The following is a 72089-nucleotide window of genomic DNA, read 5'->3' as shown; positions in this document are numbered from 1 at the left end:
TGATTTTCGAGAAATGAATATGAACTATAAGGTATATCACAGATAGTGGGACTTATTGGCATTCTCGTTTCAATGAGAAAATCCAAAGAGTTTGAACTTTGAGAAAAGAACATAAGGAATATATATATATATATATATATATATATATATATATATATATATATATATATATATATATATTAATGATAGTGGGAGAAATTAGGATCTTTGTTTCAATAAGAAAGTTCAAAGAGTTTAAATTTCGAGAAACGATGATGTAATGCCCGCATCACCAGGTATTTCCCTTCGATTTAATTAAGTATTTTATGTTGTGAGGAAAGCCGTACGTTGGGCGTACACAGTGTATGTGCGGCATACATGTTTGAGGCGCGAAGCGAGGGAAGTCTCGCGTATGCTGGGCGTACCCAAGCGTACGGTGGGCGTAACCTGTCCAGTTGCAAACCCTAAAATTTAGGGTTTGCACCATATATAAAGACATTAACCCCGTTCCAAACCTTATTCCCTCAACCTCCATTGTCCCTAAAGAGTAGAAATTAAACCCTAAACCTCTTGCATGCTTTGTGAGCTTATTTGGTGCACTTTTGGGTGATTTTTGGTGGTTTTGAAGAAGAAGAAGTTAGAAGAAGGAGCAAGAATGTGAAAGGGGTTTATAGATCCAAAAGTCTAGCATATTTTCTGACTCATTTGAGGTATCAAGTTTCAAACTTGACCATTGCATGCTTAGTTATAGTTTTGGGGTGCTTTATGTGGCTTTTTGACTCCATAGTTGAGATTTCTTGTGTTTTGGTAGCTCCAGTCCATAAGAGATGTCCTTTTGAGCTCTTAGAAGCATTTAGAACCATAAAAATCAGGCCTTGATGGTTAAGCCACAACCATCCAAGTGTTACATGGCGACAAAGTGTATTGAATGACTTAAATCATGTCTTAACCCCCATCCATGCATGCAAAGACATAAGTTCGTAACTTTATGTATTAGGACGTCTTAAAGGGCCTGTATATATGTTTTGGACATTAGGACTTAATGGATTCAGTCACAAGGAAGTTTCTAAGGTGGCTGACCAGTACGTCGGGCGTACCCCTGGTACGCTGCGCGTACTGGGTCAACCTTCCCGTAATGGTCAAGGCCAGCATACGTGCCAAGTACGCCGCGCGTACGCACACAGAATGGTTAAACATGGATTTTGGGCCTGAAATTGTTGGGCCTCATGACCCACTATGGAGTTTGGCCTCTGGGTCTAGACCTGGAATTTATCGTATTGGGCCTTAAAGCTTAAATGAATGGACTTGGGCCTTAATATAATTAGGAGTTGGGCCTTGGGAGAAAGAGGCCCAATAGGGAAAGGATTAGGGAACCTTGCCTTAGGTCATGAACTAGAAGTTTGGGCCATAAGAGAGTCATATTTGGACCCAATAACTGATTTGGAAATTTGTTATACTTTAGGGAGAGCAATCCCGAGCCATCCGAGGAGTACGATTTTGGCATACACAGTGAGGTGAGTCTCTCTTCGCAGAACCCGTGGGTCGAAAGCACCAAGGCCGGCCCACTAGTATTGATATAACTTAGTAATTGTTCTTTAGATAGTTATTAAGGTGGTATGTATTGTTTGATGCTTATGTGTGATATACATGATTTATGTGGTAGTGGTAGGGGTGAAATAGATCTCGTAATCGGTTGAAATAAAACCGAAGGGTAGGCCGGGCACCCATATATGCCTGACATGGGTAGATCGGGCACCCAGGTATGCCTGACATGGGTAGGTTGGACACCCAGGTATGTGTAACATGCGTATGTTGAGCACCCATGTATGCTTAGTAGGGTAGGTCGGGCACCCATATATGCTTGACAATATGTTATGTTGTATGTGCTATGGTGGGGGAAACTCACTAAGCTTTGTGCTTACCGTTTCGATTTGTGTTTCAGGTACTTCCAGCTAGAAGGGGAAAGGACTTGCTTGATCGCATCGCATCACACCATGATTTTCCGCATTAGTGATTTTGGGATAATGACTCTGATGATGATTTTATATGTACCGTCTGGATTGTACAACTAAACTATTTTATGTTCACATGATTTTAGGAAAAACAATATGGTTCATCTGTGATTTGATAAACTTAAAAAAAATGAAATTTGCGGTTTGTATTTTTAAGGACGTTACAAGTTGGTATCAGAGCCTTGGTTTGAGGGATTCGGACACACTCTCGGGGGTGTCTGGACTCAAATCGAGGGTTTGGGAGGTTTTTACAAGAAAAATATTTTTTTTAAAAATTAAAAATTAAGAGTTTTAATAAAGAACAAGGAGTGTGATGCGGGCAATCGGCCGAGCTCAAGTAAGTTTTCCCCAAGATACCCATACATGTTATATTATGATATGAAATGTGAATATGTGAACTGCATGTTAGATTAGGGCTAAGGATTTAGGAAGGATGCCTTGTATGCCTACTGTATGTGCTTATTGAACTGCATGCTAGTATTGATTAGTCAGTGATATGGTGTCCTGATTAGGACATGCTTGGTTTTGGTTACTCAATGCTTGAATACTGCTTGCTTTGTGCTATTAGGTATTCTAGTTATCTCTAGTTAACTAGTAAACGAATGCACTAAGTTACATATTACGAGGACTAAATAATTTCATAAGGTTAGTTTAGCCTTATTGCGCAGCTCTTGTTTGAGTCCAACCGTTGTAGGGAGAGAACTCTCATTCGAAGAACTATCTGGTCTTAGTAATATGTAATGGTATTCGCGAGCTAGTTAGGGAGAGGTGGCAGGGGCTTCTTACGCAGATAATGGCAGAGAGTGGGTCGAAGATTTCCCTAGGGTAAGCCTAGGATGAGATTAGTGACATGATTTATCTGATTGCGAATTGTATGAGTGAATAGGAAGCGACTTTGGTGACCCAAGGAAAACCAGGAGGAAAGTACAGATAGATGTGGAAGGTAGTATGGACCCCTACTACTGAAAGCATAGGATCCATACTTGACTCTTGGAGAGCTGCGGGGAACCAGGAGTGGAAGAGTGTGAGATCTCTCGATGATTATGTATGACCCTAACAATTGTATGGTTTGTTTCAAAATGGTGGTGACGCGTCATGGAGCAGGGGGCTCAGGATATGGGTCATATTCGGGTACGGTTTCTGAGCTGATTGATGATGGATTGCACGAGTTCATTGCATCTGAGATTACGAGAGGCATCCTTGAGGCAACCTCGGTGATTTTCGGGTCAATCAAGGAGGGATTGAGCTGATGGAGGATTGCCTGAGGACATTCAGGAGTGACATGGCACCTAGCCAGTCTGGTACTCGTACGCTCTCCTTCAAGGATTTTAGGGGATGCGGAGCACCAGACTTCTGCAGGGTGAATGACCCTATTGCAGCCAGATGATGTATAGCGGATATCGAGTGTGCTTAGATGACCAGCTTCTGCCCTGAGGGTTCGAAGGTCAGGTTTGTTGCGGGGTGTTTGAGGGATCGAGTTAGGGGCTGGTGGGAGGAGTTCGGTTGTGCACTGGGAGGCCCAACCATTAAGGCCATTACCTGGTCGGATTTTGTGACCCGATTCCGAGCCGAGTTTTCACCCGCTGTGGAGATTCAACAGTTAGCCAGAGAGTTCTTCGATTTGAGACAGACGATTGAGACTGTGGTGGAGATCACCGCCAAATTCAGGGAGAGAGCTTTGTTAGTGCCCCAGTATGCGGCTTATGAGGAGATGGAGAACAATCGATTCCACGATATGCTGAGACCAGAGATCAGGGAGTTTGTTAGTTTCTCTGCGTGTCCGACACTGGATGACATGACAGCCAGGGCACGCGAGAGGGAGATTGATATGGAGCATATAAGGAAGATGAAGGCGGAGTCTGGGCCGACAGGTGTGGTTTCTGCGAAGAAACCTAAGGGATTTGACTCGAGATCGAAGGGCCATCAGCTCCGAGGCCGCTGTGGGACATGCGCCAAGCCACATAAGGGAGTTGTTAGGTCGGGGAGCTAAGGCTGCTACAAGTACGTCAAGACCGAGCACTTTAGCAAGGTTTGTACCGCCCCCACTCCTACCATTCCAACATCAGATCTGATTTGCTTTCATTGCAATCAGAAGGGCCATAGGAGGGCCCACTGTCCGAGCTTAACATCAGGAGCGCCAACTCCAGCGACCCTGCCGATCACAGACGGCCGTCAGGGCTAGACGGATGCTCCAGTGGTGAGGAGCCGAGCCTTTCAGTTGACCGACGAGGAGGTGCGGGCCGCACCAGATGTGGTGACGGGTATGTTTCTTTCCCTTAAATAACATTTTATGTTTATTTCGGTACTTACATTTTATATGTCTCGTTTTAGGATCGATCCTCGTGAATGATATCCCTGTTTTGGTGTTATTTGACTCGGGGGCCACCCGATCTTTTGTATCTCTTGCACTCAGGAAGAAGTTTTCTGAGTCTTCGAGCATGTTGGACTACCCGTTAGAGGTGGAGATTGCAGGTGAGCGGTCCGTTCAGGCAACGAGGGTTCATCGAGGTTGTGTTCTGAGGATGTATGATGAGGGCTACTCTATCAACTTGGTTCCCATCCCTTTGCACGGGAACAAAGTCATAGTAGGGATGGATTGGTTTAGCCCCAATGGGGCAGTGATTGATTGTGAGAACTAGCTGCTACCAGTACGGACGCCCAGTGGGGGAGAGTTGGTGGTCCAGGGGGAGAGAGCTTAGCGTGATCCCGCTTTATGTTCGGCTGCTAGGGCAGACGTTATCTCCATCAGGGTTGCTCGGGGTTTGTCGCTTACGTTATGGATACACGGGAGTAGGATAGAGCGACGATTGATGAGGTGTCGGTTATTCGTGAGTACCCGAATGTGTTTCTGGAGGATCTACCTGGGGTACCTCTGGAGAGGCAGGTGGAGTTTCAGATCGATCTGGTTCCTGGTGCAGCTCCCATAGGCAAGGCACCATATCGATTGGCCCCACCGGAGATGCAGGAGTTGTCTACACAATTGCAGGAGCTGTTAGACAAAGGATTTATTCGATCGAGTAGCTCACCGTAGGGTACACCGATCCTGTTCGAGAAAAAGAAGGATGAGTCATACCGTATGTGTTTAGATTACCGGGAGTTGAACAAGCTAACGGTAAATAACCGTTACCCACTCCCGAGGATCGATGATCTATTTGACCAGCTTCAGGGGGCGTCTTGGTTTTGCAAGATTGATCTGCGCTCAGGATACCACCAGATGAGGATCAGGGAGGAGGATGTGCAGAAGACGGCCTTCCGGACTCGACATGGGAACACGAGTTTGTGGTGATGCCTTTTGGGCTCACCAATGCCCTAGTCGCGTTCATGGACCTCATGAACAGTATGTGCAAGCCGATGTTAGACCGGTCAGTAATAGTGTTTATTGATGATATCCTGGTCTACTCCAAGACCCATGAGCAGCATGAGGGGCACTTGCGAGAGGTGTTGGATACCCTGAGGAGGGAGAGCTTGTACGTGAAGTTATCCAAGTACGAGTTCTAGTTGCGTGAGGTGTAGTTTCTAGGGCACCTTGTCACCCATAACGGTATTTTGGTCGATCCGGCCAAGGTGGAATCCGTGATGAGATGTGAGGTTCCGAGGTCTCCATCCGAGATTCGGAGCTTCCTCGATTTAGCGGGCTATTATCGGAGATTCATTCAGGATTTCTCCAAGATAGCAGTACCCCTGAGCCAACTGACGAAAAAGGCTGCTGTCTTTCGTTGGGGGCCTGAGCAGCAGGCAGCGTTCGAGACTTTGAGAAAGAAGTTGTGTGAGGCGCCGATCTTGGCCCTGCCAGAGGGCGTTGAGGATTTCTTAGTGTATTATGACACGTCTATCTCAGGTTTGGGCGCAGTGTTGATGCGGAGAGGGCACGTCATCGCTTACGCTTCGAGGAAGTTGAAGCCTCACGAGATGAATTACCCGACGCACGACCTGGAGTTGGGGGCAGTTGTTTTTGCCCTCAAGATTTGGCGACACTACCTCTATGGGGTTCGTTGTACCATTTATACCGATCACAAGAGTCTGAGGTAATTGATGGACCATCCAAATCTAAATATGAGACAGCGACGGTGGTTGGACGTGGTGAAGTATTATGATTGCGAGATCCTCTACCATCCGAGGAAGGCAAATGTGGTGGCCGATGCCCTTAGCTGCAAGGAATTCACGTCCCCGGTCAGATACATCTGTCTGAGGATGACAGTAGTGACTCCGCTCCTGGAGCGGATTCGAGAGGCAAAGTTGGAGGCGATACGAGAGGAGCACCGGAAGAGTGAGTGCATCGTGGGTCAGATTGCTTCATTCCACTATGATAGCCGAGGTCTACTGACACTCCATCGGAGAGTGTGGGTTCCATATTTTGGGGGGTGTGCGCCAGGTTCTGATGGAGGAGGTGCACAAATCCAGATTTTCTATCCATCCTGAGGGGACGAAGATGTACAGGGATCTTCGTCCTGATTATTGGTGGCCCTGCATGGAGCGGGATGGTGCCTGGTACGTGGAGAGATGCTTGACTTACAGGAAAGTCAAAGTACAGCACCAGAGATCGCATAGAAAAATGCATCCGTTGGATATTCCTGTGTGGAAGTGGGAGGAGATCACTATGGACTTCATTACGAAGTTACCTCGGACGGTGCACGGAGTTGATGCGATATGGGTCAACGTGGATCGATTGACCAATAGTGCCCATTTTATTCCGATCCAGGAGAGTATTTCAGCCGAGAAGCTGGCAGACATCTACATCAGAGAGGTGGTAGCTTGGCACAGGATGCCGGTTTCTGTGATTTACATCAGGGATGTGCGGTTCACTTCAGATTCTGGAATAAATTTCATGACGAGTTGGGTACTCGTCTACACTTCAGCACGACTTTCCACCCACAGACGGATGGTCAGAGCGAGCAGACCATCCAGACCTTGGAGGATATGTTGTGGGTGTGCGTTTTAGACTTCGGTGGTAGCTGGGATACCTACCTTCCCTTAGCAGAGTTTTCTTATAACAATAGCTACCACGCCAGTATCGACCGGCCTCCCTTCGAGATGCTTTATGGGAGGAAGTGCAGGACCCCGATATGTTGGGGTGAGGTTGGTCAGAGGGTCATGGGGAGTACCGAAGTGGTACTAAGGATGACAGAGATAATCCAACAGGTCTGGAGTAGACTCCAGACGGCTCAGAGTCGGCAGAAGAGCTATGCCGATCGGACTTGGAATTCCAGGTCGGGGATATGATCCTTCTGAAGGTGTCACCTTGGAAAGGTGATGTAACATCCCAAAATTTAAGACCAAAAATTTCATTTTGATTAATTAAAGACCGCTTAATAAATCTTGCTCAATCATTTAATAACATTCTTAATAAAACAATTATCAGAGTTTTAAATCCCAAAGATCATCTAGTGCGGAAAACATGGTGTGATACGCTGCGATCGCCCTGAGCTCCTTCCTTGGAAAAACGTTAATACCTGAAACAAATAACTGAAAACCGTAAGCATCAAGCTTAGTAAGTTCCCCCAGATACCACATACCATACATATAAACTGATCCATACATACCACACGTAACCATGAGCCATACATAACAAACATATCCATAGTCAAGTAAGGTGCTATGTGCCAAACATAGTCTTGCTGTATTGCCACGGGCCGCACGTGGTCTTTCTTGTCAAGCCTGGGGGCCACTCCCTGGGTCTTACAGACAAGTGCCAAGGGCCACCCCCTGGTCTTCCATGCAAGCATCACAAAGACAACTATACATACTACTCTACTAGGCTACTCATCATACAGTGTGCGAGGAGCCACATCCTGGTCTTTCATTCCTAATAGTATACAGTGTGCGAGGAGCCTCCTCCTGGTCTTTCATACATGTTGCCTAGGGCTAACCCCCGGGTCTTCCTACCATACATAGTAACATACTGTGTGCCAGGAGCCTCCTCCTGGTCTTCCATGCATAATGCCTAGGGCTAACCCCCGGGTCTTCCTACCATACATAAACTAAATGGGCCGGCATTGTGGCCGTAGACCCATACAAACAGTGAGGAGACTCACCTCGTACTGCTGAAGCTGCTGATAACCCTCTGGCTGCTATCCAACAACTCTCCTAACTGCTGCTCCTCTAGCTCCCCAAGCTACCGATACCAATAATAGAAACACTTAGCCTAACTGTCCTCAAGAAGTCAACTAAGTCAACTCTGGTCAAAGTCCCTCTCAAGGTCAAGGTCCTGGTCAAAGTCAACCTTCCAGTTGACTCGACCTGTCGAGTTGTTCTGCCAACTCGCCGAGTCCATGCTCTTCAAATCCCAAAACAACCCCGACTCCACTCGTCGAGTCTAGCGAGAACTCGACGAGTTCTCCTTCATCTAACACTTCGGGACTATCTTCAACCGACTCGCCGAGTTCATCCTCAAACTCATCGAGTTCATCATCATTGTATGAATATCTAGGCCATGACTCGCCGAGTTGTATGAACAACTCATCGAGTTCATCTTCATAACTAAGAAGATTGTCTTGGACTCGCCGAGTTCCTCTTCGAACTCGTCGAGTACTATGATCTTCATGTCCATTACGGACCCAGTCTGGCTGAATCCTTCACTACTCTACCCACTGATCCGAATCATAACAGAAAGATTTGGGTTTACGACCCGACTCGCTGAGTCCATGAATGGACTCGTCGATTCCACCTTGTGACATCTCTATTCTGTCGATTACAGTCCATTCCAACACTTCCAACTCATATATCTGGACTCCTAATGCTAGAATTGCACGTAAAGTTGCTAACTTTACGTGCATGCAAGGTGCTATGAGGCTAGAACACTCAATCCAAGCTACAATGAAGGCCTAGGTCATGAAATGGGACCTTAGCTGGATAAAGTCGACAACTTTGAGCTTCTAAAGCTCAAGAGTATCCAGATCTGTTGTCCAATCCATCCTCAAAGGCTTAATACTCGGATTCTACTTGGAAATGATCCAATTGTGACAAAAAGGCAAGCTAGAAAGGGGATCCATCAATTGAAAGCTCAAGGTTCAAACTTTTTACCTCCTAACAGTTTCCAAGTCAATATGGAGGCTGGATCTACTCTTCCTTCCTTTCTCCTTTCCCTCCAAGCTTCCAAGATGCACTCTAAAGGCCCTTAATCTTCTCAAAAGCTCAAACAATGGAGTTGGGTGGCTAGGGTTTTGGGTTCTGGACGAGAGAGGCATAAATGAACCCTAGGGAAGAGAATAAGATGCTTAAATAGGGTACCAAGTCCCGGAATTAGGGTTTCCAAACCCAGACCAGACTCGTCGAGTCCACTCGCCGAGTCGGTCACTTAATCGTTGACACAGAACCCGCTCCGACTCGTCGAGTTCTTCCTTGGACTCGACGAGTTGACCCCCTTTTTACTTAGGGTTTTCCTTCCTTTCTCGGCCTCTCTGATACTGGGTGTTACAACTCTCCCCCACTTAAACTAGACTTCGTCCTCGAAGTCCTCCACGGTCAACTACGTTACCATCTGGTTACCACTTTACCACTAGCTACGCACTCCGCCCATCCGATCCAAACCTTGAAGATGTCATCTTCAGAATAACCCGATCCTTACTACCTTCGGGTACACCACTTTTACCCAACCGGTAACCTTACCGATACTCCTGTTACACTTACCCTTGATACACAAGGGGTTCACCCTCTTACCCTGCATTTCCTCTGGCCTTTCCAAGGCACTTTCCACAAGCAACATGCCTTCCCAATCTCCTTCGAGGACCAATCCTCTGCTGAAACCGCGATCCCGGCCACTCCCAGTACCGGAATAATCCCACAACGATGCTCCAATACTGAAAACTCCACTCAGCGTGAGAATTCAGAAAATTCTTCGGGTAGCAGATCCCTCTCTGCTACGATTAAGGCTCAGACGAGAAAAGCATCACCGAGCCAAATCATTTACTCTGAGATCATTTGATTTCGCGGTGAGCAACTCAACACCACCCGATCAGCTCACGGCTTCTTACAACAAATCCCTCACTATCATTCTTGCCTGAAGTCCTGCTGACTCCGATCCGCCTACCGGATGAACCGAGACCGCCCTGGTCCCAACTGATCTACCGCATTCCGAATCCAATCATGATGTGACCCACTCACATCCGAGCGGCTGCCCCGCCCTATCTTAAACTATCCGAAGAAAAAGAAAACCTTGCCAGCAAATCCCGCATCTGATATATTCGTACTGCCGAATAGGGACCGACGAATGCTACGGCCACCCCGTAGTCATAATATACTCATTCTTCCAACTAGTGAATGCTACGGGCCACCCCCATAGTCTCACAACACTTCCGCGCTACCAGCCAACTAATGCTACGGGCCACCCCGCAGTCCCAACACATTTCTACGCTATCTGCCGACTGATGCTACGGGCCACCCCGCAGTCTTACTATACTAATGCTACGGGCCACACCGCAGTCTAACTATACTAATGCTGCGGGCCACAACGCAGTCTAACTATACTAATGTACGATTGCTACGGGCCACACCGCAGTCTTACAACTCCCTTACTCTATCTGCTAACTAGTGAACGCTACGGGCCACCCCATAGTCTTACAACACTCCCACACTATCTGCTAACCATTGCTACGGACCACCCCGCAGTCTTACCACACTTCTCATACTATCTGACCATTGGTGAATGCTATGGCTTTCCGGTAGTCTGACAACACCTTCCACACTGACTCGACCGCTGATCATGGTCTTTCGCTCACTACTAATCCGTACATACCCATAATTGAGCATACAAGCGCAATCTAGTACCCCAAGCCGTACTCATGCCCTAACTGAAACTCCCAACTGATGCTTCTGAAACCTGCTATTGGACATCCTGCGAATGCGATCTCACAATTGGCAAGTTTTTCGAACTTCCAATTCACACTATCCTCAATTCATACAGTCGCCTGGGTCGTCTTTCTCCCTGACAGGAGAGCGAAACTCATCCCAGTTTCAAAACCGCTTCTGCTCCCATAACATGATTGCTTCTCCCCCACTTAGCTTCGGCTAAGTCTTCATGGCACGCGAAAATCAGAGGATTTCTATTCATTCCTCCATTACCCAAAAAGGCATGATAACTACCATCGCCTTAATATTGCTAGCAATCCGTCACTAGCCCACTCCAAATACCGAATACTGGATGAACACTTCCTGCATCCCCAATACTGATAATCCCCTGAGCTCAACTGTCGTCCTTAAGGTCCGAATAACTAATGCTCAGAGAAACCTCTTCAGTGACAGACCACTTCCCTTGATGCTTCCAAAAGCTATCCCAAACACCAAGACTAGAACCACCGAACCCTGATGATGGTGGATGCCTACTCCATGGACCCTGCCCACCGACCTCCACGTAACGCTCCTGAACCGTTTTCGGTCGTAACCGAGATAATACTGGATACTTCGAACCCGAAGTGAATGATGACCTTACACTAGCTACTAATAGTTTCTAGTATGCAATTGGCATATGACAATTCTGAAAATACAATCCGAATACAAGCAGAGAGACGAATCATACGTACTATCACCCGAGACCGAGGTAAGAACAATCATAATAGATATATAATTGAAAATAGCCATTGATACATACCTGCAACATTCCCTGCTGTAATCCAGATCTCCCTTATTCGTCACTTCAAGGCCCTACCCTCTCACCCATCCGTAATCCTCAAAGTTGTTGGGGTAGACGCACTCCCTGCTCCTCCCCTCATCATCAGGCAGTCGGCCTTCTTGTGGCCCACCTGATTGTAGTGAAAACATAATGGGCTTGCCCCCTGTGGGCAGTCCCTGCTGACGTGATCATCACTGCCACACTTGTAGCAGCCTGAACTCCTGGAATGACAAACTCCCTCGTGCAGTTTCCCGAACGTGCTGCACTGACTTCGGCCCTGCCATCCCACTAATCGATGATCTGAAGTCTTGGGTCTCTTCCCGGGACCCTCCAAAGTATGCGTCTAATCCGACCTCCTCTTCGCAATGTGCTCCAAATCAATCTCCCTTTCCCGCGCCCTGGCAATCATAGAGTCCAGGGTCGGGCATGCCGAGAAGCTGACATGCTCCCGAATATCAGCTCTCAACATGTCATGATAGCGGGTCCTCCGCATCTCCTCATCCCCTACATACTGAGGCACCAATAATGCCTTCTCTCGGAACTTGGTTGTAATCTCTACCACCGACTCTGTCATCTGTCACATGTCTAGGAACTCCCTGGCCAGCAGCTGAAGCTCCACAGCCGGCGCAAACTCCGCCCTAAACCTGGTCACAAAGTCGGACTAGGTCATAGCCTCAATGGCTGAGGCTCCCAAGGAATCACCAACTGACTCCCACCAATCTCTAGCTCTGTCCCTCAAGCATCCTGCAGCAAATCGAACCTTCGACCCCTCAGGACAGAAGCTCGTCAGTTGTGCAGACTCAATGTCTGCAATCCATCTCCTGGCAACAATGGGGTCCTTCACCCCGTGGAAGTCTGGCGCGCCACTCCCCCTGAAATCCTTGAAGGACAGTGTGCGCGATCCTGTCTGGCTGGATGCCATATCACTTCGGAACACTCTGAGGCGATCCTCCATCAGCTCAATAATCCCTTCCTTGATCGACCCGAAAATGACCGGGGTCGACTCAAGGATACCTCTCCTGATCTCAGACGCAATGAACTCGCGTAGCCCGTCATCAACCTGCTCGGATCCTGCCCCCGAGCCTGATCCTGATCCTGACCCAGATCCTGATCCTCCTGCTCCATGTCGCGTAATCATCACCATTCTGAAACGAAACACATAATTGTCAGGGTCACACGTAACCTCAGAAGGTCTCACATACTACAAGTTTCCTGGTTCTATCTCGGCCCTCCTTGACTCGAGTACGGATCCTCTGCTTTCAGTAGTACGGGCCCATACTACCTTCCACATCTATCCGTACTTTCCTCAAGGATTGCTTCGACTTCACCAAGTCCCTTCTACTTCTGTTGCACTCTGCCACTCTCATCCTGGGCTTGCCCTAGGGAAATCTCTTACTCTAACCAAACCAGTCCTCAGCTGCTGAAAGCCTCCTCGTAATGCCAATTAGTCATCACCTGAATACCATCACATGTGGCGAGGCTCAGATAATCCTTCGAGTAAAAGACTCGTCCCTACAATGGTTAGACTCAGACGAGAGTTGCGTAATAGGGCCAAATCCAACACTCTGAGATTATTCAACCCTGATCACATGTGACGTGACGTATCCACCTAATGGCTAACTCCCATTACTCAGAGTCCCACATAGCACAAAGCGTGCATCATTCAGACAAAGGGAACGATATCAAGCAATCTTATCCTCATAACAGGAAACTGTACTAGCATACAATGCTAAGCTCATACTATCAGGCATAACCTAAACAGGCTATCCTACTGCTGTCTACTCAATACTAGCATGCAATTCTCATAAGCTGAAACACATAAAGCAGGCACATAAGGCATCATTCCTAGATCCTTAGCCCTATTCTAGCATGCTGTTCTACTGAAGCTGATAAACATAACATAAACTTGTATGGGTACTTTGGGGAATACTTACTTGAGCTCGGCCGGTCGCGCACATCACACACTTCGTTCTTTCTCAAAACTCCTTTAACTTATCTTTTAGAAAACCATTTTCTTGTAAAAAGCTTTTAATCCCTCGATTTGAGTCCAGACACCCCCGAGGGTGTGTCCGAATCCCTCAAACCAGGGCTCTGATACCAACTTGTAACATCCCAAAATTTAAGACCAAAAATTTCGTTTTGATTAATTAAAGACCGCTTAATAGATCTTGCTCAATCATTTAATAAAATTCTTAATAATACAATTAGCAGAGTTTTAAATCCCAAAGATCATCTAGTGCGGAAAAAATGGTGTGATGCGCTGCGATCGCCCCGAGCTCCTTCCTTGGAAAAACGTTAATACCTGAAACAAATAACCGAAAACCGTAAGCACGAAGCTTAGTGAGTTCCCCCAGATACCACATACCATACATATAAACTGATCCATACATGCCACACATAACCATGAGCCATACATAACAAACATATCCATAGTCAAGTAAGGTGCTATGTGCCAAACATAGTCTTGCTGTATGGCCACGGGCCGCACGTGGTCTTTCTTGTCAAGCCTGGGGGCCACTCCCTGGGTCTTACAGACAAGTGCCAAGGGCCACCCCTGGTCTTCCATACAAGCATCACAAAGACAACTATACATACTACTCTACTAGGTTACTCAGCATACAGTGTGCCAGGAGCCACATCCTGGTCTTTCATTCCTAATAGTATACAGTGTGCCAGGAGCCTCCTCCTGGTCTTTCATACATGTTGCCTAGGGCTAACCCCCGGGTCTTCCTACCATACATAATAACATACTGTATGCCAGGAGCCTCCTCCTGGTATTTCATGCATAATGCCTAGGGCTAACCCCCAGGTCTTCCTGCCATACATAAACTAAATGGGCCGGCATTGTGGCAATAGACCCATACAAACAGTGAGGAGACTCACCTCGTACTGCCGACGCTGCTGATAACCCTCTGGCTGCTATCCAACAACTCTCCGAACTGCTGCTCCTCTAGCTCCCCGAGCTACCGATACCAATAATAGAAACACTTAGCCTAAGTGTCCTCAAGAAGTCAACTAAGTCAACTCTGGTCAAAGTCCCTCTCAAGGTCAAGGTCCTGGTCAAAGTCAACCTTCCAGTTGACTCGACTTGTCGAGTTGTTCTGCCAACTCGTCGAGTCCATGCTCTTCAAATCCCAAAACAACCCTGACTCCACTCGTCGAGTTTAGCGAGAACTCGACGAGTTCTCCTTCATCTAACACTTCGGGACTATCTTCAACCGACTCGCCGAGTTCATCCTCGAACTCGTCGAGTTCATCATCATTGTATGAATATCTAGGCCATGACTCGCCGAGTTGTATGAACAACTCGTCGAGTTCATCTTCATAACTAAGAAGATTGTCTTGGACTCGCCGAGTTCCTCTTCGAACTCGTCGAGTACTATGATCTTCATGTCCATTACGGACCCAGTATGGCTGAATCCTTCACTACTCCACTCACTGATCCGAATCATAACAGAAGGGTTTGGGTTTACGACTCGACTCGCCGAGTCCATGAACGGACTCGTCGAGTCCACCTTGTGACATCTCTATTCTGTCGATTACAGTCCATTCCAACACTTCCAACTCATAGATCTGGACTCCTAATGCTAGCATTGCACGTAAAGTTGCTAACTTTACGTGCATGCAAGGTGCTATGAGGCTAGAATACTCGATCCAAGCTACAATGAAGGCCAAGGTCATGAAATGGGACCTTAGCTGGATAAAGCTAACAACTTTGAGCTTCTAAAGCTCAAGAGTGTCCAGATCTGTTGTCCAATCCATCCTCAAAGGCTTAATACTCGGATTCTACTTGGAAATGATCCAATTGTGACAAAAAGGCAAGCTAGAAAGGGGATCCATCAATTGAAAGCTCAAGGTTCAAACTTTTTACCTCCTAACAGTTTCCAAGTCAATATGGAGGCTGGATCTACTCTTCCTTCCTTTCTCCTTTCCCTCCAAGCTTCCAAGATGCACTCTAAAGGCCCTTAATCTTCTCAAAAGCTCAAACAATGGAGTTGGGTGGCTAGGGTTTTGGGTTCGGGACGAGAGAGGCTGTAAATGAACCCTAGGGAAGAGAATAAGATGCTTAAATAGGGTACCAAGTCCCGGAATTAGGGTTTACAAACCCAGACCAGACTCGCCGAGTCGGTCACTTAATCGTTGACACGGAACCCGCTCAGACTCGTCGAGTTCTTCCTTGGACTCGACGAGTTGACACCCTTTAGACTTAGGGTTTTCCTTCCTTTCTCGGCCTCTCTGATACTGGGTGTTACAGGTGACATATCGGACCTTTCAGGGTTATAGCCCGGGTGGGCAAGGTGACATATCGGTTGGATCTTCCGGAGGAGCTTAGGCAGATCCACATCACTTTCCACATTTCGCAGCTGTGAAAGTGCATATCCGATGATTCCGCGGTGGTTCCTTTGGAGGACATTCAGGTGGATGACCGCCTGAACTACATCGAGAGGCATGTAGCCATTCTCGACAAGAAGACGAAGGATCTAAGAAACAAGAAAGTGGAGCTAGTGAAGGTGCAATGGAAGCAACGTAAGGGCTCGAAATGGACGTGGGAGCCAGAGGACGAGATGAGGGAGCATTATCCCGAACTATTTCTAGCAGCAGCAGCTGACTTCAAGGACGAAGTCTAATTCAAGTGGGGGAGATTTGTAATGCCTGAGTCACTAGTTATTTCCCTTTGATTTAATTAAGTGTTTTATATTTTGAGGAAACCTGTACATTAGGCATACACAGTGTACGCGCGGCGTACATGTTTGAGACGTGAAGCGGGGGAAACCTCGCATACCTAGTCATATAAATTGAGGTTATATGAGTTACTGGAAGACAATAATCAGAGTATGCCAGCCATCGGAAGCTATGACAGGCCCTATAAGGATGTACAATAGAAGAAGGACATGGAGAGCGATATTCAATCCATGAAAGTTTGAAAAACTTCATTTATCTGACACTTCGCATTGAAATCGTAATTGTTAGTGAATCTTTAAGAAAATGACAACCATGGATGGGAAGTAACACACAGTCGAACCAAGATAGGATGTGAAGAATGTATAAGCGTATGAAGTTCATTTATGAACTAAACAAGCACCTCGCAAGATGGAATCCTTTCTTTAATGAAAGAATTCAAGGAGTTTGATTTTTGAGAAATGAATATGGACTATAAGATATATCACAGATAGTGGGAGTTAATGGCATTCTCGTTTCAATGAGAAAGTTCAAAGAGTTTGAACTTTGAGAAAAGAAAATAAGGAATATATATATATATATATATATATATATATATATATATATATATATATATATATATATATATATATATATATATATATATATATATATATATATATATATATATTAATGATAGTGGGAGAAATTAGGATCTTTGTTTCAATAAGAAAGTTCAAAGAGTTTAAATTTCGAGAAACGATGATGTAATGCCCGATTCACCAGGTATTTCCCTTCGATTTAATTAAGTGTTTTATATTGTGAGGAAAGCCGTACGTTAGGCATACACAGTGTACGCGCGTCGTACATGTTTGAGGCGCGAAGCGGGGGAAGCCTCGCGTACGCTGGGCGTAACCTGTCCAGTTGCAAACCCTAAATTTTAGGGTTTGCACCATATATAACGACATTAACTCCGTCCCAAACCTCATTCCCTCATCCTCCACTATCCCTAAATAGTAGAAAACGAACCCTAAACCTTTTGCATGCTTTGTGAGCTAATTTGGTGCACTTTTGGGTGATTTTTGGTGGTTTTGAAGAGGAAGAAGTTAGAAGAAGGAGCAAGAACGTGAAAAGGGCTTATAGATCCAGAAGTCTAGCATCTTTTCTGACTCATTTGAGGTGTCAAGCTTCAAACTTGAACATTGCATGCTTAGTTATAGTTTTGGGGTGCTTTATGTGGCATTTTGACTCCATAGTTGAGATTTCTTGTGTTCTAGTAGTTCCAGTCCATAAGAGTTGTCCTTTTGAGCTCTTAGAAGCATTTAGAGCCATAAAAATCAGGCCTTGATGGTTAAGCCACAACCATGCAAGTGTTAGATGGCTATAAAGTGTATTTAAGGACTTAAATTATGTGTTAACCCATCCATGCATGCAAAGACATAATGTTCGTAAGTTTATGGATTAGGACGTCTTAAAGGGTCTGGATCTATGTTTTGGACGTTAGAACTTAATGGTTTAAGTCACAAGGACATTTCTAAGGTGGTTGGCCAGTACGCCGGGCGTACCCCTGGTATGTTGCGCATACTGGGTCAACCTTCCCGTAATAGTCAAGGCCATCATACGTTGGGCGTACATGCCAAGTACGTCGCGCCTACGCATACAGAATGGTTAAACGTGGATTTTGGGCCTGAAATTGTTGAGCCTCATGACCCACTATGGAGTATGGCCTCTGGGCCTAGACCTAAAATTTGTGGTATTGGGCCTTGATGGGCCTTATTGGGCCTTAAAACTTAAATGAATGGACTTGGGCCTTAATATAATTAGGAGTTGGGCCTTGGGAGAAAGAGGCCCAATAGGGCAAGGATTAGGGAACCTTGCCTTAGGTCATTAACTAGAAGTTTGGGCCATAAGAGTCATATTTGGACCCAATAACTGATTTGGAAATTTGTTGTACTTTAGGGAGAGCAGTCCTGAGCCATCCGAGGAGTACGATTTCGGCATACACAGTGAGGTGAGTCTCCTTTCGTAGAACTCGTGGGTCGAAGGCACCACAACCGGCCCACTAGTATTGATATGACTTAGTAATTGTCTTTGTGATAGTTATTAAGGTGGCATGTATTGTTTGATGCTTATGTGTGATATACATGATTTATGTGGTAGTGGTAGGGATGAAATAGACCCCGTAATCGGTTGAAATAAATCGAAGGGTAGGTCGGGCACCCAGATATGCCTGACATGGGTAGGTTGGGCACCCAGGTATGCCTGACATGGGTAGGTCGGGCACCCATGTATGCCTGACATGGGTAGGTTGAGCAGCCAGGTATGCTTAGCAGGGTAGGTCGGGCACCCAAATATTCCTGACAATATGTTATGTTGTATGTGGTATGGTGGGTCAAACTCACTAAGCTTTGTGCTTACCATTTCAGTTTGTGTTTCAGGTACTTCCAGCTCTAAGGGGAAAGGGTCGGCTTGATCGCATCGCATCACACAATGATTTTCCGCATTAGTGATTTTGGGATTATGACTCTGATGATGATTTTATATGTACCGTTTTGATTGTACAACTAAAATATTTTATGTTCACATGATTTTGGGAAAAACAATATGTTTCATCTATGATTTGATAAACTTAAAAAAATGAAATTTTCGGGTTGTATTTTTAAGGGCGTTACAGATGATAAGTTATGCTAATGGAAGTAACTGGGATATTTTTTTTCAATGAGAAACTTCAAGGAGTTTGAATATCGAGAAACAAAGATGAGCCATGGGCGTGCCAATGCAAGTGGGAGAAATAATATGCATATTGAATGTGTTGATCTATGGAGATAGATCTAGGTAATTCATTATGATAAGCTAAAGTACATGAGGTTTCGAGGTAACTCAGAATAGTTCATAATGTGTGGAATTACATTAATCTAATGTCATAGTTGTAGTATTGAGCTAGAAATGAATCGTGTTCCACATGCTTGTTCTTATGGGATCGATCATGTATTCCATAACATATACCAGATCTGATGACTTATATGCCTCAAGCATCGTAGGTCAAATAAGATGAACTTGGCGAGAATCGATGAGTCAAAATCAAGAACGTTCCTTAGTGTCCTAGAAGGAGAAAGGAAGGATAAGATCGTAGTATGAAAGAGTTCAATGTAGATGTTACACAGATGCAGAGTTTCACACTACTAAAGACAAATCTGTTTATAGTTAAAATTTGTGCCTTTTACTGAATGGTAAAGTACTTGCTTAACAGAGTACCATGTAATACACCATAGTGGATTTAATAATAAACTTGGAGTATATTGTAACCAATTAGATTGAAAATGAAGCTATATTACTTAAAGAGATCATTACTGGCATCTTTGTTGAAAAAGTTCCGTAATTGATCATCCTTATGAAAATTTATTGTGATTGAAAGGGTGAATTTACCTCAAGTATGGATCCTATAGTCACTCAAACATACATGGTGTTTACTCAGTAAGAACCATCACATTTGATAGTTGTTCGAATGAGAAAGACATCATAGTGAAACTTGATCATAAGGAAATTAATTTGAAAATTATTTGACTAGATACCACTTTAAATAGTTTTTTTAGATTTAATAACTTAAGAAGTATAAAGTCTTAATCTGATTTGGCGATTATTAAGTAGAGATTTATCGTCGTGTTCTCCTTTTTCATGTTTAAAACTTTCTTCCTGAATATTAATTTATTCAAAACCCCACAGCCTTTCATACTATTCAGACTAAGTATGAGAATTAGGAATATCATGAGGTTAGTGGAATGTCCATTGAGATTGGACATACAATGTAGATTGCGTTAACACTCGTGAGTACTTGAAATGGTGACTTTTAGTATTGGAACAACCCACACTCGGAGATATTACTTCATGGATTCAATCATGAGTAATTATGAGACGATAATATCCTTCATTCTTAAAATGAAGATACATTAAGTTCTTTGCATACAAGTTGGTTGTGTATTGGTCTTGCTCAAATGCTATCCATAACTGATGGTTATAACGAGTAAGTCATGATTTGACAAGTAGAAAAAAACTATGTAGTCAAAGTTTATGTGTTCCTTCTGCCTTAACAGGAAATGCAATATCCATGGGCCCATTGATGACTTTGTACTGATATATCATGTGTCTGGTCATGTTCGGACTAATTTTATGTGTTTAATTAGTAGTCTGATTTGATCATCATAAATCGAAAATCAAGAAACACAATGTTGAACTGTTAGGTTGATTTATAATCTATGACTCGTTTCACAAAGATATATTGTAGAAACAGAGGAATAATTGATCACTTATCTAAGGGATGATACTTGATAAGCTCAGATTTCAACAGTTGTTGTGGAAGACACACTTTGTTGGTTATTCAAAGATTATTTTACCAATAGTAATTAACGAATTGTTTAAGTGGGAGACTATTGAAAATAGGTGTCCAATGTCATAACTAAATTGGTATAACTTTGGGAATAACAACAAAGTCCTTGCCCTCAAGAGCTAAAATATCTAGAATAGATTTTAAGAGAGTGAGGAAAATAGTTTATTAAATTATTACATGTAAAAAAATTAATTAGAAACTTGTTAAAATTAATTTAGAATTAATTAGAATTAATCAAAAATTGATTAAAGATGGAGGGAATGAATGTTAACAGTTTAAAAGTTGAGAAAGAGGAACATTTTGGAACCCCTTAAATGGGTGGATGGTTTCGGGGAGTTCTAGAAGGGTTCTAGAATCGATCAAAATATCTGATAAAGAAAGGATTTGAATATGGATTAAATTTGATTATTTAATTGATTCAAATCAACTTTGTCTGCAAGTTACCTGAACAAAAAATAGACCCTTTGGCCTTCATTATTTTCATTTCTAACCTCCCTAATACTTTGAGAATCCGATTTTCTCATGCACTCTCTCATCTCTCCTAAATATTCTAGGGTTTTAGTCTTTTGGATGTGATCCATTAGAGGCATTCCTACTTTGGGTGCTAGTCCTTCCAAGTGATTTCAAGAGTTCGTGATCTTCAATTGGATTACAAGTATATATGATTTTACGTTAAAGGTTGGTAATCTTATCCCTCTTGTTAGTTTACTTTCATAGTTTTGAAATTAGGTTTCTATAATAGTAAAACCTAGATATAGGGTGCATGTACACTTAGGATTATTATTGAATGCATTCGTTGCCTAATCTAGAGTAAATATGCATAGAAAATCAAACATGGTCTTGTCTACAAAATGGGGATTTCAACACCTATAAGTATAGCAAGAAAAAGGAACAAAGAATTAACATTTCTTACATATGAGTAAACATGATAACAAAAAAAATCTTGGTGAAGGAAAAAAGCATACTGTCATAATAATCATTGTAAGAATCAACTATACGAGATCTAAGTCCTTTTCTGTAGTACTCTCAATCAGTAGGTTCTGGTTCATGAAATACCAAATGAAATATTTTAAGCATGTATGTAATATGTATATGTATACTTATATATAACAAACACAACTTTAAACAAGAGAGATGGTTCCTACGACGTGATGTTCCTTAATTTCTATTAGGCTTGTCAAGCCCAACAAATAAAGGGGTACAAAATGACTCCAAAAACACTGCTACTTTGCACTAAAAATTTAATACAAGGTAAGCAGGGTCGATTGAAAGAGACACAAGACAAATTCTTATACCTTTTTGCACAAGGTACGATAATGGTCACATAAATGGGGGGTTTGTATGCAATGATTTAAACAAGATAATAAAGCAATAAGCAAATGATCGATTAAATGAAACAAATTCAAGATTTGTGAGGACTCCAACTCTATGCAAAACAATTTAACAATGTGATTCCATGGATGAGATGATATTTGTTCAATTTTATCAAAGTTGGTACTTGGAAATGCTAACAAGCTCTAGCACTTCCCATTCACCACATTAATTAACCAAAATAAGCTATTTGATTAATCCTAACCTTACCAATCTAATCTAAACAAGCTCTTAGAGTTAGGTTGAAAAATTGCATTAAACTTTATGTGAATGTTCCCAACAACATTCAATACTCCTCACAAGCCCGAGAGCATAAAAATGTGTGAATATGACTTACACTAGATTTATTCTAAAGAGTTCAATTTAGTGCTTGTTACTTGCTCTATTTTGCAAAACAATTACAGACTTTACACAATAGATAACTTGAATTATTTAACTCTAATTCAAATGGCCAATAAGAGCTAAATTAAAATCAAACATTCAATTTAAGCGAAATCAAATTCACTAGATAGAAATTGGAACAAACATCAAATCACATGATTGAAATCACAACTAAAAGTCAAGACATAAAGTTGGAGAATCTAGGGTTCTAGCCACACATGACTAGAACAAGAACACAAATCTAGAAAATGGTGTTAAAGTTCTTACAAAATGAAATCCAAATGAAATCCAAGTGTTAATTGACTCCAAAATCCTCCAGAAAATCGCCCCAAACTCCCAAAATCGACAGACAAAAAGATGAAATCGGTTCCCCCTTTTAAGAAAGATGAAAAACTGCTTTAAAACCCACGTCCACGTTTACACGACCCACGTAAATTAACACTGTCGTTTATGCGGCCCGCGTTAACGCAAAAAGTAGAACGCTCAAACCGCCATTGTAGATCCAAATCCACTCCCGTGAAAACTCATGCCTTACGTTTACACGGCCGTGTGAATCCCTGAATTGCCAAAATCTTCAATTCTTCAATATCTTCTTCCCCGGTGCTCCGCAAGTCCTAAAATCTTGTCCACATCTTTTATTCACCTCGTTAAGCAAGATCCCACCTCCAAAAGTCCCTGAAATATCACAAAAGTGTGCGAGTGAAATAGTATCATGGAAAATCCCGAAAAACATGTAAAATGCATGAGTTTAAGCCTAGATGCAATGCAATTTTATGAAATGGAACTACAAGATGGGTGCATGAAATGCACCTAATAAATCTCCCCATGCTTGAACCTTTCTTGTCCCCAAGAAAGAACAAGAAAAATTTAGAACGGAGAAAACAAAAGAAAAGGAACAAAAATCAAAATCCAAACTTTTGAAACTTAATGCAATAACCAAAACAAACATGAAAGAGATCCAACCCAATTAACCTCATTTTTGTAGCATAGTTGAGAATGTACCTGTTGTACCTTAAGTCAACTTGGCATTCATCCTACAATAGTATATATAATAGTAAAAACAACACTTTTGGCCACTCCCTAATGCAACTCAACAGAATCAAAAGTCACAACACTTGTTCAATCTTACTAGTATTGAATCAACACGTGGAACAAATTATGGTCTTACTCTCTTGAAAACACATGTGATGAAAAATATGTGCAACCATATTTATTTTACAAAATATGGAAATGACCGACTCCAACTATTTGTTGATATATTTCAGACCACTTACACCAGTCAAAGTAGTTAACAGTCAGTCCCAATATCATAAGTTCAAGTCCAAGTCCAAGGGAATCTTTTGGCAGCCAAGCATTTTTCCTAACTTGAGTACATACAATAATACATATTATTCAATTAAACTATAAAAATAAATATATACATACCATCTAATTATATTTTTCCTACAAATAAAGCTCATGACTTTCTTTGAAATCCATGTAACGGGCTTCCAACCAACACATCCAGAGTAGATGACCTTAGTGTGCTAGATTTAAAGAAATCCATCAGGTTTACTTTCCCAAACCTCAAAGGCCACATAGTAGCTTTATTTGAATACCTATACATATATACGTATATATTTTTTGTTATTATTAAGTTCATGACTTTCTATGGAACCCGTGTAGCGAACTTTCAACCCAATCAGCCCCAAACAATTCAACTTTAGGCAATTAGGCGTAGAATACCCCTCAGAGTTTACTCATTCGAGTCCCAAAGGTCACAGATTAACTTAATAATTTTTTTAAGACAAATAAAAGCTAAGACAACACATAATACTCTTTTTAATTTATTTTCTAGGCTTATTTCTTTATATTTTCGTCCTTCACTCTTCAATTATTGGGACATCTCACGGTCTATTACCGTGAGCGGCTTCTAAGAAATTTTTTGGGGGACTGATGTCAACACGCAAAGACCCGTAAGTATAGTTGGAAACTTTGTCCCCAGGCAGGGTATTTAAAAGGGAATAGGCAGAAAGGACTTTTTAGAGTGCTGGGAGTCTCGGGTCACTAAAATTTTACATTCTTTTTATGATTTATTGAATTTGGCATTTTGGGTCCAATTGAACACTTACTATTCATAAGACCAGTCACGTGTCCCAAAGGTTGACTCATACCTGTTGTTATGCTTCGGTGTTAAAAACCTTTTCATTTTCTATTTTGCACGAGTAGCTTCGGGAGTTGTGTTCGTGTGTGATTAGCTTGCTTTGAGATTTTCAATAAAAATGGCAAGTCTAATCTCGAGGAATACTACTCACTTACCAATTGAACTGTTTTCAGAAGATTCAGTTGCCTTGGATTAGATCAAAACAAACACAGGATATTTTCTTTTGAATTTTTTTTTTCAAATCTATGCAATACAAAAAACAAATGAGATGCAAAAATATTAAAATTAGGATAGAAAAAAAATCTTTTTGGTTTTGAAAATTTTAAAATGCAGAAAAAAAAATGCAATATGTACAAATTGTAACCTACATGCAACATGATTCATTTGCATGGATGGATGTCCCTCCCCAAGCTTAAAATAGAGCATCGTCCTCGATGCTTGAAGAGGGCTAAACCATATAATTATCGGGGATGGTAGAGGATGGTAGCCGGGTTGGGAATGGGTCCAAAAAGTCACAAATGCACATTAATTGAACTTTTAAGCAAAATATGAACGGTTAAAGATATGGAAAGAATTTACCAAATTTTTCTTGGAGCCTTGCAATTGTGGTGAGAACCTCCTCTCATCCTCCCCAAGCTATCCGTGAAATATTTTTGGAGCCGGAGATTCATTTTCCTCGGGTTACCTCCCGGTTAGCCGCCCTTTTTTTTAAAGTCGTTGGCTCGACATGGCCCCTGGATATGCATCAATCTAAGTATGTGGGGCTCTCCAATACATCAACCTTCTCGCCACTTCCTTCAACGGAACACTTATCTTGTACTTGACTTTCTTTTTACGTGGGAACCATACTGGACTTAGACCATTAAGGACAACAATCGTCCAACCGACCCCTTTCTTGTACTTGTCCAGTAAGGTGATCAAATCTTCCTTCTTTGATAGGGTGGTCGAGTTGATGACCATTTGGGTTTCTTCCTTCTCGGGATACATATCCTTTGAAGGGTCCAGCAGAATTATCGTTTTCGGCTCTTGTGGTTGGTCTACCAGTGAAAGGAGTTTCTCATTGGTAGTGGGTGGCTCAACCTCTTTTTTGTCAACCTCCAACACCTCCTCTATAGCTTCCTTGACATCCTCCTCCATTTCTACTTCTTCCTCGGCTTCAAATTGTAATATTGGGTCATCAAAAATTTTCTTATCGTTCAAGGTAACGGCAGAAACGATATGCCTTGGGTCCTCTTCACTTTTCAATGGTAATTCGCCTTGAGATTCCATTCTACTCACAGATTGCGTAAGTTATGCAATTTGTTGCTCTAAACTTTTGAGGCTAGCTTTGGTTGTTTCTTGGAATATTTGTGTAGTAGTGGCAATGCTTTTGACAATGTCTTCCAAGTACATGCTTGACGTTTCAGGTTGATGAGGAGGTGGAGGATATGGTTGTTGGAACTGTGGAGTTTGTTGGTATTGGTCATTTCCCCAAGCTTGGAATGGGTTTTGGTATTGGTTGTTTCCCCAAGCTTGGTTATAGTCTCACCATTGATCATGTTGAGGTTGATAATAACTCCATTGGTTTGGCCAGTAGTAGCTTCCCCTTTCCTGCACTTCCTCCCATTCCCCTTGTAAATTTGGACATATGTTGGTATTGTGTCCATTTTGAGTGCAAAAATCACAAGGAATAGGTGTAGGTTGCACACTTTGGTCATTTCCAATCATTATAACTATCTGGGATAGCTCAGAAAGTTGGTCATTTTCGAGCCACACTTTTTGTTTTTTTATAGTGATGTACCTGCTCACATAAATCCTGACATAAACAATTAGTAACACCGTGTCCCTGGCAACGGTGCCAATTTGTTAGGCCCCAAGCCCAACAAATAAAGGGGTACAAAATGACTCCAAAAACACTGCTACTTTGCACTAAAAATGTAATACAAGGTAAGCAGTGTCGATCCACAGAGAGACGAGACAAATGCTTATACCTTTTTGCTCAAGGTACAATAATGGTCAAATAAATGGGGGGTTGGTATGCAATGATTTAAACAAGAGAATAAAGTAATAAGCAAATGATCGATTAAATGAATCAAATTCAAGATTTCTGAGGACTCCAACTCTATGCAAGACAATTTAACAATGTGATTCCAAGGATGAGATGATATTTGTTCAATTTTATCTAAGTTGGTACATGGAAATGCTAACAAGCTCTAGCACTTCCCATTCACCACATCGATTAATCAAAATAAGCTCTTTGATTAATCCTGACCTTACCAATATAATCTAAACAAGCTCTTAGAGTTAGGTTGAAAAATTGCATTAAACTTTATGTGAATGTTCCCAAAAACATTCAATACTCCTCACAAGCTTGGGAGAATAAGAATGTGTGAATATGACTTACACTAGATTTATTATAAAGAGTTCAAATTAGTGCTTGTTACTTGCTCTATTTTGCAAAACAATTACGGATTTTACACAATATATAACTTGAATGATTTAACCCTGATTCAAATGGCCAATAAGAACTAAAATTAAAATCAAACATTCAATTGAAACGAAATCAAATTCACTAGATAGAAATTGGAACAAACGTCAAATCACATGATTGAAATCACAACTAAAAGTCAAGACATAAAGTTGGAGAATCTACGGTTTTAGCCACACATGACTAGAACAATAACACAAATCTAGAAAATGAAGTTAAAGTTCTTACAAAATGAAATTCAAATGAAATCAAAGTGTTTCCAAGTGTTAATTGACTCTAAAATCCTCCAGAAAATCGCCCCCAAAGCTCCCAAAATCGACAGACAAAAAGATGAAATCGGTTCCCCCTTTTAAGAAAGATGAAAAACTGCTTTAAAACTCACGTCCATGTTTACACAACCCGCATAAATTAACACTGTCGTTTATACGGCTCGCGTAAACGCAAAAATTAGAACGCTCAAACTGCCTTTGTAGATTCAAATCTGCGGCCCCGCGTAAACTCATGCCTTACGTTTACACGGCTGTGTAAATCCCTGAGTTGCCAAAAATCTTCAATTCTTCAATATCTTCTTCCCCGATGCTCCGCAAGTCCTGAAATCTTGTCCACATCTTTTATTCACCTCCTTAAGCGAGATCCCACCTCCAAAAGTCCCTGAAATATTAAAAAAGTGTGTGAGTGAAATAGTATCATGGAAAATCCCGAAAAACATGTAAAATGCATGAGTTTAAGCCTAGATGCAATGCAATTTTATGAAATGGAACTATAAAATGCGTGCATAAAATGCACCTAACAATTTCCCTCTTAACTACTTCAAACTGTGACTCTTGTGCTGTAAAACAAAGTGGACCATAAATAATTTGTATTCATTTCTTTATGGTACAAGCCTCTAAAGTAATCATAGTCAACAAAAAGTTTGACCAATTTTTTTTTTTAAAAGTATGACCTTTTATTCATGAATCATCCGTAAGCTCAAAACATTCAAGTAATGCATCATCCAGAAGCGATCTACAAATTGGATGGCATGTTTCACTATATAAACACTTTCTTAATTATGATATAATGAATTCCACATACATAATTTTTTTTCAAATTGAAAACAGAAAGGGTATATATATTCACCTCCTATACCGAAAAATGACTGAATATCCAGATTTCAAAAAGTACCTACATATGATATGCAAATCCACATTATCTTGTAAAGTTTGAAATAAATAGTTAGAAAAGTTGTGTATAGTTAGAGTAGGGGTATACTCAGAAGATGTTGTTCCTATATTTCTAGAGCTGAAGTTATTGATGTAACGTACATAATGTTGCTCTAAAGGAATAATAGTCCCACCAGATGTCACACATACAACCCTTCAAGGCTCCACACTTCCTATTACCACATGAATGTTAAAAAAATATTAAAAGAGACAAAATATATACAAACTAATGAAGTGAAATGAACATGCCTGATAAAGAAGAATTGTGATGTTGAAGAATATCAACATATTTCAGAAGTAGGGCCAAGTCATAGAAGGATGTTGTTTCAGCTACAACATCGATGGAAATGGCTACCACTTAACTGCAATTAAACCAATTATTAATATTAATTAAGAGTGATTAAGTACTCAAACCAATCAAGTAGTTATAAACAACTTTAAGAAAAACCAAGAAGAGCATCATAAAACAATTCGTAAAATGCATACTAGATATGATGAAAGCATTCTTAGGCTCATCTTTAAATGATGCAAATGCTTAATTATTACAACCCCAAAAGTAAAAATCCACTTCTTACATATTAAAAATGTATAGACAATGATTGAACCAAAACATATCTTAATCGGACCTAGGGCTTGTAAACTTGAGCATTCATTATAGTCTCTGGCGAGGTGAGGTGAGCCCAAGGTCGCCAGTGAGAAGAGGTGAGCCGAGGTCGCCGAAAGGTGAGGTGAGCAGAAGTCGTCGACCGTTAAAGAGAGCACTCATACATTTTGAATGGTTCTTTAGAAAAGCCCTAAAATGGTCCTTGCAATTTTGTGATACAAATAATGTTCGACGCGCGTTAATTGGAAGAATTAGAAAATGACACGCTTACATGACACAAGTTTTATGATAGACACCCTCCGTGTTTTTCTTTTGTGACACTAATTTTAGGACATGCAAAAATACATGTCCTAAATCCTTCATATTTTGAGAGAGCTGGTATTATTTTTAGGACACACAGTTTTGTGTATCATAAAACCAGTGCTTGTCATGGTTCTAATGTCATTACAAGTCTATATTCTAGTAGTGGATCGATCTATCCAGGTAAGGTAAAAGGGTTTTAAGATTAAAGGGCAATTTGGTCAATTACTCTTGTATTTTTAAATAAAATGATTATAAAATATGAATAATAATTAAAAGATTATAAAAAAATAATTTTTTTTTGAGCAAATATGATATTTTATTGGTTAAAAATGATATATATATATATATATATATATATATATATATATATATATATATATATATATATATATATATATATATCATTTTCGAAAAAAACATTTTTAAAATCCTAGCCACTCATTTTGTAGATAAAAAAACATTTTTAAAATGCCAAATAATTGAAAATTTTCGAAATTTTTTTAAATATTATTTTCGTCATTTATATTTTCCAAAAAAAAAAATTACCGTTCTTTTTAAATATTCTAGTAGAATATTAACATATTCTAATAGAATAGTAGAATATTTTACATATCTGACAAATCTAGTAGAATTAACATGGTCTAAAATGAACCTGAACATATATATATATATATATATATATATATATATATATATATATATATATATATATATATATATATATATATATATAAAGTCGGACAAATACAATATTTTGAAGCTTAAAAAAAGATACACGAAATTCTCATATTTTGGTTTTTGACCTAATTTCGCCGAGTAAATTATCTCACAAATTTGAAATGAATATTTTAAAATGTGTTATTTAAAATAGTCATTGTGAGTAGGACTGTTCACTATTTGATAAAACCGAATTGTCCAATTGGACAATTTGGATCAGACTATTTGGTTCGGATATTCAGATTTTTGGATTGGTTTTCAGCAAAACCGAATTATTATTTTGGATTTCGCATTGGTTTTGGTTTATAAACTAAGGACTGAATAGTCCAAAAAAACCGAATAACAACTTATTATCTATTTTTCATATGTATATTTAACTATTTATAAATTTACTAAATTATTATTTTTAGTTATTAGAAATTTTCATCGAATATACTACTTTAAAATTACTTTTTATCACAAGTTTTTTTGTCAATAAAATATTAACTATAATATATTTTCTTAGTATTCGTTCATAAATTATAATTTATAAAAAAAATGGTTTCTTTATAGATTTTGCTAATATTCAAGTTATATATTTTTCAAAATGCATTGCCTCTTGAAAACTGAATTGTAAAAACCTATCCAACCGAATTATAATTTGGTTGGATCGGATCGAATTTAAATTTAGTTTGGAATATTCGGATCAATGTTTTGAAAACCGAAATCTATTCGGATTCACTTGATTGGATCGGATCAAACCAATTCATCCAAACGAACACCACTAATTGTGAGAGTTGTTATACTTTATATGGATATTAACCTGGACTGAATTATCACATTTGCATAGTATAAATAAATAATTATTAGAACCAGTAAAAGTTGAATGAATATTACAAACTTCACGAAATAAAAACAATTATGCAAGTAATACACCCACACAAACATTAAAAAGGGCCTTTAAACTAATTACTTATATTGATTTCATCCTTGCAAAATCGAAAGACTTGGATCAAACCCTAATCCATACCATATTTCATACATTAATCATTATTTTATTTTTAAAACTACTAATTAATTAATCTTGTAATTACTACAGTAATAAATTAGTTTAATTGTTTTCTTGTCGGCCACACATTCTTGAAGGAGAAACACCCACTCGTTCGCTTGCACATGCAACCATATCTCTTCACTTCATCCTCATCATCCTCTTTTGTTTCTTCTTTTCCCCCCACATCTTCCTCCTGTGCATGATAGGTACAACTCACGTTACTGTCACATGCATGCTTTTCATTTCACCAAAATTTGAATATCTAATATCTAAAGAACAAGTTATTACAGCAATATTACGTCTTATTTAATTGACTTAACGTCACAACAATACAAATAACAGTTTTACTAATATGTTTATTTTTTAAATTTCTAAAATTATGACTCTTTTTATCAGTAGCAGAGGCTTTCTTCAACAAAAAGTCTCTACGACTTGTCTAAGTCATGCCATGTGATCAGTAAAAATGGATAATATTTGTTTCTACCAAGATGTTGAATTAACTTTTTATGATCATTTTAAGTGTTCTTTTTGTCTTTTACATACAAATAGTTAAAATTATATTTTTTGCCATTTAAAGAATATTGAATCATATAACTTTTAACATTTTCTTGACTTTTCTTGTAATAATGTGTATCTTTTCAATGTAAAAAGTTGTGGATAGTGGAACAGCAAGGCACCTTTTTCGTGATAAACTCATGTGATTGTAATATATGGAAAAACATGTACATAAATTTAAATTATAGTTTGTATAGACTACGTACATATGTATGTATGTATGTGTTTTTGTACAATTCATATGCGTGCGTGTGTATGTTTGTGTGTGCATATGTATAAGAATTACGAAGAAAATGGTAAAAGTGATATACAAGGAGGAAAAGGGCAATGATTAAGAGAAGACATAAAACTGGAAATCGATAAATGATGGTGAAAAGAGGGAAGAAAAGATGCCATTATTTTCAAATATCTTCTGGTTGTTGATTGAACCCTTTTGTTTCATATGTTGGTTCTTCTTCCCAAAATATGTCATGTCTAGGTGTCGTTTTGGAAAAGCTGCTTTCATCTTTATAATAAAGCAATCTTCTTTTATTCTGTTTCTAAGATAAACGTTTATGAAACAAATTTATATTGTCTTGATTAGTATATGTAACCAACCATAAATTTAATTTTATTAATTTATGTAGTTACATGACTAGTTTTTGTTATATATTCAATTATTCATCCATAAATTGGTAAAATTGTTCAAATTATTATGTAATATGATAAAATGTTCGTATGTTGTTATATAAGTTCATAACTTATAACTTATGTGCATAAGTTAACAAAAACATTCAACTTGGTTGATAATTTCTAAATAAGACTTTCTTAATACGATTTATTGTTTTAGAGTCTGGATCGTGGAATTAGTAGGAGTATGCCAACTAGCATGGACGAAGCCAACTATTTTTTATCCCACCAATATTTATTTAATAAAATTCTTAAAAGATTTTATAACAATAGTAAAAAAAAACTATTATAACTAATTTGTGAAACTCCATCTCGTCTTTTTGGTATTTTTTTTCCTAATGGGAAGTGACCCATACACAAATATAAAACATTGCAAAACACATGTTTAGAGATAAACTCTTGTGTATGGATCTCCTTTTTTTTTTTTTTATAATTATGCTATTATTAGCAAAGAAAACAAACTCTGATAATTCATTAAAATGATGTAGTTTTATGGTATTAAAACATTAGAAAACAACCATTTGGATAAACATCTTTAAAAGTTTCATCATATAGATCAAGAAACACAAATAAACTAACAATTTCTTTTAATATAACATACCAAAGTATGTTTGTTTTAATTGTTGGATATGTAAGTAATGATTGTACTTGAATACACATTTGAGTTTAGCAAGTGTTGATTGAATATACCCCAGGTGAAAGCTGGCTCTGCAGAATGTGAATGGGTAAAGTACCCTACTATGCACGATTTCCTTCTGTTTACCCTCTTCCTTTCAAATAAAATGGTCCCACGAAATTTTTATTTTGTTTCCTCTAGTTATTTCATATTTTTTTTTACAATTTTGTTTTCAAAATATTGTAAATAATTTGTAATTTCAATCCTAATGGGTTATATTCTTCCAATCCTGATTTCATTTTCACGATTATAATAATAATACTTCTTCATTTTATCTATTTTGAAAGGATAATATCCAAATAATTAAATGAAGATTCCACCATCCAAAAAAAGAAACAAAATAACAAATCTTTGATCAGCATATAGACCCAACACTTACAGCTATCTCAATCGGTTAAAACTTTTATATTGTCCATATCTTGAAAAGATTCTAAAAAATATCCAAAAAAGAACCCGATACAAAATTTGAAATACTATACGTTCCTATCAAACCCATATATGTTAAAAAAGACAGCCATAATTTTCATAAAAATATCGCCAACTTTCAAATTTTTGAAAATCAAAGCACAATTTTGTAACTAGCATTTATATACACAAATAAACAAAGTATATATATAAGGAATTTACCTTGAATTTGAAATTTGAATTGGAATTGGAATTGGATTTCGATTCTGATTCTGACTTTGAGCTTGAATTTGACGAATCTAAGTTCATATTGAATTTCATCGACCTTTCTTGAATCGAAGGGGTAGAAGTCGGGCTCACAGTACTACTCTCAATTAGATTACTTTGAATTCCAACATCTCGTTTCATCATCATCATCAACCTCTCTTCGATCTTATTGTCTTTAGCCTCATTTTCATCTGTTTAATAATTAAAATGTTATCACCAAAAAGAAAAAGAAACAAATAAAGTTAGCAAAAACGGATGTTGGAGAACCTTGAATCGGGTGAATATTTGCAAGTTTATGAGGCAAGATTCTTGAAGAATGGTGGATTAAAGGTGCAGACATGGTCATTCTATTGGCTATGTTTCTGAAAGATCGTCCATTCATGAGTGTTTTTGAAGATAAACACTCAACTGGGACTTCACCAGAAAGCGGATTACATATATATCTTTCTGCTTCATTCCATTTCGAGTTTAGAGCAAACCCTTCTGGTGATAAGTATTCCCATGTGTTTATTGACCGCAATTGTAATGCTACAAGTTTTCAAAACAAATTAGTCCACTTTTATTTCAAGAAACCGAGTAATTTTAAAAGAAAGATGATAAAACATTCACCTTTGAGCGCGTTAGTGAACGAGTAAGTCGACGGGTCTATCTCCTCTGTGGATGGATAATTCACTCGTTAGATAAAAAAGAATATGATAAATATCCTACCTGACTGTAACAATGACAGTTACAGCCACGTAGATTGAATCAACAAGCGTTTGTAATTAAAATTACAACCGGGTGTTGATTCAAGTTAAAAGATTGATCAGTATGGTTATACCTTTGAGGGTGTAGCCAGGGGAGGATGCAGTGCTGGAGATGGTGAAATTTGAACGGAACGACTTGCATGCATCCTCCCTGAAGCTTGTGATCCGTGAAGACGAGAAACGTCTGGAGATTGTGTTGTCACGGCTTATCATTCGGGCTTTGACACCTACTTCTTTGAAGTTTTGATCTTGTTTTGTTTGAGAATTTAAAGAAGATTGAGTTTCCATGGCCATGGGAGAAAAGAAATGAAGGTGTTAATGTGCTTGAAATGGCAAGAGGGCTTGTTTTTATAAGGGTGGACCCGATGACAACTATTTGAATGTTGGTCGGAGTGTGGTGAATTTTCCCTCCATGAATATCATTTAATGCATCTATTTTAAATGGTTTGATTCAACTCAATCAAACTGTAATAATCGAAAGCGTATGTAACTTTACTGTTGCGTCCATTTATTTTTATAATATAATATTCTATAGAAAAAAATTAATAAAGATCTTGAAAGCTGATCAAAGGGAAATAAAAGAAAGATAGAAGTCGTTCGACTTATAACTTATCAAATTATGTCTCCTTTCTACTTAAAACCTGGCGGAGATTCATCACTCGTATGCTTGGTAATATTGAAGTTTATTTCTAAGTAAACGAATATGTTTTTAAAAACAAAAAAATCATAAATTAATTGTCTTAAAAATTGAACTTTTGAAATTAATAGAGTTAAGAGACATGTCGTGTAGTGTCAGTATTTGAATGGATATGATGTCATGTCATACGGGTTATTGGGATTTCAGAAATAAACGATAACAATTCACGTTTCCGTACAAACTTCATAAATGGAGCAACATACCAATTAATGTTAAAATAAATATCAAAGTTTATACCATAGCATTAGGCCATGGTTAATTATGAGGACAAGCAAATTTCTCTACATCTTACTACCATCTTCTTCAATGCCGTACGTGTAACGAAGAGAAAGGAATAAAGAAAAAATAGCCAGGAAAAGAGAAGAAAAAAAGTTGATGGATCATGCCCTTTCGTGATAAACACAAAGAACCATCACAACCAATGGCAATGACTAACTCTAAAAGTTTGATACGGGTTACAAAGATTGTCGATATTCAAAATAGCAAGTGGAAAGAGTTTCTTAATATTTAAAGTCGTAAATGGAAAAAAAAATTATAATTTAAGCAAAAGTTACAGTTTAATCCTTCTATCCGCCATATCTTGAAATCGATTAATTATATCGTAAAAGAAACTGTAGCAACACATTATTTTTAATAAAAATGACAAAAAAGTAGTTTAAAATTTGACCATACATACTATTCTGCAACTTATTTTTGTTATATTTCATTTCCAGAAAAGCTCTCTATATTTGTTGCAGCAACCGAAAAGATATATATTTAAGTAGTTATCATATTTCATACATTAAAAAGTAGTACAATCCTTTTCCTTAAAATACAATAACATAGAACATGTCTATATATATATATATATATATATATATATATATATATATATATATATATATATATATATATATATATATATATATATATATAGGCTTAGGTTATTCTATTCAAAGTAATTATTGTGTTATTGTATGCATAAATGTGGGCCAATCAAATTTACTTATTTTAAGAAAGTGATTAATATATATTATTGAATTAAATATAATTGAAAAATATCATCTTAATTAATTACAAGGGTAATTTAGTCAATTAATATAGATTTAATAAAGGAAAATTGCATTTTTAAGGGATCATAGATTCTATTAATTTTAAAAATCCAATTTTACGAATTATAATTCTTTTAATTCGGACATTCTGACAGAATATGTTTATGAGTATATTCAAAAATAAAATTATTCTTGAACCATAAATAATAAAAATATTCTTGAACCTATTTCTTGATCATTAATTTAAAAACTTCTTGTAGAATAACAAATTCTTGAACAATCAATTGAAGAATAAAAACAAAAAATACATTATTTCTTATAGAATACGGGTAACAATTGTTAAGAATTACATTTATTGTTAAAGAATAAAACTAAAAAAACTTTCAAAACGGGAAAGAAAACATCAAACTCTAACAACGACTAATACATTCTAAAAGAATAATGTGGTCTGTTTCAATTTTGTGGTCCGTTCTTCAAGCATCAACTTCTGTGATTCCAACAGAATTGGAATTCGTGATTCCATTCCAATAGAATTAGAATCTCACCAATATCATCCATTGAATCATCTACATAAACATACTTGATACCTTTTCAGAATTCAAACTTGTCAAGATCCTGCACTGTCCACATAAATGAAGTGTTAAATCAGAAAAAAAAAACATAAATTGAAATATAAATCAATTCATAAAATGCAGCCAAAAAACTGCTCATTCTGGTATGTATATTAGTCCCAAATAAAATTAAACCACCAAAGGATGTCATCTGTGAATTAGAAATAAAAAAATCAAATCCCTGATAAGATAGTTTAAGGCCAGTTGATACAGGGTGGTTGTGGTTGGGATTCATGAGGCCCGCATCATCTTGACAGAAGAAGTTGTTGTTTAAGGATATGTGAAGCTTTTGCTCACGTTCCCTTTTGATCCCTCGACCTGAAGCTGTTGCAGTTGCAGTTTTATGATTGTTTCCCACAAAGTTTATGTTATCCAGCGTACACCCAACTGGAACTGCATTTTGATTATATGAAGATTGAAGATTGCATATTGAAGATTATCAAACACAGTAGATGAAGGTGAATTTTGAAATCGAAAAACTTACATTTTCCTAAGAGTTGAAGTTGAGGCAATGCATTCATGTCGTACTGTGAGTGTGATCAGTGATCTTCGGGGAAGGGAGGGTATCCGGAATGACCCCAAACATGTTACTGTTGCTTCTGACACAGATCAATAATGGAATCGAATTCAATAAATCACACAAAAACGACTAACAGATTGCATGTGCATCATAAGAGAAATTTCAGTAAAAATTAACCTAAATCAGGCGACAATTTCAATACCAAATTACAAATCTATATGCAAATAAGATGAAATCATAAAAACACAAATTTCTCTTGATTTTATCAGAATATCACCATCAAAATCAAAATTTCGAAATAATGCAACACCCGAAACAACAGATTTCGATCGGAAGACATTGATAAATAAAGCAAGAAATAGAGGTGGATCTGGAGGGAATACCTTGGACGCAATGATATGCGTGTGTGTTTGCGCGACAACTGGGGAAGCAACGATTAGGACCAACGACTGATTGGAAGCAGAGAATGGCCACAATGATCGGAAGTATCAGGGAGGGAAGGCTGGCTCGATTGTGAATGGAGAAGTTGTCGGGGGTAGCGGGGAAGCCAGCGGCGGAGACGGTGCAAGTTAGAGGGTGGCGAAGACCAGAATTTGGAGATGGATGAGAAACGAGTGGGAAGGAGAAAGAATGGAGGGCCGAAGATGCGTTTTTAGGGCAATAAAAGACGCGAAGGCTTGAATCTCCTCCCCTTTTCGCCCATCGCACCACCATTTTCGGCTTGGACTGCCACCGAACATCTTCCAGGGGTTGCTGTCACTTCGATCGAACCAACTCTGGCACCCATCACTTTTTCTCACATGGAAATCTCAATCGACAAAAGAAAGGAGGGATGAAGACGATGACCTCCTGTATATAAAAAAAGAAATTAGGTTACAAGTGAATGTTAGCGTGATTACAGGGACTATTTATGGAAGCTATTTATCAAATTACTAAAATAACCTTGTTTATTTATTTAATTATTTAAATTTTTATTTAATTATGATTGGCCCACATTTATGCATACAATAACACAATAATTACTTTAAACATTTGAACCTACCTCTCTCTCTCTCTCTATATATATATATATATATATATATATATATATATATATATATATATATATATATATATATAAAGAGAGAGAGAGAGAGGTAGGTTCAAATGTTTCTCACATCTATTGTGTGCTAGAATACACCAATGAAAATTTAGTAAAAATTAAATTATTATTTAATCAAATAAAGATAGATATTAAATGATTTCCATAATTAGATGTATATTAAATGATATCCATGCTTATAATTCTTTTTTTATGGAAACTAATTAAATTCATCATTAATGTCAACAATAATATTCTTTCATAATGAATTTGTATCTAGAAGAATGAGATTGTATTGTACTATAATAAGAGTGTATTCTAGTATAATACACTCTCGTTTTTCATATTTCATGCAACTTTTATGTATTTTAAGTGAGTGAGTGCCGAAACAAAACATGAACTGATACATAAAAACCTAGATGCGAATTCATTCTAAAAGAATGTTATTGCTGACATTAATGACGAATTTAATAGTTTCCATCAAAAGAGAATTATAATTACGGATATCATTTAATATACATACAATTATGAAAATCATTTAAAATCTACGTTTATTTAATTAAATAATTATTTAATTTGACTAAATTCCTATTGGTGCATTGTAACACACAATAAATGTAAAAAACACATTAGCCTAGCCCTATATATAGATATATATATATATATATATATATATATATATATATATATATATATATATATATATATATATTGGGGACGGTTCACTCGAGATTAAAAAAAAGTAGAGATCTTGAGATTCAACCTGAGCAATATATTTTTCATTTGCCGCTCTAACGCTCCAGTGTACCGGCAACAATAGTGTATGCCTAATCATAAATGATAATATGGCAGAGAGGTATAATCATATACGTATATGACTAATCATAAATGATTATACATATATGTATGTTCACAGACTGCGTAATCATATATGGTTATTAGAGTTGGTGGCACAAGAGGTGGTGGTGACAGAGGTGACGGTGGTATAAGTGAAAAAGGTGACTGTGGTGGAGTCGGCTGGTGTTAGAGGTGGTGGTAGTGGTGATGGCGGTGGTGGTGACGGTTATGGTGGTGGGGATAGTGGCGAAGGAGAACGAAACGGGCGACGCTATATAATCATTTATGATTATAACATGCCTGTTGCGCCGGTACACCGAAGGTTAGAGCGACAGACTTGAAATATATGGTTGAGGTTGAATATCAAGATCACTATTTTATTTTTAATCTCAACGGAACCTACCTCTCTCTCTCTCACTCACACTCTCTCTCTCTCTCACTCACATACACTCTCTCTCTCACTCACTCACTCTCTCTCTCTCTCTCTCTCTCTATATATATATATATATATATATATATATATATATATATATATATATATATATCTTACTACTTTATAAAGTATATATGTATCAAATTTTAAGACCAAAATCTTAAAACAAGGAGTTTAAATCTTGACCTTCAATTATAATTTTAATAGTTATAGATTGTGATCCGTGTGATTAACAAACAACCAATCACAATACAACTATTACATATACCAATTTTAAAAGTAAACGTACCACTCATAAAACACAAAGTGACACATGTGCATCAATTGCAAGGTGCTATCCCCTCCTGTACGCTTCATTCACATCTGTTATCCATTTGATCAGGACGGGCGGGCAATTCAAATTTTTTTGAAAATATAAAAGCACAATATCTCATATGTCGCTTCGTTCCTCCCATCCCTATAAAGAATATGCTCCCTATCTCTTAAACTCACGTTCTCTCCGTTCCTTTAACCTAATTTCGACCGTTCATTCACCTCTATCAAACCCACCTCGATCAGCCACCAGAGAAGCTTCTCCTCCGTCCTTGTTGACCTAAGTATATCCATGCCTTCGAACAAAGAAAAACTCTACTGTTTTTGTTCCATTCCAGTTCCTTTTAGCCGTCGTCGATGTTAATTTGCGCTTTCGTCGATCTTCGTCTGTCGATTTCTTCCCTCTGCACCATGATCTAAGATGGCTGATTAAGTTCCAGAAGAATCTCTCTCTCTCTCTCTCTCTCTCTCTCTCTATCATTCTTTATGTTTGTGTGTCTCTCAAGATTCATGAGAGGTGAAGAAACAGGGGAAGCATGACAGATGCCGTCCTCAAACACTTCGTTTGGGTGATCACCATCTAACATAAGCTACCCACCATATCCTATTCTTGGATAATTATGAAGTTGTTAAAAGGTAATATTCCTTATTTGTCTTTCATTATTTATCCAAGAAATGTCGTGATCTTTCTCTGATTTCTGCCTTAATTTCATGCTTATTTTTCTAACTTTGGCCTTGATTTTATGCCTCTTATCAGGTTTGTATAGGTATTTATGGACGAAATTGTCCCTAAGGTTATGTACTTGTCAAGTTAATGTTGTAGAAACTCAATTTCAGACGCAATTGCTGCTGTGTTTATGTATCTACACCTCAGTTTTGGAACCGGTCTATTCGAAATCTTTATACAAATTTCAAGATTTTCAGGTGGTTGTTGAAATCTTTTGTTGATATTGACATATCCGACTTTAACTGATCTATTGATTTTTGTGAGTTTCTTTCGTGGTTTTTTAAATAAGGTTTTTAGACTATTTCAAGGTTATGGTTCATATTGATCTATAAATAAAAAATAGATGGATGGAAAGAGATAATGCAAGGGTAAGAGCAAAATTTGGTTATTTATTTAAAAAATAAAAAAGGGTCTATAATGAAGCTTTAATTATTTTTGGATGTAGGACAGATAGTGGACAAATGCACATTTGTACATAATTTAATATGAAATGGATGATAGAGTATTTTTGGACGGCCCTACAGGTAAAAAAAATCCTCATTAAGCTTCAATATATGTTTTCTTAATCCACCAATAACTTGTAAATTCTATTTAACCTTATTAATTGAGATATATTTATGCAGGGTATGGAAATGTCAGTCGGTGAACACTAAAGGCTATTCCAATTAATTATCATCTTCTTGAGGCTTTGGTCCATTTAGCCCAGGTTAGATGGGGGAGCTTATCTGTTCAATTAAAATGATATGCACTTCTAAAAATGTATTCATGTCATCAGAATTGATGCTATTGTGTGATAGTTATTGTAATTTTCCAATGGTTTTGTCGAATTGAATATTTTTATGCTTTTATTCAATTTTGTATTTAATTTTTTGATTGTAACATATACTTTTACATTTGATTCAAATTGGAGATTTGAATTGTGTTATCCCAATCAATCTATTTTTCAACTCAGGCATAAACTTTAGCATTAATTGTGATATATGTCACCATTTTTTAATATTTGATTTTATGTGTTGCATTTGGTTTTTTCCAAAACAAAGCTTTGGTGCCTTATTTTTATGATCAATGGCATAAATCCAAAGGTTAAAGAAGGTTTAAGGAAGTTGGGTATAAAATTTACAGATAATTTGACTCCTTAGTTAAATATTTTTAACAGTTGGGTATAGAAGGAACAAATGATTCATTCCTACTGAAAAAGTTTAATCTTGAAACTAATTTTCAGCAGGAAAGCAAGAAGATGTGCCTTCATTTTCCACCCAATTACCTATTTTCAAGATAACCACACGATAATATATTTATGTGGGATGTTTGTGTGTAAATATCTGTTATATGTAGGCCTTTTTGAACTTCATTTTATATATTTTTTCTTATTAAAGCATTGTAATTTGAAAGTACAATGCTATAGTTGATTATGTATGTGCTTAGTAGGAACAACAAAATGAATTACAAACCTTATATGTTTTAGTAATAACATGTTAGGAGGTCAAGTTCAGAGGAAGGCATGGTTAGTTCGAGAGGCAGAAGAGAGATGTGTGAATAGTAAATGTTTTATAGCATTTAGACATATATAAAAGTTAATACAATTTGAACATGTGAACTGACGATATTTTATAATTTTGTGGCATTAAATGAAAACACCAGAATATAAGCCGTAGAACTTCATGAAATTGATAATGGTTATTATAAGATTTGACAGTTTTAGTCTGACTACAAATTCAATTTAAGGTGAATTTTTTGTTGTATGGTATATAATTGACTCCTTTTGATAGCCACTACATAATGGTCTTCGTAAAAAGTTCCTGTTAAAGATTTGGCATTTTAATTTCTAAAACTTATATAAAACTATTTGTCAAAAATGAATATAAGTATGTATAGATATATATTTTAATGTTAAATAGATTTGTCAGCAAATAATGTTTTTTTAACATATGATATCTATCTGAAAAGAAATTATTCAATTCTAACTAAAAGGAAATAAATTGTCGAGATAAGAAAATGAAGCGTTGTTAGGAAAATGTTTGTCAAAATGAAACTAACTATCGTCGCCGCATCGCGCGGGTAACCCACTAGACAATAAATACTATTTGATGTCCGTCTAGAGACAACATATCGCCGTAAAGAATAAATCTCTGGAATGAAACAAACCAAAAGGAAACAATTTAACGACTACCGAAATGACACTAAATTTCGCTCAAAACTAATCGTCGGAATGAAACAAATTGACGCCGCCGCATCGCGCGGGCACGCTCCTAGTATATATATATATATATATATATATATATATATATATATATATATATATATATATATATATATATATATATATATATATATATATATATGGGAGCGTTCAATCGAGACCATTTCTTATCGCGAGAACATTTGAGAACAAATTTGAAAAATACAATTTTTTTAATTAAAATTATAAAATAATATTCATATAAATCAAAAAATAATTACAAACAATTAAAAAACTCACTAACTAACACCACTCACCACCCAACCAACACCACCCACCACCACCACGTGCCACCACCACCCATTACTAACCACCACCATCAACTACCACCCACCACTCATCACTACCCACCACCCGCCACCACCAACCACCACCCGCCACCACCATCACCACCCAACCACCACCACCAGCCACCTCCACCACCCATCACCACCGCCCGCCACCACCACCACCAACCACTACCTACCACCCATCACCACCACCCGCCACCACTACACGCCACCACCACCCATCACTAACCGCCGCCACCAACCACCACTCACCACCCATCACTACCCACCCACCACCACTACCACCACCACCCGTTCAATCGAGACCATTTCTTATCGCGAGAACATTTGAGAACAAATTTGAAAAATACAATTTTTTTAATTAAAATTATAAAATAATATTCATATATATCAAAAAATAATTACAAACAATTAAAAAACCCACTAACTAACACCACTCACCACCCAACCAACACCACCCACCACCACCACGTGCCACCACCACCCATTACTAACCACCACCATCAACTACCACCCACCACTCATCACTACCCACCACCCGCCACCACCAACCACCACCCGCCACCACCATCACCACCCAACCACCACCACCAGCCACCTCCACCACCCATCACCACCGCCCGCCACCACCACCACCAACCACTACCTACCACCCATCACCACCACCCACCACCACTACACGCCACCACCACCCATCACTAACCGCCGCCACCAACCACCACTCACCACCCATCACTACCCACCCACCACTACCACCACTACCACCAACCACCTCCGCCACCACCATCACCACCCACCACCATCCCCACCTAACCACCACCACCCACCTCCACCACCCATCACCACCGGCCGTCACCACCACCAACAACCACTACCTACCGCTCATCACTACCACCCGACACCACCACCACCCGCCACCAACCACCACCACCAACCACTACCCACCACCCATCACTACCCACCACCCACCACCACCCACCCACCACAACCACCACCACCACCATCAACCACCACCCGCCACCAACACCCATCACTACCCACCACCACCAACCACCACCCACCACCCATCACTACCCATCACCTACCACCACCCGCCACCATCACCCATCACTACCCACCACCCGCCACCACATCACCACCCACCCACCACCCATCACTACCCACCACCACCCACCACCACCAACCACCACCCGCCACAACCATCACCACCCAACCACCACCACCCACCACCCATTACTACCTACCACCACCACCACCACCAACCACCACCCGCCACCACCATTGCCACCCACCACCATCACCACCCAACTACCACCACCCGCTACCACCACCCACCACCCATCACCACTCACCACCACCCGCCACCCCCACTATGACCACCACCCACCAGCACCAGCACCACCAACCACCACTCGCCACCACCGCCCATCACTACCCACCACCACCAACCACCACCCACCACCCATCACTATCCACCACCACTACCACCCACCACCACCACCACCCAGCACCCACCCACCACAACCATCACCACCACCCCCACCTACAAAGATTTGTTATTGTGTTTTTGATTCATTAGGTTTTCTCTTGTATATAATCACATGTGATTATATGTATCGAGTCACATGTGATTATATGTATCGAATCATATATGATTTATATGTTATTAAATACACATAATCACATGTGATTAAATACACGTGAAAAACTAGTGAATCGAGAATGCAAAAATGAATATTGTCCACGTAAATCATATGTGATTAGATACATATAACTACATGTGATTATATGTATTTAATAAAATATTATTTACGTGGGCCGTATTTATTTTCGTGTTTTTGATTTAATACTTGGCATCGTGTATTAAATCACATGTGATTATATGTATTTAATCACATATGATTTATATGGACAATATTTTTTTTTTCACGTCTTGATTTAATAGTTGTTCTTGTGTATTTAATCACATGTGATTATATATATCTAATCACATATGATTCGTATGGAAAATATTTATTATTGCGTCGATTCAATAATTGTTCTAATATATTTAATCACATGTGATTATATGTATTTAATCACATATGATTTATGTGGATAATATTCATTATCTCTTTCTCAATTCAATAGTTGTACTCATGTACTTAATCACATGTGATTATATGTATCAAATCGCATATGATTTATATTGATAATATTCATGAGTCAATTTTTTTTTTATGTATTTAATCATATGTGATTGTATGTATTAATCACATATGATTAATGTATAAAAAGAAAAATTATTTAATCAAAAACGCGAAAATGAATTACCTCCACCACCCACACCCACCTACCACCCGTCACTATCACCACCACTTGAAACCACTCACCCACCTACCACCACCCATCACCACACACCACCACCACCCCGCCTCCACCACCCGCCGCCACCACCCCCACCTACAAAGATTTGTTATTGTGTTTTTGATTCATTAGGTTTTCTTTTGTATATAATCACATGTGATTATATGTATCGAGTCACATGTGATTATATATATATATATCAAATCATATATGATTTATATGTTATTAAATACATATAATCACATGTGATTAAATACATGTGAAAAACTAGTGAATCAAGAATGCAAAAATGATTATTGTTCACGTAAAACATATGTGATTAGATACATATAACTATATGTGCTTATATGTATTTAATAAAATATTATTTACGTGGACCGTATTTATTTTGTGTTTTCAATTTAATAATTGGCATCGTGTATTAAATCACATGTGATTATATGTATTTAATCACATATGATTTACATGGACAATATTTGTTTTCACATGTTGATTCAATAGTTGTTCTTGTGTATTTAATCATATGTGATTATATATATTTAATCACATATGATTCGTATGAAAAATATTTATTCTTCCGTCGATTCAATAATTATTCTAATATATTTAATCACATGTGATTATATGTATTTAATCACATATGATTTATGTGGACAAGATTTATGTGATTATATGTACCCACCACCATTACCAACACACAACACTACCACTGACCACCACCCATCAATACCACCACCATCCATCACCAGCACCCACCTCCACCACCCATTACCACTGCTCGTCACCACGACCACCACCCATCACCCACCAAAACCACCACCACTGCCACTCGCCACTCACCACCATAACCCACCACCATCACCTATCACCACCACCCATTACCTATAGCCACTAACATTGTATGTGATTGAATACATATAATGGCATAAATCATGTGTGATTATATGTACTTTTTTATATGTGATTAAATACATATAATCACATGTGATTATATGTATCTAATCATATATGATTATTTGTATTTAATCACATATAATTTAATCGCATGTGATTATATGTATTCAATCATATGTGATTTATTTGGAAAATATTTGTTTTTAACGAATCTTGTTTATATAAATCATATGTGATTAAATATATATAATCATATGTGATTATATGTATAATAACATGTGATTATATCTATTTAATCACATATGATTTATATGGATAATATTTATTACTCATTTTCGATTCAATAGTTGGTCTCGTGTATCTAATCATATGTGATTATATGTATTTAATCTCATATCATTTGTATGGAAAATATTTGTTTCCATGTTCTTGATTCAATAATTGTTCCCGTATATATAATCATATGTGATTATATATGTATGTAATCACATATAATCTATAGACAAAAATTGTTTATGATTAAATACATTCACATATGAATAAATACAAGAGAAAAATTATTGAATCAAAAAAGCAAAAATGATTATTTTCCAAATAAATCATATGTGATTAGATACATATAATCACATGTCATTACATGTATTTAATCACATATGATTAAATTTGACAAAGAACAATTATTAAATCGAGAACGTGACAATGAATCTTCTCCACAAAAATCGTATGTGATTGGATACATATAATCACATGTGATTATATGTACAATCACATGTGATTATATGTATTTAATCACATATGATTATATGTGATTAAATACATATAATCTAATCACTTGTGATTAAATAATGAGAATAACTATTGAATCGAGAAAGCAAAAACGAACAATGTCCTCATAAATCATATGTGATTAGATACATATAATTAAATGTATTTAATCACATATGATTTATATGTACAATATTCACATATGGTTAACGTTGTAAAAGAACAACTATTGAATCAAGAATACAAAAATAAATCATGTCTACCTAAATCATACGTGATTAAATACATATAACCACATCACATGTGATTTATGTGGACAAGATTCGTTTTCACGTTCTTGATTCAATAGTTGTTCTCGTGTATTTAATCACAAGTGATTAAATGTATTTAATCAAATACGAATAAAATGGACAAAAAATAATTATTGAATTGAGAACGTGAAAATGAATCTTTTCCACATAAATCATATGTGATTAGATACATATGATTAAATACACTAGAATAACAAAAAAATGTATATTATTCACATAAATAACATGTGATTAGACATATATAATCACATCTAATTATATGTTTAAATCACATATGATTTATGTGAACAACATGCATTTTCGCTTTGGTGATTCGTTAGTTGTTCTCTTATAAATAATCACATGTGATTATATGTATGATGTATCTAATCACATATGATTTATATTGACAAGATGCATTTTCACATTTTCTCTTCAACAAAATATTTATGTTTTTAATCACATGTGATTTATGTGGGCAATATTTATTTTTGCGTCGATTCAATAATTTTCTCATGTATTTAATCATACATGATTAATGTGGACAAGATTCGTTTTTGTTCATATAAATCATATGTTATTAAATACATATAAGCACATGTGATTATACAAAAAAAAAAAACTATTGAATCGAGAAAGCGAGAATGAATTTTGTCCACATAAACCTTTTGTGATTGGATACGTATAATTACATGTGATTGTATGTATTTAATCACATATGATTTATGTGGACAATATTTATTACTCTTTTTCCATTTAATAGTTGGTCTCGTGTATTTAATCACATTTGATTATATGTATTTAATCACATATGATTTATATGGACAATATTCATTTCCACGTTTTCGACTCAATATTTAATCTCATGTATTTAATCACATGTGATTATATGCATTTAATCACATATGATTTATATAGAAAAAAATATATTTTCGCATTCTTGCTTCAATAATTGTTCTCATGTATATTGTCACACCCCCGAACCTGGACTGCGGAAACGTCCGGGGGTGGACAACTCGTGTACAATATCATAACAATTGAATATGAATGAAACATAGCAACCAAACATCATACATTGGAAATACACACTTACATAGTTTACATATTGAATCTTGTTCATCAGTTACACAAAAGTAAGAAAGTAAAATTTCTTGAAGTCGCACCACTTGATCTTATAGTCGAACTTATTACCTGCTACTGGAATTCCTGAGAATACAAGTCGTTTTGAAAAGCGTTAACTAAAAAGTTGGTGAGTTCATAAGCAGTTTTTGAATAAAAATGGTTTTTGTACTTGTTTAGAATCGTTTTCAAAGTGCTTTCAAAAATATCTGATACTTTCTAAAAAGAAATGGTTTAAAATATTTGTGTCCGATCTTATATTAATGCATGTGCGTTAATGGTTACGAAAATAGGAAGAAAATGATTTCCAGACAACCCGATGTTGTCTGCAAAAGATAATGCTGAAATCTCAACCCCGGTGGTTGAGTACCGATGCTTATAGATTGTCGTTTTATCAAAAAGAAGGTTTCCCGTTTTATCCCAAAAAGAAAATAGAATGGTTTCCTGTTTTATCCCACAAAGAAAATAGAATGGTTTCCAGTAAATCTTATAACCTTAATTCCTCTAAGTGAGTCGTTATAACCATACTAAATAATGACAATTTCGCCTGTCTTTGCGTCTTTGGGACGCCGACGAAATAGGATAAGGTTTTTGTCACCCTAGACTGGCCTAGTCTAACTGTAGCGAACAGCTCAGGTGTGGGGTGTCACCCCCGTATAGATCTATACACAAACTCCCGCTTTCCCTCCAGGAAACTCTGGTTATAACTACAGGCTACGATTGTACACTCAAAGGTGCCAACCGACAGGTCTCACTAGATCCTTAATCGAAAATTTACACGGAAAAGAAAGAAGAACACATATAAAACTCATTCCCAGACCCAATAAACATGTAAGTGGACCACTAAGGCCCACTATACGTATCTATTATTTCCAGGTACAAAAGGAATGTGAATGTCTACCATGAGCCCAATACACATGTAAAAGGACACTAAGACCCACTAAACATGTATATTATTTCCAGGCCCAAATAAGGATAAGAATATCGTTTTTAACCCGTTTGTTATTGTTTTGTTTATTTTAGCTCGATTATTTACAAAATTGATATAAAAAGCCCACTTTTTGTAAAAAATGACGTTCTTGGCCCAATAAGCCACAAAGTTTTCAATTAAGGCCCAATTATAGTAAAAATAACACTTTAGCTCCCATTTTGTTCAAAACTTGTGTTTTTGACTAGTTTGTGGTAAAAATAACATTTTAAACTCATTTTGGTCAAAAATATCATTTTTGGCTTGATTTTTGTGAATACACATTTTTCTGGTTTTTTTGGCTTTTCTGACCTAGTTGTTGGAAAATTTGTAGAAAAATCATCGTAAGTCGAAATTTGGATCCGTAAATTCTAGAAGTTTGTACATTTTGTCTACTTTGTTCACAATTTTTGTCATAATTTTTATTGGCCTCTAACAAGTGTGAAATTTCTCACCTTCACAGGTTGGTCCGAAATTATTTCAAATCTGATAGGCAGTTTTGTAAAATTCGCCAAAAATAGTAGAAAATTCGTATGAAAACGTGAGGGTAGTCATTTTAAAGGTAATAACCTGAACTTTTTTCATGTAAAACAGTTTTGAAAAATATTACCATTAAGGAGGTCAAAACAGTTCGAGATTGGACTAAAACTTTTCTGTCAAGGGCTGATTTTTGAGTTTAAGTTATCTAAGTTTGTTCACAACATTTGTTTTTGCTATTTTAACTGGATAAATCCCAGATCTACAAGTTTACAAGTATTATATGTGAGGACACATAATTTTCTCAAGTTTTATATGAAGATCCAAGTGATAAACTTCATTTTCAAGTAAAGATCTAAAAGTTAAACACATAAACATGCATATATACATAGATCTAACACAAAAACACTTGTATTCTCCCCCAAAAACATTATAAAACCGAAAACAAGGGGGTATGAAGCTCACCTTGGGGTTTTTGAGATGTAGAAGAAGAAGATGATGAAACTTTGAACCTAGCTTGAGTTTTTGGTGAGATCTCGAAATTGTGAGGGTTCTAAGGAGTTTATCACACAACAAAGTGTGTAAATTGAATGTTATAAGCAAAATCATGAAGCAAAATACTTGAGTTTTAGTCTAGAACTTACCAAGTTATGAAGGCTAGAAGAGAACTTCTTGAAATCACACACAAAGTCACGAAATTTGAAGGAAAAATGAGGGAGTTTCTTTGAGTTTGAGAGAGAATATGTTGGAGATGAAGTTTGGGAATAGGGTGGAGAGGGAGGGAGGGGCCGATTATAAGGGAGAAAGAGAGAGGAGATAGGAGTGGACCTAGGCTTGGTGATGTGAGGTGCATGGAAGTTTGTTGGTCATTAAGCTTTGTTACATGTTGTGCTAATTTGAGGTGGCATGCATTATCCCTCATTTTTTTTTGTTTTATATGGGCCAACTAAACCAAGGAGTTTCTCGGCCCAATTGGAGGCCCAAAAATAGGTGTGTTCAATTTTTTTTTGCTTGGCCCACAAGAGTTTTCGGCCTACTAATATTCTATGCAAGGGTTTTGGCCCAACTAAGGTCCTAGTATATGTTTTCGGCCCAAAAAGGTCCAATAAGAATGTCTTGGTCCAATAAGGGTTTTTGGTTGAGAATTTATGGGTTAAGGCCCAAAAATGATTGGGCTTGGCTTATTGGATCGAGTTTTGGGCTTATACAAGGAGATTATATTGTTTAGGAATTCACATCTTAACCTAATTTTGCCAGTTGTGACATCATCCCCCCGTTAGAGGGAATTTCGTCCCGAAATTCATTCAAAAGCAGCATCCCAAGCACTAAGGAAAAAGTGTGAGTGTCTAGGTTTTGTCTAGTATCTTCGTTCCTAGGGGAATTTAAGTCTTTGCTTAGTGTTCTAGCGGACCTTTGCTGCTGGCCTTTGACCTTGTTCCTTTGGTTAGTTGGGTGTTGGTTATCTCAATCAATCATAGAGGCATTCTGCTTTTGCTTCCTATATGGTGAAGTGAATGGAAGGTCATTGTAATTGAGGATTGTGTACTTGGCGTCCCAACAGTAGTGCCTCTAACCCGTAGGGCGAACACTATTTTCACTAAAGTTAAGGTCGTGTGATGTAGTTGGTCTTATAATTCTTAAGTTGTCTTGGGAGTTTCTTACTATGGGATTCTGAACTAGTGGGAGGTCGATCTTTGCTTGTTTCTACAAGTAGGTCGAGTAAATCTTGGATTCGGGATAAGGGATATCGATCCTTGAGGATGGTTTCGTTTGATTCTTAGTAGTCAGTGGTCCTATGGACACTTAGCCCTTCCTATTTATGAGTTGGATAGGCATTCTCTAAGGCTCAAGTCTTGGTTTGATAACCTCATACTTACTGGGTCGTTCCACCGACCGGATACCTTCGGTGTTTATGTTAGTGCTAAGTGGTCCTGGTGGTCTGGCTACGAGAATGGCTCCTTGAGTTTAGTCGATCTCCGAACTCAACTTGACATGTAGGTGATGTTTACGAAAGGGCTTCAGAAACATCTTAAAGGGGTTTATAAATCTCTAGGTTACCCTTAGTGTCCTTTGCTCCTCGTTTCCTTATCCCTATTAAGGGCTAGAAATGAGTGTGGTATTACTTGCACGGGTACCTAAGGGTCTAGATGCTTGAGATAATTCGAGTATCGTCGTTAGAAGTTGTAGGGGTCTCGTTAATCGATTGGTTAAGGTGAAGAGTCTCGTTGGTACATGAATTTCGTAGGGTGAGGATCAAGTCAGCCCATGTCAATTGACACCGTTGGGCTTCTTATTGTAATAGATGTTGGATTGATCTGAAAGGGACAATTGTTTGAAATGATAGTGTGTTATATGTACACATTTGTAATGTCACCCATTTCGTTCTTAGTATTACTGCTTTGGTTGTCTCGGTCTAAATTTTTGGGTGCCCTAGCAATACAAGTGCCTTGGTATAAACGGTGTGATTTCATAGTCTGATTTCTATTAGACCTCTCCATGATGGTTCGATGTAGCTTAGTCGTACGTAATTCAAGATTGAAAAGGTTGTAGACTGAGTGGTTATGCCCTAAATTCACAGTCAGACAAGGAACAAGAATCAAGGCGGGTCCACGTACTCTAAGTTTGTAGAATCTTGATTACACACGGCCTTACGTTTACACTAAGTTATCATAACTTTCCCAAGGCTCTTTCGTTTTCCTACGAAGGGTATGATTAGTTCGGATGAGGAAGTACTTTATGATTATGATTTTTAATTGGAAAAAATTTTGTGAAAATGCGATGCTTAATTTTTGTTATTTTGAAACGTACCGGTAATCCCAGTAGGGTTCCTTGTTGCTTCATCATGTCCTGTTGTTAAACTCCTCCTGGTCCTTCGTCATTCTTCTCTGTTGGACAATTCCTCTTGAAGTGTCCCGTATCACCGCATGCGTGGCATACTGGACTTACTTCTGGGTTGAGGGTTGGAGTGACGCATGGGACCGGGGCCCTACAGATGAGGGAAATGTGCCCCTTCCTGTTGCACCTATTGCAATGCAATTCCCGACAGACTCCATGATGATGGTAGCGGCACTTGCTGCAGAGCGGGAGGTTTCCATGATACGGTTTTCTCGGTGTTGGGGTAGGGGGATAGTGGGATTAGGGGCTGCTACAACTTGTTTCCTTTTGGTAGGCCCTTGAGTCGATCCGCTTCCTTTCTTGTTCCCCCGCTTTCGCTTCATGACCTTAGGTTTGGAGTTTGGGGTGTCTGGGTAGGTTGTCCCTTGTTGGTTTCCTTGGTTGATACTACGGTTAGAGTAATCGACACCATTTCCATTTCCATTTGGATTGTTGGCGTTGAGTTGCGCCATGACGGCTGTCACGACAGTTGTTACAACGACTTGGAAGATTGCAGGGTCCATCTGCAGAACTGGTGTTTCGTCGGCTAGCTGGTTGTTTCCATGGGAAGACATGATTATGTTGCATGATGAGAAACTGGTTCGTGAGTAACTATGGTTATATCTAGTCGTATCTCATCTATGATTATAGATATGAACTTATGCATGTACGCATATGAATCACATGTTTTGTTGTACGATTCTCGTTGTTTCGACCTACATCCCTATGATGTATTAATGGTAGTATGTAGAAATAGGTATTGTACAAATGTTAAGTTACCCTAATAGATTATAGATATCAGATCCTTAAGCTGGCTCAGGTTACATGAGTTCTCGTAGGGCGTACCTCTGTCGATTTACTACTACTAGTTGTGACGAAGTACATGGTAGACCTAGGACTTAGTGTGATGACTCTCATATGCCTAAATAGCGTAAAGGTGTCCAACCATTTCGCTCATCTCACGAGTGGCCTCTTCCGCTCTCAGCTCTGCTAAGGCTGCCCTAGCCTCAGCTTCCATGAGCTATTGCCTTAGGGTGGTCACCTCCTCTTCTAAGGGGCGGAGATGATTGGTAAGGTCTTCCTGTTCTGCGTGTTGGTTCGATATTGCATTCCGAGGGGGTAAGGATCGCTAAGGATCTCTCTGGCGCCTTCATCCATGTCTGACTCTTTATCAGAATCCTTTCCCTCGGGGTTCCTCTCTTGGTATTCTTTAGGACCCAATTCTGGGTTCTCCCTTTGCACTTCCTCTGGTTCTCCCTCGGTCCATTCGTTGGCTATTACTGCAGGGTAGTAGGGGTTCTCGGGGTGAAGCTCAGTCTTGTTGCCTTCCGAGAGTGGAGGTATGAGATACATGTAGAAGATTTAAGTGTGGAGGTCATATGGTATTCTAAAATGCTACTATAGTATTACATGCTTGATCCTAGGACTTCCTGATGTACGAAATCGATACGTTTTTAGACTTGTTGTTATTGTTTAGTATCATAAAATACTCCTATAGTATTTTAAACCTTAGGTTTGGTTCTAATGCTCCTTTGCATGTAGGGTTTGTAAGTTTTAGACTTGTTGCAACACCACCATCACTCCCAAACACATGTTGGTCGTATCTCGAATAAATACAGTTGATTAGGCTCTATTTATTCCAGATATGATTACATAACTGCCCAGGTTTGACTGTAGTGTTAAACATTTAAATACTTTTGTTTTGTTCTTATTATGATACGGTTCTAGAAAGTATGTATACTTTTAGAAGATACTTATATTTTTAAGGTATACTTTTAGTCAGAGTGTTTTTAGTCCCATTGTATTTATAGTTGTATATCTTGTATGGTTAGATATACTAGTTCACTATAAACAATGCTCTGATACCAACCTGTCACACCCCCGAACCTGGACGGCAGAAACGTCCGGGGGTGGACGACTTGTGTACAATATCATAACAATTGAATATGAATGAAACATAGCAACCAAACATCATACATTGGAAATACACACTTACATAGTTTACATATTGAATCTTGTTCATCAGTTACACAAAAGTAAGAAAGTAAAATTTCTTGAAGTCGCACCACTTGATCTTATAGTCGAACTTATTACCTGATACTGGAATTCCTGAGAATACAAGTCGTTTTTGAAAAGCGTCAACTAATAAGTTGGTGAGTTCATAAGCAGTTTTTGAATAAAAATGGTTTTTGTACTTGTTTAGAATCGTTTTCAAAGTGCTTTAAAAAATATCCGATACTTTCTAAAAAGAAATGGTTTGAAATATTTGTGTCCGATCTTATATTAATGCACGTGCGTTAATGGTTACAAAAATAGGAAGAGAATGATTTCCAGACAACCCGATGTTGTCTGCAAAAGATAATGCTGAAATCTCAACCCCGGTGGTTGAGTACCGATGCTTATAGATTGTCGTTTTATCAAAAAGAAGGTTTCCCGTTTTATCCCAAAAAGAAAATAAAATGGTTTCCTGTTTTATCCCAAAAAGAAAATAGAATGGTTTCCTGTTTTATCCCAAAAAGAAAATAGAATGGTTTCCCGTAAATCTTATAACGTTAATTCCTCTAAGTGAGTCGTTATAACCATACTAAATAATGACAATTTCGCCTGTCTTTGCGTCTTTGGGACGCCGACGGAATAGGATAAGGTTTTTGTCACCCTAGACTGGTCTAGTCTAACTGTAGCGAACAGCTCAGGTGTGGGGTGTCACCCCCGTATAGATCTATACACAAACTCCCGCTTATCCTCCAGGAAACTCTGCTTATAACTACAGGCTACGATTGTACACTCAAAGGTGCCAACCGACAGGTCTCACTAGATCCTTAATCGAAAATTTACACGGAAAAGAAAGAAGAACACATATAAAACTCATTCCCAGGCCCAATAAACATGTAAGTGGACCACTAAGGCCCACTATACGTATCTATTATTTCCAGGCACAAAAGGAATGTGAATGTCTACCATGAGCCCAATATACATGTAAAAGGACACTAAGGCCCACTAAACATGTATATTATTTCCAGGCCCAAATAAGGATAAGAATATCGTTTTTAGCCCGTTTGTTATTGTTTTGTTTATTTTAGCTCGATTATTTACAAAATTGATATAAAAAACCTACTTTTTGTAAAAAATGACGTTCTTGGCCCAATAAGCCACAAAGTTTTCAATTAAGGCCCAATTATAGTAAAAATAACACTTTAGCCCCCATTTTGTTCAAAACTTGTGTTTTTGACTAGTTTGTGGTAAAAATAACATTTTAAACTCATTTTGGTCAAAAATATCATTTTTGGCTTGATTTTTGTGAAATACACATTTTTCTGGTTTTTTTGGCTTTTCTGACCTAGTTATTGGAAAATTTGTAGAAAAATCATCGTAAGTCAAAATTTGGATCCGTAAATTCTGGAAGTTTGTAAAGTTTGTCTACTTTGTTCACAATTTTTGTCATAATTTTTATTGGCCTCTAACAAGTGTGAAATTGCTCACCTTCACAGGTTGGTCCGAAATTACTTCAAATCTGATATGCAGTTTTGTAAAATTCGCCAAAAATAGTAGAAAATTCGTATGAAAACGTGAGAGTAGTCATTTTAAAGGTAATAACCTGAACTTTTTTCATGTAAAACAGTTTTGAAAAATATTACCATTAAGGAGGTCAAAACAGTTCGAGATTGGACTAAAACTTTTCTGTCAACGGCTGATTTTTGAGTTTAAGTTATCTAAGTTTGTTCACAACATTTGTTTTTGCTATTTTAACTGGATAAATCCCAGATCTACAAGTTTACAAGTATTATATGTGAGGACACATAATTTTCTCAAGTTTTATATGAAGATCCAAGTGATAAACTTCATTTTCAAGTAAAGATCTAAAAGTTAAACACATAAACATGCATATATACATAGATCTAACACAAAAACACTTGTATTCTCCCCCAAAAACATTATAAAACCGAAAACAAGGGGGTATGAAGCTCACCTTGGGGTTTTTGAGATGTAGAAGAAGAAGATGATGAAACTTTGAACCTAGCTTGAGTTTTTGGTGAGATCTCGAAATTGTGAGGGTTCTAAGGAGTTTATCACACAACAAAGTGTGTAAATTGAATGTTATAAGCAAAATCATGAAGCAAAATACTTGAGTTTTAGTCTAGAACTTACCAAGTTATGAAGGCTAGAAGAGAACTTCTTGAAATCACACACAAAGTCACGAAATTTGAAGGAAAAATGAGGGAGTTTCTTTGAGTTTGAGAGAGAATATGTTGGAGATGAAGTTTGGGAATAGGGTGGAGAGGGAGGGAGGGGCCGATTATAAGGGAGAAAGAGAGAGGAGATAGGAGTGGACCTAGGCTTGGTGATGTGAGGTGCATGGAAGTTTGTTGGTCATTAAGCTTTGTTACATGTTGTGCTAATTTGAGGTGGCATGCATTATCCCTCATTTTTTTTTGTTTTATATGGGCCAACTAAACCAAGGAGTTTCTCGGCCCAATTGGAGGCCCAAAAATAGGTGTGTTCAATTTTTTTTTTGCTTGGCCCACAAGAGTTTTCGGCCCACTAATATTCTATGCAAGGGTTTTGGCCCAATTAAGAGGTTTTCAGCCCAACTAAGGTCCTAGTATATGTTTTCGGCCCAAAAAGGCCCAATAAGAATGTCTTGGTCCAATAAGGGTTTTTGGTTGAGAGTTTATGGGTTAAGGCCCAAAAATGATTGGGCTTGGCTTATTGGATCGAGTTTTGGGCTTATACAAGGATATTATATTGTTTAAGAATTCACATCTTAACCTAATTTTGCCAGTTGTGACATATATAATTACGTATGATTAAATTTATCTAATCACATAGGATTTATATGGACAAAATTCACTTTCGAGTTTTGGATTTAATAATTTTTTCACGTATTTAATCACATGTGATTAGATGTATTTAATCGCATATGATTAGTTTGGATAATGATTTGTTTTTGTGTTGGTTTAATATTTGTTATCATGTATATAATCACATGTGATTGTATGTATCTAATTACATATGATTTATATAGACAATATTCATTTTTTCCAAATAAAATCATATGTGATTACAATCATATAATCACATCTGATTAAATGTATTTAATCACGTATGATTAAAGTGGAAAAAAACAATTATTGAATCGAGAAAACGAAAATGAATCTTAGCCACATAAATCATAAGTCATTAGATACACATAACCACATGTTATTTTATGTATCTAATCACATATGATTTATATGGACAATAATCATTTTCATGATCTCGATTTAATAGTTGTTATCGTGTACTTAATCACATGTGATTACACATATTTAATGTAACTCACCTCCTTAATAGGAGAGTTAATGTAACTCACCTCCTTGAACTTGAAAATCAGCTAGCATGAACAAGATGGATCATTTTCTTTCCGAGAACCTACACAACAATTATAACATTATTTATCTTGTGCTTTGGTTTACTACTTTTATAAAACTTATGTATATATTTTCTTATTTTCTCTTTGATTGTAGTGCACTTTTGGGGATCTGTTTTCTTACCTTTCAACGCATTCTTAAATTTCGATAAATAATATTAGTAAAGTTCCCCCTTTTATCTTTTCAGAAATATAAAGATCTTATTCTAATGATTTTTGGTTGATTTTATATTAAATTTACAAGTTAGTAACTTTAGGTTGTCACTTTCTGGACCACTCAACACTCTTGGAATAAACTGTACCAATCTACTAAAAATTACATCAGTACCTTTATATGTGGGAAACTATACATCCATATCTAATTATAGGATTTGGAATTTTAGCATTTGGAGTTCTAAAGAATTTATTATGATTTTTTCAAAACAATGCATGAAATCTGTGACAGCATGGACCAGCCTGAGAAGATTGCCAATTTTACCCCTCAAGGAGTTGGAATTTCGAAATGTGATTCAAAGTTTGAAGAAACTAGACAAAATAAGATTTCCAGAAAACTAAGTCTCATGATTTTTAGATGTTCTTATTGACCTGCACGAATTTTAGAAGTTGGAGGACAGATTTGGGAAAATTGATCATAATAGCTTTTAAATCACTTTTGGTGTTCTATTAAGGACTTAATGGTTAAGCCTTAAGTTTATCACTTTTTATATGATTGTTGGTTACTTATTAGGTATTAAGATATGAAATTCAATTTAACCTAAGGGCCTTAATGCTTGGCTTAATGATGGTTTAAAGTTAAAGATTTTCACATATTATGTTACTTTTTCATTGAGGCATTTCATCGAACACTTGGTGTTCATAAAAAATCTATACAAATATCAACTTTACTAGCCGAAAAGTTCACAAATCCATTCTGATGTATTATGTGTAGATAATATATTTTGTGGTATGACACTATCAATTATTGAAGCTGTGAAAGCGAACTCGTAATCAATCCAAATAGTTGATAATTACCCTGACATAGGCCTGTCTAATTATTAAAACTTAAATGAATTAAACCCTAGAATCCACTAGTTGACCATCGTCATGTGGAGATGGAAACGACAAATCGATTTAGGGCATAGAGAGAAAGAAGAATAAATACTGTTAATATGAAGCTTTTAAGTCTCCTACCTCAGCCCCCTGAGGTCAATGGTGACCACCACGGTATACGATTAAAACAGGACCTCAAGCGACTCTGCAACTTGGACCTCTTTCATAAACCATCCGACGATATTTTCCAATACGACTCCATCGTTGGCGGCGAAGAAGGTGAGGACGTGAGTGACGAACAGATCTACGATTGTGAGGATTTCATCTCTAGCGTCGGTTATTTGTATTTGAATGACATAATATGGTGGAGGAAGTTAGGTGGGTAATTTGTATTTGAATAACAAACACGCTTGTTTTTTGAACTCATAGGCTAAAAAATGTTCTCAAATGTTCTCACGGGAAAAATGTTCTCATTGGAACATAACTATATATATATATATATATATATATATATATATATATATATATATATATATATATATATAACAATTCTTTTTGGGGGAGGGGGGGGGGTGGGGTGGGGTGGGGGTGATGTAATACCCCCATCCCATGTAACTCTGTTACTGATCACAATCGTTGCACAACAACCTGTGTATGGTGTGTACGATTGTGTCCCCAATGTCACCTAGCCACGAACATGGTTCGTGACAAACATACCTCAAGGCCTTGTAGATGTGTAGGAAATGTTAAATTGTTCGAAACATGAACTTATAAATAACATTAGAACAATTCGAACATGGAATATTTTTATAGCTTATTAATATTTACTTATTTTTATTGACAACTTATTATCATTGGAGCCCGTATATTATTTGTGTTTTTAAGGCTGACAAATATGTACCACGGAAAACCAACTAAAATGTTATCAATCAAACCAAAAATTTTAGTAACCAATATGTTTGATAGCCAACATATTTGGTTGGTAGTACCATATCAATTGAGTAATCATTGTATGATAGTAGTATAGTGTTTTCTCTACCACAATCGTACCATAGCAACCAATTCAAATTGGATTTAATATATATATATATATATATATATATATATATATATATATATATATATATATATATATATACACACACATACACATACACACACATATATTTATAATATGTTTGGTGGTTATGATTTTTAAGAGCTTTGATATTAGCATTTATCATATTAGTAAAGTTTAAAGTTTAAGCTCATGTTCGCGTGTCCCATTTTTCAACATTGTTTTATCTTGTAAACTCATGGTAGAAGTTAATAAAATCTTTTTGGATCGAATGTTATATCCAATCAATTACAAAAGTCTCATTCACAAAACCCTCATTCATGTTTCACAATGCTCAAGAACATGTAAATCTTTATTCACAAAACCCACATATGTTTTGGTATATACCATTACCAACATGTACAAACTGAACATATTGTTAACCGAACACGTTTTTTACCAACTATATTTGGTACGGTACTGATAGTAATTTTTATACTAATTACAATCTATACGGTACACTATTTAAAAAAAGACTTGTACCACACCAATTTTATCTCTAGTTTTTTTATTGACTATTCAATATATATTGAATAGTCAATGTAATTTAATGTTTTGTATATTTTATCTTTTATCCTTTAATTATATTTTATTTTATCCACTTAGTTATATTTTAGTTTTAAATTAGTATGCAACTACTCTGGTTTCGCACACATGATAGGGGGGGGGGGGGGACTTGCGTACCTACGAAAGTGTAGGAAGCAAACCTACAAATATATAAAACTTATGTGACCAAAATGTGAAATCAAAAAAGTAGGGAAGAAACATGGAAATATATCGTAGGGGACGTTAGGTGCAAGTGCTCTATTAGATAAGAACTATTTATATAATTTTTTTAAACATATTGACTATTTCTGTAAAAAAAATTACACAAAACCTTTTCCGTAAATTACGAGGACAATATTGTAAATTATTTTTTGCATATGGGTCAAGCAAACCAACGTGCAAAAATCTTAACTATATGGACTATTTTGGTTAAAAAAAGAAAAAAAAAGAAAAATTTTAGAGAGACTTTTTGTAAATTACAAAATTATAAAGACTAAATAGGTCAATATTAAAATTTTTATATAAGGACTAAATTTTTCATTATGGAAGTTTCATTTCTCAATTATATATATATATATATATATATATATATATATATATATATATATATATATATATATATAATAAAATATTTTATTTACTTATAAATATATAAAGATTATATAGTGTTTTAAATATTTTTTATATTTATGGCGCATTACTTTTATAAAATTAATTTTTCCAAACGATGTATTGCAATATTTATTTTAAACATCGTATTGTATTATTTCTAATTATTTAAAATATGATGTGCGTTTAAAAATGAGTAATTAAATGACGGTGGTTTATATTTTAGATAAATGAAGATAAATTAATTAGAAAAAACTATTGAAAAAGGTAAATCATTGATGAGATCATTTAATTAAAGGTTAAAATTATTAGAGTGATGAAGTGAAAATAATGTTGATTCATAATATAGGTTTTACCATTGGAGGTATATTTAGTTAGTTGTGTGGTTTTTTTATTTAAAAATAGGGAGATTTACTAATTTAATCCATATTAATGGTCTTATTAACAAAAATAATCATTTAGTTTTTAGTTTTTGTAAGCCATTCATTTTCGAAGATTTGTCAAAATTTTGTATTTTTGAAAAAGAAAATCATATATATTTTTCCCGTTTTTCGTAAATTTGCATTTTAGTTTCAATGTTTTAGTTAATATATGCACTACATTAAAAAATTCAAGAAAAGTTTTCCTACATCATTATAAAGAGAAAAATCCAAAAGAAAATATGATTTTTTTAGTTTTTATTTTCTGCATAATCAAATTCTAGTAAAAAAACAAAAAATTTATATAAGGAGTTTTTTGCTGTATAATTAACAACTAAAAAATTCAGTTAAATAACTAAAGAATATTGAATAATAAAAAAGGTGTTTTGCGACTCTTCTAATTATGCAATTAATCCAAATCTTATTATTTAAGATGCGTTTTATCTAATCTGGTACTAAAAACTATTAATAATCTCTAGCAAGTTCTCTTTTACCAAATTAATTATCAAAACAAACTCTTCAGTTAATCCTAACTTTTAATAACTTAATTAAATAGACTCTTATTTAAATCAGAATAGCAGCATTATGAACGGTGTCAAATTCTCAACAATATTCAATACTTTTCACAAGCTCAAAACCATAAAAATATGTGATTTTAGTTTATAACAAAGTTAAATCCCAACACGGAACCAGTTACTTGTTACTTATTCTGTTAACACTACATGAGTCATTTTTCCATGCAGGATTTAGGTGACAAAGCAAGATGGCCAAAGAGGAACGAAAAGGCTAACACCTAGAAAGACAAGTCCAAATGGTGTGCATACCTTAAAGATTTCGGCCATAAGACAGAAGATTGCATCGACATTAGGAGAGAAATAAGCTACCTAATCAACAATGGTCACTTGAAAGAACTTTTGGGAAGAATGAATCTAAAATCCAAGGATTCGGAACAAGATCTTGCCAAAATTCTGCAGAAAGTAGCATCATCTCCTCGAGATGCTAAAATCAAAAACTTTATATCGGGAGGATCAAACATCTATGGCACCACTTACTCTGCAGCAAATATGCATGCAATGTTTCGAAGATGGAAAAAGAAGAGAGCCTAAGAAACAACTTAGCCATCACAGACAAAGATGAAGTCACATTTTCCAAAGATGAAAAAGAAAACACTATGGTTCCTAGTCACGATGGGTTGGTGATGACCCTATACATAGCAAAGCACTATGTGAGAAGAATCTTGGCGGATGAAGGAAGCTACGTCAAAATAATCCTTTGAGAAACATTGATAAAGATGAACATTCTACATTTCAAAAATCTTGCAGAAATCCACAGTACTAGTCGGATTCAACGAAGAAACACAGACTACCCTGGGCGAAATCAAACTACCCATCTACGTAGGAGGAGTAAACTCAATACAACGATTTTGTATCTTGGATTCGATGTCCTACTATAACGTCATCTTAGGTCGACCTTGGATCCATGAGATGAAGGTTGTTCTCTCCACGTACCACCAATATCTCAAGATGCCTACACCTTGTGGCTAGTGAAGATTTTTGGAGATCAACAGTAAGACAAGAATTGTTACACATCCTCAATGAAATCTTCGAGGAATACTAAGCAGACATAGCAATTAAAAAATTAAGCATCAGAAGTCCTGGAAGTAACGGATCAGAAAATAAAAGATGTATCCTTAGACCCCATTAATCTAGAAATCAAGGTGGTACTAGGGATATATCTTCCCCAGGAACTTGAAAATGATCTCATACAACTCCTGAGCAGATGAATAACAACATTCGCGAAGAAAAACGAAGGTATGACAGGTATAAAAAAATATATTATCACTCACAAACTAAACACTAATCCTTCTTTCAAGCCAACACACCAAAAAAGAAGGAAGTTTGTTCCAGGAAGAAATGAGATAATTTAAGAAGTAGAACACCTACTCAAGGCCAAGATGATTAGAGAGGTCAAGTTTCCAAGATGGTAGGAAATATAGTGGTGGTCCAACAGAAAAATGGAAATAGAGAATATGCAGGACTGCACATACCTGAACAACGCCTGCCCCAAGGATCCTTTCTCGTCACCTCATATCGATTCTTTAGTAGATTGCACAGCAGGACATGAAATCTTAACCTTCATGGACGCATCCTTCGGATTCTAGTAGAGTCAAATGGAGGCATCAGACCAAGAAGACATAACATTCATAAGACCAAAATGTATATATTGTTATACGACTATGCCATTTGGTTTTAATAATGCAGGTGCCACCTACCAAAGGCTGATGAACAAGATGTTTAAATACAAGATCGGGACAACTATGGAAGTATATATAGACAACATGGTGCTGAAATCAAGGAATGCCAAGGATCATCCCAAAGATCTTGTAGAAGCCCTCAACATTTTGGAAGAATATAACATGACGTTGAATCCTATAAAGTGTCACTTCGGAGTAAGATCTAGATAATTCTTAGGTTACATGGTGACCAAAAGAGGAATAAAATCAAGTCTAGAGAAAATAAAAGAAATCATCAATATAAAGTATCCAACATCCATAAAGGACATTTGAAGACTAACAGGAAGGGTAACATCAGGCAACAAATTCATCTCCAAAACCCTCAGAAAGATGTAAGCCATTCACTAATAGAAAATACCATTTAATGATACATAATGCTTGTCGTAAAAGGGTCAGGTGACACGAAAATGTGTGTCAAGGAAGCCCCTATCATAGAGGAAGACGAAACACATTTTCGTTTCGTAACCTTACGACGCACATTTATAACACTCATTTACGACACACAATGCATATAATTAAAGCCCATGTTATAAAGAAAGACGACATACATTTTTGCATGTCATAATTTTAAATGTTTTAAAAATAAATATATTTAATAAATTTACTTATTTTCAAATTAAATAACACATTCAAAGTTTTGTAATACAAACTAAAATACCATACACAGGAAAGATAATTCATTGCACAAAATATATTATGTCAAAATACAAATAATCATTCCAATAGTAACTAAATATAGTAAATTGCAAATATTATATAATATTTATTATAGAAAAACAAAACACAACATTTAAAGGAACTCATGAGTAAGTTCTCCTTTGATAGTCTTCATGGCAGCTTTAAGCCTTGCAACTTCAAGTTTTGACTCTTTTTCAACAAGTTTCCTACACTTGGGGACATAAAATGACTTATGTAGTAAAAAGAATGAATTATGTTTTTTTTTCAAGTCTAATCAATTAAGTATGCTACTATTTATTTCATTTTAACCAAAAAATGTCTAAATGCATGGAGTAGCAACTTACTTCAACTTATTTGTGGTAAAATAAGCTTAAATGCAAGAAATAGCAAAGTACATTGCTATTTCCTACACTTGGGGACATAAAATGACCTGTGTAGTAAAATGAGTAAATTATGTTTTTTAAGTCAAATCAATTAAAGATGCTGCTATTTCTTGTATTTTAACCACAAAAGACCTAAATGCATGAAATAACAACTTACTTCAACTTATTTGTGGTAAAAGAAGCTTAAATGCAAGAAATAGCAAAGTACACTGCTATTTCCTACACTTGGGGACATAAAAGGCATATTCTTGTTTTTGAGTGGGAGCTCCATTCTTTTTTTGTATAATTCTCTTTTTCTTTCTAAAAATGAAAAGAATAATGAAGAAAAACATGCTCAAGATTTATTAAAAGTTTTAAAACAAGTTGGGTCAAGAAGATATATATTGTAGAGGCGAAACAAAATACCATAGCTAGATGGTGTAGGGAACTGATAAGAAACAAAAACAATACATGTGCTATGGATGTAAAGCACTCCAAAAGTGGGAAAAGATATTTGTCTGAATTTGAAAGTTTTTGTCATTTTGCAATCAATGGTGGCATCAAAATTTCAAGGTATTTAGGCTACAAATCACAATCATGTTTACCATGTAAATGAAATCCATTCAAGCTTTAAACTCAAGATAAATCAATAAAGAAAGAGATAATATAAAACACATGCAAGGCCATAAGGCTGCACTTGTTAGAAAAGACATGATTGGATGGGACTGGACAAGATTTCTAGGGCTATTTTTAATGATGAGAATGAGGAATGCATTCATGTCTTTTGCGCAGAAGCATATATCTTGTCCCATCTTGTTCCACGTTTTCAGGTGGGATAAAATTTGTCCAACATTAATATGCATTACCTGATTCAATTCCCCTCCAACTGCATCTGCTAAAGTACCAATGACATCATAAAAAATTCTGAGCTTCCGCCTCTACATACCACGAAAAACATGAACTTTAGATAAAATGAAATAATGTCTTTGCAAGAACAATCAATAGAGACTATAAACCAACCTGATATTTCCCAAAGGCACATACCAGGTACTGCGGTATAATCTCCAGGCGTGGTCCCAATTCATCAGCTGCTTCCTGTAATTAAAGATATTTTAAATCATATGTTTCATTTTCAGACCATTGAAGTTATGATTTATTGTTTCATTAATGACCTCTTCAAGAGTTGCAAAGGCCGAGAAAGCAGCCTCTTGCGTACGTTTGTTATTATCCAATATTCTTCTTAAAAGATCTGTCAGAACTTTTTCAAATTGTTCATGTCCCTTTGGATGCCCAATACCCTGAAGTAGAAAACCAAATAACTGATCAACATCTGACTTTCCGAGTACATTGTCTCTAACTTGGATAACTTAGCCTACACATGCCATATAGTTGCATGTTTTTTCATGATCAATAAGTAAACAAATTGAAAACAAATAACCCAATCAAACAGTTACCTGGACAAAAGACATTAAAGTTGGAAGAATCTCGTCTCCAAACACATTAGAGATTATATCCAAGGCAACAACACTCCACTTTCGGAGGATCCATATATTCACTATGTCATCATCCTATGACTGTATGTACAAAAGTGTCATTGATAACCATTCTTAATCAAAAACTATCACATCAACTGATTGAATAAAATTTTAAAAAGAAATATCAACTCTCAAAAAGAAGGATGTCACATACATCATCTTCAGCATCATCGGATCCATGAAAACGTGATGAATGAAAACGTGGCTTCTAATCGTGCATAGCTAGTATAAATAAGAAAATTGTTCAAGAATCATATGCTTTAAGAAACATAACGTAAAGAGGTCTAAATAAAGATAGAAATCAGAACCTGGTCATGATCTGGAAGAGATCCGTCTTCCTACAATTATAAATTCAAGTTATGATCTGCACAAAAAAGTACTCAAATACTCATGTATCGATAAGTAAGAAATTCAGTGGAAAGAGTTGACCTCTACATCAAGTAGTAACTCATCATCCTCAGTATAATCCATGTTTGTTAATAAAACCTACCAATTATCCATATAATCATGAACACATAGAGAAAAAGGTATAGATAATACAAGGAAATTTTTTGAAGAATATTGCTAAAGAAATGAGGAAGCTAACATACTGGAACCAGACATAGCAAGAATGCTCGTTAATTCTCAGGTGGCAACGGAGTTTCACAATATGCATACCTGCCAATATAAGATTTTAGAAGGGTACCATAGAAAAAGATAAGATGTAAAACAAAAAATATCTTATAGTATCATACTTTAACCAAATTATTGTTTGATATAATAGATGATAGATAGTAGATTTATCACACAAGTAGAAATTTACTAAAATCTCTTGAAATAACGAACACTTAAATTTCCATGAAATTGGTAATAAAGTTTTGAAGATTAGAAAGCATCAGTTTTATTACAAGAGAGTCATGACACTTGAAGAACTGAATCAACTTGTTAGACCTTCAAATACTCATCTAGTTAACATGGAGTGCCAAATGAAAATAAGAGATCGAGCAATACAAGAGATCGAAGAAATTCATTACGATATGTGGACTCATTCTCTAAGACTTCCTTCTCTAAGATGCGATAAAAAATCTTTGCGATGCTAGCCTCACCAGACTCCAACGCCGACAAATTAACTAAAGTAACCTAAATCACTGACTCTAGGATAGAAGTAGATAGAGTAGGCCAATGGGAGGTGGAGCGGAGATGCAAATAACCCTTAATTGTCCGTTGGCACTATAATCATTAGCTTTTGAAAAAAAATATTTCATATGTCGCCCATTTTGTGGTATCTCCGGTCTAAAAATGAGGAAGCAGTGTAATGGGGAACCGTGGAAATCACACCAAATTGAACAAAAGTCCAAACACCTTCTTAGGGAAGAGATCATATATTACAGTAAGTAGAAAGCGAGGAGAGGTGGAAGGAATAAGGTTGAGAGAGAGAGAGGGGGGATACCTAAAATCATCGGAGAAGAAGGGTTTGCGCGTTAGTGGAAGAGAAACGAAGATAAAGCGTGTTATGTGGCCGTCAATTAGGGTTTTTTCATGTGGTGGATGTAGTCAGAAGTTTTTCTGGAAGAGAAAGTATGAGTTGTATTAGATGGACAGAGAAGCATTGGAGGCGCTGAAGGTGGATGAAGATGAAGGCCCTAGGGCTTCTTTCTTTCTAATTCGAAGAGGCGGGGGTTTTAATTTTTGGGATGAAACAGACGGGGGTTTAATTTTTGGGGAATTCATTTCCCCCTGGCTATTAAAACGCATGTTTCATTAAAAAATTATAAAGCGTCACACTTACATGACACACACTTTATGATAGGCGCCATCTGTATTTCTTTTTTTTTCTTTTCCGACACTAATATTAGGGCACACACAAATGCATGTCCTTTATCCTTTAAATTTTGGAAATTTGACATTAGTTTTAGGACATGTAAAAAATATGTGTCGTAAATCAGTGCATGTCATTGTTCGCGTGCCATTAAAGGGATGTTTTCTAGTAGTGATTCTATAAAATCCTAAGGATGAATCGGAAGTTTGAATGGACTAATAAATATGTAGCACCCTTTCCAGAACTAAAAAATTACCTGTCCTCTTCCGCATTATTGGTCAAACCAATAAATGGACAAACCCTATACCTATGATTTTTCACCTGATTTTTTTTATTTAAAACACTTTTAAACAGAATATGTAGTGGAAGCCTTATTTTAGTTATTACGAAAACATCACCAATGTTACTTCATTATCAAAAACAACCTCAATCAAAATTAAAGTTCACAAAACCAACGGTAATAGAAAACTCAAAGACATGTCCAAAATGGTATTATTACTAAACTATCAACTATAAATTTAACTACCTAAATTCCCCATCCTCACCAAGACCTCAATCATGCTACCTATATCAATGTAGGATGAAAGCAACAAGAAAAGAAACAAGTGTTAACAAATGCTAAGTGAGTCATTTATAAGTAGACTATTAATGAAACATTCATATCCCTAAACAGGTAAATCATCACATAGCAACTAATCAATTTCACACATTGCATATCATCACATAAATCATACAATCATCATGGTAGTATAAACTGACATTTATCTTCATTTGGGTATTCATTAATAATTACCCCCTACTATTTATCTTTGTAATTATTCATCATTTATATCACAACCATACTTTAAATAGTAAACTTCATTATCGTCATTTAACTTTGTTATAATATGTTTAATATTATTCTTCACTACCTCGTTGTAATTACATCTCCTCATTCCTCTTTGTAATTAATATGACTAACAATTCAACACACTTGGGACTCTACCTAACTAATTGAGTTTCTACCGATCTCAACCCCAAAAGAATATATGGTTCACTACTAGCCAATATGGCTGGACCAATCCACAAGGAAAGGTGCGACTCTCACCCAAGACATGATGTTCCGTTTCATAGCGTTATTTACTCTTACATTACAAATACAAGTATTCCACGTTGTCGTTAAGGATCGGTACAAGAGGTGTCTAATTCACCTGGCTACACCTCCCAACTCTCACGTGATGTTTGCAACGAATTTCCTTATAAAGCCAACATCACCCCAGTTCACCAATCTTTAGGTGAACCATGTGTCGAATTGGTTGTTTAGAAAACCATTCAACCGACTTTCCTCGTAGAGCCAACATTGAATTTCCATTTAGATTCAATACTAACTGACTATCCTCATAGAGTCTACACTAATCAACTTTCCTTGTAGAGTCAACACTAATTGGTTTCTTCATAGAGCCATCATTAATTGGCTTTCCTCGTAGAGCCATTACTACCCGTTGTCCCTCTATGTATACTCCCTTACATTTTTAATTAGTTATAATTATATATAAAGGGCCATTTTCATTCATTATTATTATGTATAATTTTCTTCATTTAATCATTACATAATACGTCACTATATGAACTTGAATATATATATATATATATATATATATATATATATATATATATATATATATATATATATATATATGTGTGTGTGTGTGTGTGTGTGTCATACCATGTTAAATCATTTTACATCGCTATATAATCATGCACATATCATCAGTTCATCATTTAAGCATATTATACCACTATCATTCATCGTCCTAAGCTTATAGACAGGTAAACTTTCAGAAAATCATAACATGCATACATCATTCCATACATCCCACACATATCCCTCTTTTTAGCATGAACCTGCCCACACAAATCACACCAAAGCATCATAACAAGTATCTAGAATGCAATACACCTTAGACTTTTCCATCAGAGAAAGAGATTGACATTTCCAACACATTAATCAATCACAAATAGGGCATATACTTCCTACAAGAGCTTAGGTTTATTTCACACCTTGTAGGTTATTAAATTTTCCCTAACAATGTACTTTAGTAAGCACATGAAGACTCACCTCTAGTCCAAGATATGGGAATTAATGAACCAATAAATATCTTTCCAACACCTTTCTTTAGCACCCTAAGCATTTGCAAAAAAGAATTATTAGAAACGAGCACTCAACACCGAAAAGAAAATCTAAGTTTGAAGTTCAAAGCTCGACCCATGTCCAGTGTTTGGAGCATAAAAAACATAGACTAAAACTCCAAATAGACTGGTATTAATCCATTGAAACTAGACTTGATTTCCTACAATTTCTTCTCCCTGGCGCATTCTTTAAATCAGATCATATTGGGCTCTCCATCCCTCGCAAGACATGTTAACAATTTACGTCCAGACCGAAATCGCGCCATGGTCAATTACCCACGGCACCATGGTGGTTGTCAGACTATGAATCGGAAACTTGAGCGCCCTCCCCCCCTCGGTCACCATGCCATGGTGGCTAGCGTGTCGCGCCGTACTGACTCTGTCAGTTACAAAACTGATTTCCAATCATTTACCCATCCTAGTCTGCTTCAGGTCCGATCAATTCCTCTTTCAGGAAGATTTCAATCATCCAAGACCATGTATAAGCATTCATAATGGCTAGAACACTTTGGGAACTAGCATCCATGGCTAGTTCTTTAGTGTACAACACATGGACGAAAGATGATAGAAAAGAAGAGCATCTTACCAACTAGAAATTCGTGAGTACACCATTAGGAGAACAATGAGAGGAAAGCAACACCAACTCCACCCAGATTGCTTCAATAATACACCTCTTTTTTCAATTTTGAATCCCTCATACACTTTATAGTAGATACATACACTTGGAGGCTCTCTCAAGAAAGTTTATTGGTAGCAAATAGGGTAAGAATCCCGAATTTTAGGATTAAGCTTCAATATATACTTCGTAAGTTACAATATAGGTCCTCATAGTATGTTGAAATAACCCTAGACCCATATAAATGATCAAGGTTCATTTTATTACACTTTAGCCCTCATAACTTAACTCAAAACCTAAGGAAAGTTTAGCTTTAAGAATAAGCTTAGCGGAACGCTAACTCCTAATGACGGATAGAAATTCAAATCATTACAATACTTGTAATTATCATCAAATTCATTCAGAGTTGTACTGGTTAAAGAAAAAATGGTACCCAAAATCCAATCTATTACATAAGTAAAAGTCTAATAGATGCTGAAAGCAGGTACTTACACTTAGAAAAACAATTCCTAGCACTTGTTACAGCTTCTACTAACCTTAGACATTATTTTGAAAGTCACCCTATTTGTGTTAAGACTAACCTTCCCTTTAAGCGTGTTATAAGGAAGCTAGAAATGTCGGGAAGAGTGTCAAAGTGGGCAGTAAAGCTAAGCATATTTTATCTAAAATATGGGCCAATATCCGCAATAAAATCCCAAGCACTATCAGATTTTATGGTAGATTTCAGCACAGATCTCCAACCAAAGGCAGAAATAGAAATTAAGAAACTTCAAGATGAAGATGGTCCAAAAATGGATACTTTATACAGATGGAGCCTCAAATTCCAGAGGGATGGGATTAGGAATCAT

The 72089-nt window shown here is 36.8% G+C and overlaps 1 protein-coding gene across 1 annotated transcript; it reads right to left on the bottom strand.

Annotated features, from left to right (window-relative positions):
* Positions 1–30652: 30652 nt before the first annotated feature.
* On the bottom strand, positions 30653–34510 carry LOC145166831 (mental retardation GTPase activating protein). Its single transcript, XM_079085870.1, has 5 exons — positions 34249–34510; positions 34038–34082; positions 33696–33956; positions 33384–33619; positions 30653–31049 (listed from the first exon to the last, which is right to left on the bottom strand). The coding sequence occupies exons 1-5, from the start codon at positions 34466–34468 to the stop codon at positions 30912–30914; spliced, it is 900 nt and encodes a 299-aa protein (XP_078941996.1). The 5' UTR covers positions 34469–34510; the 3' UTR covers positions 30653–30911.
* Between the last annotated feature and the right edge of the window lie 37579 nt (positions 34511–72089).

The sequence above is a fragment of the Lactuca virosa genome, chromosome 3 (assembly GCF_052849685.1).
Source record: "Lactuca virosa cultivar CGN04683 chromosome 3, Lactuca_virosa_CGN04683_v6, whole genome shotgun sequence".
NCBI lineage: Eukaryota > Viridiplantae > Streptophyta > Magnoliopsida > Asterales > Asteraceae > Lactuca > Lactuca virosa.
This window is presented reverse-complemented; position numbering and strand designations above follow the sequence as displayed.

What these genes read in the sequence shown, in the direction of transcription:
- LOC145166831 (XM_079085870.1), bottom strand. Translation starts at nt 34,468, where the DNA reads ATGGCCATGGAAACTCAATCTTCTTTAAATTCTCAAACAAAACAAGAT. An exon ending in AAATATTCACCCGATTCAAG is followed by an intron (nt 33,620 to 33,695) that starts GTTCTCCAACAT and finishes ATTATTAAACAG; the next exon opens with ATGAAAATGAGGCTAAAGAC. An exon ending in ATTCAAATTTCAAATTCAAG is followed by an intron (nt 31,050 to 33,383) that starts GTAAATTCCTTA and finishes TATCATGCACAG; the next exon opens with GAGGAAGATGTGGGGGGAAA.